We start from the raw sequence: 72,089 nt of genomic DNA, 5'->3' as shown, positions 1-72,089 counted from the left end.
TAGTGGCACTGCACTCGCAATACGTCATCTGCGAGGAGCATAAAAGTCCATGTTTGAGAGCAAGCCCACATATTTCCCTGTGATAGTGACATCAGAAATCTGAGATAGCCAATTCATAGCAATGACCTCCAGGCATCATTTGCCTGCAGAACTGCGATGGAGAGCCATTGGGAGACTAGAGGCAAAACAAATTCGAACAGAAGTGGCCAGATGGCTAAATGTGAGTCCTTCTGTGGTTCATAGACTTTGGAGGCAATTTCAATTTCAGATTCGGCATCTAGAAGGTTCAGCCAAGGACGGCCAGCTGCTACGACGAGCGCCGAAGACCGATATTTGACATTATGTGCACGCAGGAATAGAACCGCTACTCCGACTCTTCTTAGATCCTCCCTTGCTGCAGCCACCGGAAGTTTGGTGTCAACGTCAACTGTGCGTAGAAGGCTTCACGAAGGTGGTCTGTATGCGAGGCGAACAACCATTTGCGTGCGCTAAAGTCACGCCATAGGAGGGACCGTTTGCAGTAGGCACGACAACATGTCCACCGGACGCCTGAGCAATGGAGGGCTATTCTCTTTACGGATGAGTCCAGGTTTAGTCTAGAACACGATAGTAGGCGTTATTTGATATGGAGAGAAACTGGAACCCGTTATCATCCGTCAAACATCCGTGAAAGAGATGCATACGGAAGAGGCAGTGTCTGTGTTTGGGGTGGCACCTCTTTAGGTGGACGCACAGACCTGCGTGTTTTTCCAAGGGGAACCGTGAATGCTCATGTTTATAGAGATGACATCCTTGCTGCTTATGTGAGCCCATATGCCGGGGCAATAGGTGATGCTTTCCTGTTACAGGACGACAATGCATGACCACACAGGGCTTGCATCGTATATGATTATCTTCAACAGGAAACAATTATGCGCATGGAGTGGCCAGCTCGATCCCCGGACTTGAATCCTATCGAGCACGTTTAGGATGCTTTAGGGATTTAGGGAGACGTTTAGCTGCTCTCAGTCCGCCCCCTTAGACCCTTGCCGCGCTTGCAACTGCGTTTCAAGAGCAATGGCTCTCGCTTCCTATGGAACTGATAGACCGCATAATTGAAAGCATTACACATCGCTGAATGTGCTGTATTGCTTCTAGAGGCGATTATATTCCATATTGAAGGTACTTTTACAAAACTGACATCTTCGATTTTTTCATTTTATACATGTGCTAATTTCTATACTACTATAAGTGTCTGGTAATTTCTTTTTATGTTATTTGATACCTTACTATGTGTTGTACATTGTGGGTAAGTTTCATAAAATTCTACATGTAACTTTTTCAGTAATCGTGATTTTTGTGATTTTTCCTTAATTTATGATAACCAGTGTATTTTTTGTCGAGTATGCTTTCAATTACACCACGAAGGCATGCGGAAAGGAGAGAGAAAATACCTTACAAGGCTAGCTATCTATCGTCTCATGTCGTTCAACCTTGCAAAATCTAGTTCAACCATCTTTCTTTCTGACCAGAGGCCAAGGACCAAGGACTTGCTGAAGGTTGCATGACTTTGCTTTCTTAGAATTTTCCTACCTGTTTAGCAATAGATGGAAGTCTTGAATGTTTTTTTTTTTTTATTATTGTTGGATGATCTACAGTATCAATTGCTGTGCTAAACTGGTTCGATCTACGTCAGAAAATGTGCGAGATCAAACATTTTGAAATTTTTTAATGTCGCATTTTGTAGCATTCCCATCGTCATCGTTTAGTTGTGCTTTCTGCAGTAGCTCCAATTTTAGGCTCTCCGAAAACGCAGAGAATGGAGAACTTTTTTTTTTTTTTTTTTTTTTTTTTTTTTTTTTTTTACTGGTTCATTTAGTACAGGTCACTGGAGTACACGTTATACTGGAGTAATACAGCAATATGTGCGCACGTTGTAACCACTTCGTCTTTCCTAATAACTTTCGCCTTATCACTTAGATTAGCAACTGTCACCGGGATGATTGTCCTCACCAGGTCGACGAAAAAAAATTGGTCAACTTGATCTAGTGTGTAACGATGTACAGTAAGACCCTCCTTAACGCGGGGGATACGTTCCATCAAAGTAGAGCGTAATGCGAAACAGCGCTAAACGAGGCTATCTTTACATGTAAATATTGGGGTTAGGGGAAGATGGCTAGGAAATTGGTTAGGTATTAAATTTAAAAAGTATGTTTTTTTAATAAAAATAAAACCAAACATTTATTTCTTAAAGCCCAAATTAATACCACATTATTATTTCTTGCAAAAATAAAAACAAAATATAAATAACAAAACGAATATTCTTAAAAAAAAACAAATAAAATTCTATGTCAGTCCTATTTAGTTAGCCTTCCGCGTTTTCAGTGTTCTGCCTTTTTGTGACAAAAGCATCTAATGTTGTTTGCCTTTTTCTTTTGCGTTGTTCTCTTAAAAGTTCTTCATAAACGGATAGAGAATCTCTAACACCACGCCTTACTTTTGAGCTCCTGTCAAAATTCGGATCATTTTTCAATGAATTGATCCATTATTTCAGTTATGGCAGACAAACTCCTTTTTACAAACGCCATCGAAAGTTCTTTTTGCTCTTCTTCTGAATCACTGCTGTCAACATTTTTGTTTTCTTCTTGTTCAGTTAATTCCTTGAGCTCATCATTAGAAAGACTAGCCGTTGCTTCTTGAATTATTTCTTCGACATCTTCCACATTTACCCCTTCAAAATATGTCTGTACAATACCGCACCAAACAAGAAATACAAGTACATTCTTTCGGATATGTATTTGAAACCTATCGCTGCATAATATTTCGGGGAATCCCCGTATGCTGCGAGCGATTTCGTGGAATTACCGGGTTGAAATAAAAGAGCGCTAAACCGAAACAGCGCTAAACGAAACAGCGTTAAGCGGGGTCTTACTGTAATTCGAACCATGTACTAGCTATATGACCATTGAATGTAAATGCTGTGCGATTAAATGTTCCAATAATGCCGTAGATCTGAACATAGATGAGATATCGATTGTGCCAGATAACGATGGTACCAGATAGCCGATTGCCCGAATTGTCAATTACACGGGCTGACACTTTGCGATGTTAGTTGCGCCAGACAACAATTGTATCTCGGCACCGTGGGCCCCAGTAAGGCGTTATTAATCTGTATAGCTAGTGGAAAAGGGTCCTATGCCTACTTACTGTGGATAAATAATAGGTGGCACTTATACCTCATACCTGATTACCCGCAAGGTACAGAGATTGTTTCTGTTACATTTTTTGATTCTGTGTAATTGGCAAGTTGACATCTTAATAAACAAATTAATTTTAAACTTTCATTTTGAGTTTTGATCAGTGTACTTAGAAGGCAGACAGGACTATAAATCATTTGACTCTCTTTACGAATACAGTAATTCGGCATTTTTAAATTGTGTTGAATCGTATAACTTCGTTTTTAGATAGGGTGTGGTTAATCACAGACCGATTGTTCAAAAGTTGCCTGCGTCTTTCCTATCTGTAGGTATGTGCCTACATACGAAGCACTTTTTTTAAATACATAAAATTTTAATTAAACACACATGTTTTTGAGTAAGATGGGATATAAAACTATGAATTTAAATGGAATTTTATAGAACGTTTCATTAATTTTTCAAATATAGGCAATATTTAGTAAAATTTTAGTGAAAATTTTCATTTACTCCAGATCTCCTAAAATAAATTCTAATGAATATACTTCAATAATCTTTACACAGTATATAAATAACATACTTACCTGTGTTCTGTAGCAAAAGATTTGCAGTACTTATAAAAGTTTTTGAAATATTCAAAACTTGGTACAAAAACTCAAAATTAAAACAAAAAAAAATCCTCTTTTCTTCAAAATACTGTCAATAAAATCAATAAATAAATACAAAGAGGTGAGATTTTTCTACAGAACACAGCTAAAGATGAATAAAACATTTTGGCAAAATTTCATTTCAATATTCTAAATACATTTTGAGAAATTAACGTAATCGCAATCAGAAGTAACGAAAAACACAATTTCTCAGAAAATGCGTTTAAAGATTTTAATGCAGCACAAAAAATTTTGTAGTCACTTTAGACCTTTAAAACTCGCCGTATTTGTATGTGAGGTCCTCTTTTACTTCATTCTTAACTAATTTTGACTTTCTTTTAGCATTTTTCTGGTTAACATTGTTGCTTGTAGAGATTGGCGTTTCTATTTCTGAATTCGCTATTTGTCTATTCCCATGTAGCTTTCAAGCATAATGGGATTAATTTCTATTTCTATATACCTGAAAATAGGTAAAAGACCTAAATATCTTGAATTAAGAAGTAATACAGCAATATGTGCACCTAAAAGCAATTCTTTCAGTTGGACAAAATTTTCTTTAGGTAAAATATACCTCAAAAGGTTATTAAAACACTCATTATTGTTTCGAGTCTTCCCATGTAGGCATTTTATCAGCAAAGTGTCACACAGTGAAAGATCTGTTGCTTTTACAGCTTTTATATTGTTTAATAATTAGAAAATAGTTGTTTAAACTTATTGTTTACATTTTTACGACCATTTAAGTGCTAACTTCCGGCATCCAAAAATTCACTTCCGGTTTACTTTTTATACTATAACTTTGCTTCTATTTATCGTAAAAACAAAAATAAAGCATTTTTGGAAACCTAAATATATGGCCTATCAAATGAATAAATAAAACAAATTTCGAAAATTTTCACCAAAACGACGAATTTAGGGTAAGCACATACCTAAGAAAAATTAGAAAGATAGGATAGTAATTTTCCTCGATGAAAAGGTTCTCTTCTTAGGTTTCACTAGGAGGTCTTAACCTGAACGAATTAATATCTTGATGTACTGCATAATTTGATAAATGTTTTAATTACATTCTCATATAAAATATTATAAATTCTCCGTTTGAAAGAAAAATATATAAATGCAGTTTTATGTAAAAGAAATTTAAATGCAATTACTTCTCTTAATTTTAGCTACTGATAAAAATCTTTTCTTTTTCGAAGAAGCTGGGGTGTTTGCCAGGGGAGCATATAAATAGTCGAAATATACCCAAAACGACATTGTGATGAATGAGTTGACAGAGCTTTCTGGTCTTCGGTATATAACTGAAACGATTCAGCATAAATACGAAGGTGGCAAAAGTTTATCCTCTACACACTTTACACTTCCATAAATAAATTGAAAAATGGTGTATTTATTCGTAAAAACTGTCTTCTGAATCTCTCTCTTCCACTTTTTTAAATATAGAGATATGATGAGAGATTATAAATTAGCGATTAAAGAGGAAATGGATTATAAAAATAAAAAGAAGCAAACATTATCTGTTCGTAAGCATCTATTTACTTACGAATATACTACATTTTAGCAGCAAATTTTTATTTTATGTAATCAAGCAGCTATCATTTCAAGTTAAATATGCTGAGATAGGTATTTTTTCAAATATTTCTTTAAAAAAATTAAAAAACATGAGATAATGGAAAAATTTTATGTAAAAAGTTTTCGACAAAAATTATTAGGAACCTTTCTAAATTATAATTATTAATAATTTAATTAGTTATAATATTGTATAGGAATTTAGTTTTTCTTTCTAAAGTTTATTTAGGTTTTAAATTAATTATTATTATTATTGTAAATTTCTTTCTTGCGATACGAAATATATCAACGGTACTTTTATATAAGTAATTTGCATGTATACATAGTGTGCCAGCAAAATTTTAAAACTAAATTCATACGAAATCCCAAATTGAAGTAGTATTGAAGAAAACAATATTCTTACTTAATCTTCTGTATAGATCCTTGTATGTATATACAACGGCTTGGCACATATAATACAGCTGTTTTTTTTTTCTCGCAGAACACGTCTTTTGCAATACTGTTAGGTCTCTAATAACGGTTTTTCGAATCTCTTGATAGTTATTAGGAGTCTGCTCGTGCCAGATCTGACGAATAAGGACCATGACTGAGAATGGTATATTTTCCATTGCTAAAAACTGACTGACATGAATGAAATGCTATGATGACACAGTTTCGGACAGCAAGAACCAGTTATTCAATTCTATAAAATACACTGATGAAAAATGAAATCCCAACATCAAGAAGAAATCATTCTAAGGGAATGAAATTCAGGCAATGCATTTCATAAGGAACATATTTACTTGATTAATATTTCAATGTCACGTTAAAGTATGCAGGAGAACAACTATTTCAGATGTCAGATAATGGTACATTAAAATAAAATCGGTACTCGCTACGACTTCAAGCATGCAAACGGTGCATGTATTGTGTCCAATAGATGCTGTGTGTCAGTTTGTGGGTCTAGTTCCATGCTTGTTGCACGTGATCAGTCAGTTAAACTGTCCATGTTTGTTGTGGATTATGCTGAACTAGGATATCAAAGGCGATGCGTTCAAAAAGTGCTCCTACATCACACCTTTTCAGCTTCCCTCGGCTGCGTTTCTTCAGTACTTTCCGACCCGCACAAGTATCGCAAAATATGCACCACCTTTCCACGTCATCCTTTGCATCCAGTACAAGCGCTCGCGAATAATATGCAAAGTCTTCATTATTCCGAAGTGGTCTCCTGTTCGACAGCTGTGTAATTCTTTAAGGATGTTCGGGATCCGAGATCTTGGGAGTATCAGCTGCCAACAAAATGCCTTTCCATCGTCCGATTCGAACTTCTGGTACAAGACGCTGTTCTTATAAAATGAATCCCAGAGAGCCCAATATTGCTTTGTCGTAGAATCGAAATGTCTTTCCAGGTAGGTTTTTGTTTGAAGGTTCCATTTAATCAATTATGGTTTTAGTGTCGATATCTTCCAACTGGTCTTTCCTGACTTCTTACTCACTGCATGGGTCTCGGTCATCCGATGTTGAAGTTGTAACTTGTTGTGCGACCGGGTGAGCAACTTGGGTTTCTCTTCGACCCTGGAACAATATCTGCAGCTTTCTGAACAGGGTCTTCTAAACAGAGCTTCGGCGTTTCCATGTGATGATCCTTTCCGATGACGAATAGTTATGTCTTTTGAGGCAGAATTCAGTTCGTTATTTTAAAGTCAAAAGAAAAATTATATTTTCTTTCGAAAGTGCAATCCAGGTATGCAAGGATCTCTAATATATGCCACATATGCCGTGTGATGCTAGGCGGCATTTCCAAACGTGATGTTCACATTTAACTTCCCCTCACTTTTGAGTTTATCACCGAACACAGTGTAGAGGGTAAAGCAGGGTAGCGGGTAGCATCCAGAGTTGTTTACCGTCCAAGTAAATTGAGCTAAATCTTTCTCCATGGTTGTAACGTTGGCTTCTACTGATATGTCCCATGATGAGACGTCCATTACTGCCGCCAGTCAACCGAAGAAATTTGAAGCGCTTTAAAATGGAGTATTTCATTATCTGGCAATCACCATTCTGCAAAATGGTCACTAATTTGTTTCGTACGTCTTTGCTGAGAAGCGGTTTTATTTTCCTTGCTCTTGAGGCGTTCTGCAGTTCCTTTGTACGTGGCCTTCTCCACCACAGTTCCAACATTTTAGGGTCGGTTTGTTGCCGCTCCAATTCCGCCCCAAGGCATTGACTTGCTTGGTTAAATCATCTAGATGAGCATTCAGTTGATCCACTGGCTCCTGAACATGAGCAGATCTGACTGGTTGGCTGTCTCTACGAGTAGCTTGCTGGGCTGCCTCGAATTTTATGGCATACACTAAAGCGCTTTTCAAATCCTTGACATCCGCCATTCTCGGGGCTTTATGTATCTGAAGCTATCGATGAGGAACTGTAGAGATAGGATTTTCCTTGTTTCTGATGGGCAGTGCAAAAATGCTAGATGAGACAGCCTTTCAACATCTGTGGCTAGCTTCTGCAGGGTTTCTGTGGAGTTCTGTAGGCGAGATTTCAGCTGAAGCCTGCTAATGGTCTTTTAAACGCTTCTCGCCGAAGTGCAGCTCCAATTCAGCGCCGAAGTGCAGCTCCAATTACAACACCTATTGTGAAGATACCAACTCAAACGACAGGGAGGCTCCCGACCTAGCTTCAATGGCCATACGGAATTGAGTGCCAACCCCGCGCATCTTATCAATCTACCATGTTGCGACCCCACAGAGCAAGGGCAGACAAAGCAGTACCAGTACGGTCCCTGCCGAGCCTTACTCTGTCCCGAGAGCCCTCAGGCCTTCTGTGAAGTCTGTTAGTATGCTCCCGTGGTTGAGACTGCCTAGATACAGATCCTAACCAGTACTTTCCAGGCGTTCGCCTGAGTCAACCCCCGGGGGGAATTTGCGAAGATACCGTAACCGGACCAAAGTATCACCAAATGGCCACCAAGTTTGGCTTTGTTGGAGATTTCTATCCGAAGTTGGCGACAAAAATTAGTCGCCAAAACCTTTACAATCTTGGCGATGTCTCGCCGATTTAGCAAGATAGCCATTGACTCAAAGTTAAATAGACTTACCCCTGTACTCTTATTTTTCTTGCACAGCATCATATCTCTAGATTTATATGTTACATTATACAAAAAAATATAACAATTTCACATATAATTTAATTTAGTAATAGCCTCCTTAATTCTGTTGGTGAACATCCATACTGGATTAATTGCGTACTTTCGCTTTTACCTTTGTTGCCGCTTGTACGCTATTTCGCTCTGCAAAAAAAACTACGGTACCTCCACTAGAATAATTTTAAGAATTTGTTTTATTATCTATTTCCTATTTTAGAAAACTTTAACGAATTTTTGATTAAGAAACTCGACGATTTCAAAGCGAGCAATGGCAACACTGTACGGGAAAAAAATTATCTCCAGTGCGCGAGACTGTGTATTGAAAATTCTAAAGATATGCTGTTTTTAAATATTTTGTGATATTGCTGTTGAATTGAATTTTATGTGGTTTAAGTGTGAAGAACATGATATTTAATAACTTAAGGTAACATACAAAACGTAATATAAAGTCTGAAAGCTTTCAAGATTTTTTATTTCATTTAAATTTTTTTTTTAATTTTAAGCTTTAATATTAATGAAAGAAAGAAAAATATTTTATGGCAAATGAATATCATAGACAGCTTTCATATCACTGTTTCTTATATTCCTATATCTCATCATATTCTGTATGCAGATACTAGAACTGTATGCACAAAAAGAAAAAAAAAAAAATCTGAAAGGTTTCAGATTTTAAATTACGTCCAAAAGCACGTTTTTTTTAACGTTTTGTGTGTTACCTTTATTTATTAAATATCGTGTTCTTTGCACTTAAACCATAAAGTTCATTTCAATAGCAACAATGTCGCAAAATAATTTTAAAATAAGCATATCTTTAGAATTTCCTATACACAATTCCGCGCTGGAGATAAAAAGTTTTTTCCCCTCCCCCATAGAGTGTTGCCATCGATCGCTTTGAAATCCTTGAGTTTGTTAATCAAAAATTTGTTAAAGTTTTACAAAATAGGAAATAGATAATAAAACAAATTCCAAATTTCAAATTTGGGCTTCCACATGCCCATATTCGTAGGAGGTTTACGTCATTCAAAATTCGATGGCTCTATATACCGTTGTTTTATCACAATGCGAGAAATATGCATAGATTTATGCAGATTTTTCATTACTTAATTTCTTCAAATATAATGCAGGACTCTAACATTTGGTGACAACAGTTTGAAAAGTGGAATGGACATTTATAGTGATTCAACGCAAATTCACAAAACGAAAACAATAACCCTTCAGGCACAAAGCCCCTTTGGACTAATAAGATAAAAAAGCAGAAAGTACAAATTTGGAACAATGATCAATGCTTCAAATACAAAACATATTATTAACAGCAATTACGATAACAAATATTACGTATTAAAATAATATGATAAAAGTTATTTAACGGGTCCAAGTTAACAATTTTCTTTTCTCTCTGTTCTTAAAAAGATCGTCGAAATGCTTACATTTATCATAAGTCGAAGAACTTTATCATCATATCAAAAGAAAACAATTAAATATACAATGTAATATCAACATATCAAAAGAAAACAATTAAACATACAATATAATATCAACATATCAAAAGAAAACAATTAAACATACAATATAAATATAAAAAAAAGATAAGTGAAATGTAATATACAATTAAAATAATGATGCAAATTTAAAATACACAAACGTTATGTTAAGCATTGCATATAATATACGATACATTACTATCGTTTTCCTTATGTACCCAAAGATCTGTTTTCGCTTTAAGAAAAAGTAGATAATTGCACAAACCCAGCATGGCGCATAACATCGGCATAGAGCACTGCCTCGGCATTGCCTATGTACACAGAATATATTTCCCTTAAAAAATATCAGAGGGTTGCATAAATTCGACATCGCGCACAACTAGCTTCCTGGATTCGAGTTATAAAAAAATACCTTTTGCTGAAAATGATATAACGACGGAAATAAAGCTAACCGTCCAGCTAATCCATTTGCAACGATTTCAATGTGCTTTGAACTTGTGTGGAGAGGATCCCAGCATGCTGTTTTTTTTAACCCTAAAAGGTTTTTCCATGTCTAAGAAGTTCAAATTTTCTAAAAGAAGTTATTTCCTATATAAAATATCAATGAATTAAACATTTAATGTTTTGTTAAAAATATTAGATTTACATAAAATTGTTTGATTAATGCAACATAAATATAATATTTATGTTCAAAGCGTAGAATATCTAAATATTATTGATTATTAATTTCGCCCCACATGTGGCTGAGTATTTAAGACCACCGAATGCTGGGAGTTCGACCACAGGTGAGCGGGCTGGCTGCATGATTAGGTTTCATGGTTTTTCCAATGTGTAATGTGAATGCGAATCAGTTTTCCTTAGGAACTTCTCCAGGATGGCATCTCTGGCCTGTCTAGTCAAATACCGTTTTATGCTTTGATATATTCAAATATCCTAACCTAAACTTCTATTAATTCTTTCCATTCAGTGAATATGGCAAAGATAGTTATAATTCTTATGTGTTACAGTGCAATCGTAAATCGTTAGTAATAAAATTTAACTTTACGAATAAGTTTAACCTTTTTGTGTGCGTGTGTGTGTGTAAATTTTGATTTGTCAATATAAGTTGTGTTATTAATTATTAAACCTGAAATGTCAGTGTAATCCCACATATGTAACCTCTCAAGTGCACTTTTTCCAACCACAGTATCTATTTTAACTGCAACATATGTACAAAATTTACTGCACTGAACTTAGAATGCATTAAAATTTCTAATTCGATGCTGCTATTTCACCTCTGCAAGATGATTATTTACAAAGATAAAAAAAAAAATCGTGAATCTTATTACGTCAGAGATATTACTTCTAGGTTTTGTCTTAACTGATGGTATTACATTACTGTTTTTTTTTTTTTTTTTTTTTTTTTTTTTTTTTTCAAGTACTTGATCAAGTTGTACATGCAAAGAAACTCTGTTATTTACATTCACAGAATTTGAAATGTTTTCATTTGTTTGAGTTACCACTAAATTACTACAATCAATTTTTAATTCAAATAATTTACATTCATTTAAACCCAAAAGAACACAATCTAAATTAGTATGTATCTAACACTAACAAGTTAATTAGTTTAATAATATTTCCAATTTTCATTTGTAATCTACACGTTTTATCAATAGAACAATTTCCTTTAGTTTGCCTAATTTTAATACCTTTTACCTTTTGAATTTTTAACTGTAAATTGTTTGCAGATTTTTCTGAGATGATAGACAATGTCGCGCTAGTGTCCACGACACAGTCGACTGATCTGCCATGGGATAAAAATCCCTTAATTTTTAGTTGTTAAATTCCCGAAGAATCAGACCCCGAATTTTTGTTTTCCACATTAGAATTAGTTTACAGTTTCGTTGTTCTCATTTCGGAATGGGCAGATTTGAGCTCAGTGATAACAACTTGGTATTCCTTTTTCGGTACATATTCTACAAGGTGATGGGGCTATACCGTCAAAATTACTATTAGTATGGTGACTTATAACTTTCTTTCCGTTGTTGATATTGCTGTTAGATTTATTTCCAATTTGTTGAAAACTATGAGGTTTGTAATTAGATGCATTGGATCGATTATCAACAAACTGACGATTATTATTTCGGAAATTAGCTTGTCTGAGTTGTTGACTATTCCTATCTCTGTTATAATTTTGTTCATTTTCATCTTTAAATTCATGAATTTGTCGAAGTTTGTGGGCTTGTTCTAGCCAAGTTATCGGATCAGCGGGACTTTGAAGAATCATCAAAGACTTTAAGTTCGTTGGCAAACCATCTGTCAAACCTTCTAAAATAATTGATTTATCCAAATTAACCCGCTTACCCACTTCAATTTTCTTTCGAAAGTAATTTGTGATGTCTTCTCTGGCGTTATATTTTAAATTAGCGAAGTCGCCGAAAGTAGTTAAGGTGGGATCGATAAAGTTTTCTTTTAATATTTGTTCAAATTCTGAGTAAGTTTTTAGCTCATGGCAATTTTTAATATAGAGCCAGAGAGTTTTTTCCCTTAATCTAACGAGAAATATTTTGAAGTTTCCAATTTTCGTCCTTATTTTGGCAGATTTTGTTAAAATAACCTAACCAAGAAATTATGTCCCTGTCTTTAGAATCTTCAAATGGAATAATATTTAAATCTATTGTATCTTGGTTTACGTTCAGTGAATCGTCAAGATTAACGGGTTCCTGATTTCTCCACATTGTAACTGAAACTTTAAAACTTTCTTGAGAATAAAAAATGTGCACTTTTCTCAAAATATTTTTACAATAGTTAAAATATTTTTTTAAACCAAAAACTCTTTAAAGTATTATCAACACTTCATAGAATAATAGACTTAAATAAAAATTTTGTATTCTCAAACTTTATGATTATCACTACACATTTCAGGATAATATCAAATCTTACTTAGAATACTATTAATTAGAATAAGACTTGAAATTTAAATAAACTCGTAATTACTTTAACATAATATATTTAAAACAAACTATTGTCGTAGCAACTTAGTTCACACACTGATAAAAAATAACTTCTTAAAATATGTTCTTACTTGGCTGTTGAGTACACTATTTAATCCTAATAGTTTGTGTGCTGTTAAAAAAAAAAAAAAAAAAAAAAAAAGCATAAATAATTGAAATTCTTCAACTTCTTTCCAGCAGACGATATTCAAACCATGCGGTTCTAACTATGAGACGCGCTCAAATTGCGACAACAAAGCTGTATCACAATTCCTCAATTTGTAAAAAAAAAAAAAAAAAAAAAAAAAAATCAGCATAAATGATTGAAATTCTTCAGCTTTTTTCCAGCAGACGGTATCCAAGTCATGCGGTTCTAACTATGAGACGCGCTCAAAATTCGAAGACAAAGCTGTATCACAATTCACAATTCTTCAGTCAGTAAAAAACAGACACAACTTGCACTTAAAAAAGTTCTTTCTCTTCCATTGGAATTATTTTCCTTTTGGGTACACTAATCCTGCCGACTCCTTGTGTTGTACCAGCTTTTGTCAGGAATAAATAGATTGTTGAAGAATCATAAATGTAGTCGTAGCTTAAATTATCAGACGATAAGTTTAAAAAACAGGATCCATTTATTATTATTCAGGAGAAGTAGCAGTTACAAAATCAGATATCCGGAGTAAATAAAAAGAATTACTAATAACTTTTTGTATGAAGTTTACTGCATCGTGACATTTAAGAAAAAGCCCCGATATTCCTTTTGCGAGTATTTTTATAGCCTCTGGAAAGGCGGAGCTGCAAAGAAATGACGTCAGCCTCGTCAGCCAATCCAGTTCGCTTTAAATATTTCTAGAACATTCTAAAACTGTACGTGTAGAAAAGGCGGGAAAAACAACTTGACTACGGGGCTGTAGATTTAATTCCACGTACTTTCAAATAAGAGAACGTCGCCATTAAAAATGAAAAGAACATACAGTTAGAATTTTAAGTGTATTCTTGACTATGGAATTTTATTATTACATATATATATATATGACATAATAAAAGCAAAGGAAAAGACGGAACACTGTAGATGCGTGATTAGACCCATATTGAAGAAGATTTTGATTGCGTAGAATGCTAGTAATGCTAACTTGGTAATATCTAAAGAACTTGGCTGTCGAGGCAGTTTTAATTCCCTTTTTATTTGCAACTTGATATTTATGGCCACAATCACTTGGCACTCTAGTCGTGCCTTTCCACAGAAGATTTACATTTTTGATATTGTTGAGATAGAAAGCAAGCCAGCGAAATTACATCTTAGCACAGTAGAGAGCAAAAGCTGAAGTGCGTAGTTATGAAAGATGGAAGCACGGCGAAGAGAAAAGTTTTGGTTTACAACGGCAGTTTCAGTTCCCAATTATTACTTCATCAGAGCTGCGCGGGCCATAGAGTGATCAGAAATGACGCAATGCAGAGAAGTTATTACGATTTTAGAATAGAGAGGAAGAATTAATATTTATAGTTATATTATAATTCTGATTCATATAATTTTATCTTACATATATATAAAGTGTTTTAAAAACGATAAAAATGTATTATATATATAAAAAAAATGACAATGAAATATGCCAATCTCTTAAAAACAGTGACATAAGAAATACGATGAAAAATATTTTCCAAAAAGTTTCTTCTAAAAGAATGAAACTATTCAAAATGATGCGATTTCATCAAAAATCTATCAACAACAATAAGAAAGGAAAATTGTTGCCAAAATCACATTTTTAAAGATGTGTGATGTGAGAAGTGTACTCGGAAGCTTCATTTAAAAAATGTTTTAAAAATACAAAATATTATCATTTTTCCAAAATTCTTTTTGTAAAAGCAGTCGCAAGGATGAAAGTTTAACATACCCAAAAATCAAAGAAAAATAAACTGTACATTTTTAAAAATAAACTTTTTTAGAAAAAAATCCCGTTGAAAAGGTGTTAAGCTCCCTTTGTTAAATAAATTCGTAATTAATCGATTTATTGAAACACGAAATTTATTTTAAGTTCGTAAAATAGCTAAGTGCCTACGTTTCATGACGATGGGAAATTGGAGTGTGTAAAGTAAAATCTTGCTTTCCTATAGCCCATTATGTCTCAAAATGACGCGATTTCGTCACAAAACATAAAATTTAAAAAAAAAATTCGAATTCCGAAAAAATCGCTTCGAGGTGCACTGGCTCTTGTCGTCACGAAACATAAAATAAAAAAAAATTCGAATTCGAATTCCGAAAAAATCGCTTCGAGGTGCACTGGCTCTTGTCTAGATGCACCTATGTACCAAATTTCGTAGCCGTGGGTCTATTAGCTTACGCGCAGCGCAAACGAAAGACACACACGCACAGACTGACTCTTTCTTTTTATATGTAGAGATTGAATATCAGTGGTAAACTGGAAGAAAAAATCCAAATGTCGTAATTGGCGAGGACTGTATTTGTGAGGATATTACTGGAATGCAAATTTAAGGGGTTTCTGATCAGTGCAGATGACAAAACTCCTCCCTTCCCAAAGCAAGGTTCCCAGATTTGGCGCGAAATTGCCCATTTGGAGACAAAATTGGCGATATGCCACAGACAGAGCAAGAAAGTTCTAGAACGAATTCTACCAGTTTTACCGAGAATTTTCTCGAAGGCAGGTCAAAAGCTATAAATACCCTGACTGTACGCGGAACAGCAGTTTTAACGTGAGGAGTAGAGTTCAGTAGTAGTGCTTTGAGTTCAGAGATTAGCTTGAGAGCGATCGACCGAGTCATGAACTGTACTTTAGTGCTTTGCCATTAAGCTGTCTTCACTGTTATAGCGTGAAGGGTGTGTTGCTGATTGTTTTTGAGTGTTTATCGTAATTTTCCGGCGACTGTAAACGTATCTTTGGATCTCTCTTGTGTAATACTGACGAATAAATTCTGTTTTGATTCTTCATCAAGTGTATTCATCAATCACTCCAAATCCACGAACCCGTAGAATGCTACAGAGACAGTGAAACATGCTTATCAGATTAATTAGAAAAACATTCTATGACTTCTGATGCAACTACTGGTTATGAATTTGATTGACTAGCAAGTAAACATATTTATAGCTTTTATTAAAACCAAGGAAAACTAATGTATTTAACAAAAAGGCAAAATACCTGGGACAAAAAAGGAGAGCTACTGTTTTGGTTTGGTTTATTTAATTATGATACTCAAGCGCTATCTGCTAAGGGGAGAAATGTCTTCGTGGAGGGTTTTTAAGGGACATTAGCTGGTATACAAGTCACACATGAGGAAAACCACGAAAACGCTCATGCAGCCAGCTTGTTCGGCAGGATTCCAACCCTAGATGGAACTATCAGGGTGAGCTACTGTCTTATTAAAAATTGTGCGTATGGTCAAAAAAAAAAAAAAAAATCCAATTATTGGGTCAATTTTGATTTTTTCGATGCTGCTTTTAATTCAAATCAACCATAAAAATATATTGATACTGTATATTTCTGGAAAACTCCAGATATTCCATACTTTACACTTTTCAACGACCATTTAATACCGTCAGCTATTTTATCTTAAAATATCGAAAAATCCAACTATGTACTAACAACTACGACTTTGGCGTACTGTCTGAGTCTGTCTGTCTGGTTTTGTTGATGTTGATATCGAGTGTGTCTCTAGGTGTCAGCTGTCTGTTCTTGCTGTGTATGCCCCAAGTGTGCTTAACATAGTTTTGTATTTTAAAGGCCTGGTGCTTTAATGGAATCCTTAATTTATAGTATCATATTAAATACTGTATACTTATGATAGTAACAAGGAAGAATTGTACGCATTCAGGTATTATTTGTCATATTTGCTAAATATTTTTTTTCTAATTAACGTTGTCATTTTCCAAAAATGTCTTTATTGAAAATCCGTAATAAACTTATCGTTGTAAATTGTTTGTAAATATAACCAATATGGTAAATTTTGTTCTGTGAATTCATGGATTTTGATGGTCATGAATTGCTTCAGAATATAAAATCATCCGAATTGTTTTCTTAAATAGAATTAAATATCTTTTCTAAATCCTTTAAATATTTTTAATAGTACAAAATATATATTGATTTTTATAAAAGTGTTATATGTATGTGCAGGGTGATATGGATTTTAAAGTTCTGTGTTTCTGGAATTGAATGGTATTAAAATTTCATTATTATTTGGAATATGTAAAAACATATGAATAAAATTAATGCAAAGAAAAATGTCAAATTTATTACTCATATTTTGCCTGAAATGTAAAAATTGGTAAATGCAAGAAATTTCTCTTGGTTACAATATAGAATTCAAATAGACTTCTATATATTAAAACTTTCAGATGCTCAGAGTGGCATTTATTCAACTAATTGTAATTTATTGAACTACTGAGTAAATTACCAAAAGAAATATTAATTTAAAGCAAAAGAAATATACAAAAGCTTTCCAAGAGGGACGAAACTTGAGGATTAATAATGACAACCAATTCTCTTCCTTTTATTTTATTTATTGGATTTTTCTATGATGTGATAACAGAAAAAATAACATTTTTATGTAAATTATTATAAACATCTCTGTTTTTTACTATACCTTTCAGCTACACCAACTCATCACGTTTCAATTTTCATGAAGTTTGTAAACTTGGAGGGAATTACTAGAGTGTCATCACAAATTTTACATACTCATTAGCAATATATTTTTTTTTTAAATTTTTTATTTGTAGAATTATTATTTTTCAAGTATTAAAAAAAAAACTTCTTATGTAAATGTACACAAAACCAAAGCAAGTATTCTTGTTGCAAAATTTGTAACTAAAGATATTTACCTTTTAACAAGTGTTAATAAAGTTAATCAGATTTGTATCTTTATCAACAATGTATTGTTGACAGTGTAAATTAATTAGTTCCATTTCTAGATTTTCCAAAGAGTTACTCACATACATTTTTGGTAAAGAAAATAACGTAAAACTGGAATCCAAACCATTAAAATCTTAAACTTTTTCTTCAAATTCTTATCATAATAATGCTAATTAATTTATGGGAAATGTATTCACAGGCAGCATAAAATAAATTACTTGGGGCCGTCAGTTTGATGTTGTCGCTGCTTTACTAGAAAACAATATGTGTGATTAAAAATTAATTTGAGATGTCCACACTACTATTTTTAAACAGGCGAAGTTAGAGCAGATGCAACATTGTGATGTCAGACTACTTCCTGTTAACACCCCCTACAAGGATTGCATCGTCGAGAAGTCATGCAAAGGAATGACCTATCTCCTCAGTTTAATCCTGTGCCAGATATATATGGATGTCACAAAAAATCCCTTTTGAATCTGCTTTAATGAAAAAAAGCTCTTTATTCTATTCATACATACAGCTGTTATGCCAAAAAAAAAAAAAAAAAAAAGATCCAAATGGATTCGGGAGCTGGCAAAATAAATATTATGATTACACTATCTCCTTTACTTCATATACCAATCTACACATTTTTTGCTGGAATAAATATTAAATGGTAATATTTGAGTTAATTAAATATTTGAAATTAATTAAATATTAATTAATTAAATATTTGAAAGACAGATGGAAGATGTTAGAATAAATGTTAGACAATTCATATTGGTGCGAATAAATTTATTTGTATCGGTATCATCGTTTCATGACATTTTTAGACATAAAGTAAAATATTCAAGGTACAACTCTAATATACACCCTAATTTCACCAAATGTGGCGATATGTGTTCTGTGCTGGTTTTTGGTGCGATTGCGTGTTCTATGGCAACCCTGTTGATGTTGAAAAATCTTTCGCTGGAGCTCGTTGGTTTGCCTCTGTGTCTGAGAAGATGGGAGGGAAAGATAAAATGGTAGTTGTTGAATTGAAGTTCGGCTAAAGGAAATATGATTGTGGCTACCTTGTTGAGGGGTAGTGGGTATTTGGAAGTGTGGAAAGAGGTTCTGGGAGATTATTTTTAATGGCAGTGCATGATAGAAGTAGGGATTTGTGATTTTATTTATTTGTAAACCGTAGTATAAATTTTTTGGATAGTGTGCCTGGCTGTCATGTAAATACGATAGTGATTACGTGGCGGCATGTTAAAGGCAGTATGAAATTTATATTTCTGCTATTCGAAAACGCATTAATTCATGATAAGTGCATTTTATTTTATCCTTGTTCTTATTTTGTAGAATGTTATGTTCATTGGTTCTTTAGTATGAATTTCTGTCGTTATTGCTGTTTTTTTAAATTGTTTGAAATTTATTTTAGTTTATTTTGTTGTTTAGTGTCTAGACTGTACAATTTGTAGATGTTTTTTCGTAGAAGTTGAAACAGAACGCTGTGTACATGGTATTATTTGAAATTTATTGTTGTTATGTTATTTTATTAAAGCGAGGAGTGCGTAGATCGTAGATTCCTTCCTTGCCTAAATTGTGCAATTCGTAGAATTTTTTTAAAGTTTAAACAGGATGCTGTGTACATGGTATTATTTGAAATTTATTGTTGTTATGTTAATTTATTAAAGCGAGGTGTGCATAGTTTGTAGATTCATTCGTTGATGTTTTTTTAAGTTAAAACATGTCGCTGTGTACATGGATTCTTGTCAAATATTTTTGGTTAGAAACTTTACGTTTTTGCTATGTAAATTTTTTGTTTTTGTTTCGGATTTTTAGCTAAATTGTGTGTTCAAAACGTAGTTTTTGCATGTGCGAAAACCACGTTTTTGGAGACATTTTAGGCTAAAAGTTCAAAATGTAGACAAAAAATTTAGATAGTAATATGGCAGCGTGAAGTTTCTCGCCAAAAATATTTGGCGAGATATTTGGCGACTTGAGGGCGCATATCAGAGTAGTTCCATATTCAATCTTGTTTGTACCAACTAAGTTTATGAATGAATAAAGTAATATGAAGTTTTTTTATTTTAACCCTCTGGCTGATCATCCCGTGATTTCCACGGGCAACTGAAATGTAGTAAAATTTGCTCATCCCCCGATTTCAGTGTGCATATGTTTTTCTTTCTTTATTGAGGAGCGCATCCCGTTTTTTCCCCATTTTACCATTGAAATAAATTATATACTGTATTATGCATTTAGTTTACGTTTTGGCCAACAGATATCATTAGTTGTCCACTAAATTGCAGCATTTGAAGGCATCGGGTGTTAGCGCTCAAACTTCACATTTTTCTTACAGAAATGGCTGCTAGAAAATGTTCAGCGATTATCTTAATTATTTAATTAAATTATTGAATTATTAATTAGATTTATTGAATCTGGTGCAAAGACTGTGAAGTTGGACTTTGTCTTGAAACCTGTTTTGAACTCTTTCATACTGAACTGCATTTCTAAGGTATTTTTCCCTCAGCGCTTTTTCTTAAATTTTATACATTTTACTTTTTTATATTATGCAATAAATAGAAATTAACTGTAATTTGACTGAAATTTATTTTTTAAAAAAATTTTTTGGTGGATAACATCTGAAATTGGTTTTTTTGGCAACTTAGTTTCTCATGATAAAAAACTATATGAAAAATATTTTCTAGAAAGGAATGATTTCTAGAAAGCATTTTTCAATTCTCTAATATATAGAGATTTAAAATATGATAAAAAAAATTTGGGGAAACGATTTCAGTCTACAAATTGAGCAGTCGGGGTTAAATATTGAAAGGGTTCTAATGAATTTTATGATCATAAACATACTATTAGAGAAGAATTAAGACATTTCAGTTTTGTAATAATAAATGAAAGGAAAGCTTGTGAAACTGTACTTGATGGAACCCTTGTGCAGTTGTAATGGTGTGTAAAAAATTTAATCAATTGCTAAGCATTTATTGTATCATTAGTTTCCTCAGATTGTAACATGAATACAAGCCATTTGAAAGTTTTCTATGAATGCGTCCCTCCACTTAGGAAGATAGCCGTCAGATATTTTGCAATAATTCAATAAACCAACAAACAGAAGTTGTAAAGCCATTAGGTCAATTTTAGAGCAAGAAACGTGAAAAATCAGTGATGATGTCACCAAATTCAAACTCTGGATGTTCTAATTACTAGCCAGTTGTACTTCCAATTACACCACGAAGGCATGCTGTCAGAAAGGAGGAAATTCTTTGCATTCTCCCCTATATTAAGGTTAAATGGGAGACGAAAACAAATCCAGAATATGATAAATTATCATCCACTGTATTTTAGTTTGAGTAGAAAGTATGAAGTTGTCATATTTTTTTTTTCGGAACACGATGCATGAAATGGTGTTGGTGTATTTAATTATGGCAAAGCACACGAGGGCTATCTGCCTAAAGGGAGGGATGCCTTTCGTGGAGGACTTTCTAAGGGAAACTGGCTCGTATATACGTTACACATGGGGAAAACCACGAAAACGCCCATGCAGCCAGCCCGTTCGCGGGATTCGAACCTCAGACCGAACTACCAGTGTTCAGCGTCTTTACCGCTCGGCCGCTGGTGGGCCGATGCATGAAATATCAGCAATGTTCTCACCAGAATTTGAACTCTGGACCTCTGAATTACTAGCTGGATGTGCTTCTCATTATACAAGCCAGATGTGCACAGAGACACACTGTAAAAGAGGAGAAAATTCCATGCAAAGTCATCTACTGAGTTATAAAGATTTAGCAATTTACATCATAATTTATGTTTGAAATATGTAATTATGTTTTAAAATATATTTAATTTTATGTATGAAGTTTTATACTGATATGCATGACAAGCTCTTGATATTTTTTTTTTTTTTTTACATAATTTTAGATGGTGTAGCTGGTATTTTCCATCCATTGACAATTTTCAGCCATGAAATTCTGATCATGTATGTTGTTGCTTCAATATTTGGAGGATATATTGCTTCTTCACTTATTCTTTTTAAATTTCCTAATCTTATTCATAAGAAGAAGAAGCTGAATTTTTATTGTCGTCACATTAGTCACAGGGGTGGTAAGAATTTTTGAACTTTTTGAAAAAATATTAACACTAGTCTGATTATCCATAGTCCCATTTTCAAAATTTTGCCGTGTTTAGGAATATTTCTTTTTTAGTATGCCATGCATGCATGCACCACACACATGCTTGATTACATGATGCTTAACAATTATTTTGCTAGTCAGTGTTCCTGTCCCAAAATAAGTTTTTGGTGGGGAGGTATCATAACAGATTTTGGGTAAGTAGACTTTAAGGTACCCCTTGTATTATGGCGAAGTTGTTGTTTGATTTATCGCCAAGTTGTTGTTTCATTTATGGTAGCCTGACTAGTTGAATGTTATGGAAACCCTACTGTGATGTAATCGGGTGCATGATTCTGGGAAATTTTGAATCATGGGATGTTTTGTAAGCGTTTTTGTGGTGTGTGTTAAAACCGTTTAGATTGATTTGAATGGGTTTGTAGGAAGAAAGGTTCAGATGGTCACTATGCGAAGTGTTCGATCAGAAAGAGTACCTGGTTTGAAAAAAGTCATTTGACTATGATTGATATTTTGATTTTTACATGGCTCTGGTGTACGAAGCGAACTCGAAAATCATGGTAAGTGAATATTTGCTTTTGGTAGTGCTTAAATGTATGACATGTTTTTCCTTTTTTATGTTATTTTATTGTTTGGTTTAAAATGTATTTTTTATTTGTCTATATTGTAGACTTTGATGCTCCTTTGACTTTTTAAGTGAAAATATATCTATGTGTACATGGACAAAGTAAAGGGAATGCGCAATGCAAGTTTGTGCAATTATGGGATTTTTTTTTTAAGTGAAAATAGGTCGACGTGTACATGGATAAAGTTAAAAGAGTGCACAATGCCATTTTTGTGCAATTCAGAGTTTTTTTTTTAAGTGAAAATAAGTCAGTGTGTACATGAATACCAAGTTTGTGCAATTGTTTGAACTTGTTATTTTGGCTTTGTGTAGCGGCTTTGCAAGCCAAAATAACGAGTCAAAGAATTGCACAAAATCGGTATCCATGTACCGCCAAAAATTGCCAAGGGGTACCCTAAACTATACTTTTACCCAGATTTTAAAAGGACTGTGGAGTTTCTGCAAGCTAGCAAAAATTTAAATTGTCATTATTGCTTTTGCTTTGTAATAAATTTGGTTTTGTCTAAAATGTTCCTTTTTAGTATTATTTACGAGTAAAACAGTACACCTGAGTTGTAAAAATAGCCAAACAAGTATTTTTTATCAATTAAAAAAGTCACTTATTAGTATAACCACTGTGGCACAGTTTGGTTACTTTTTTACAGAAGAAAAAAAAGGTGCTTGTTTTCTGAAATGGTCTTTGCAAGAATATTGATTTAGTGCATCTTTGAATAAATGAGAAACAAATGGTTACCAAATTATGCATATGCATTATGCATACAAATACCAATCCCTGTATTACCTGTACCAATCCCTGTATGTGTATTTTTTCTACCGTCTTTTTTAAAAATATAAGTTTTTGGCCTTCATATTTCTTTGTCTAGTGAAAATGTTCAGTTTTAAAATATATTTTTAATGAATTTAAATATTTAAAATATAGTATATTCCATTTTAAAATAAATTAAAATTTTTCATTGCAAATATTTAATTATACTATTTTTAATCTACCATCAACTAAAATAGACGCTATAGTTTTTCAAAAAAAAAAAAAAAAATATTATAGAATTTGTGAAAATGGGCGTAATATGCAAATATATACAGTCAAAAGTCGTTAATTCGGACACACATAATTCGGAATGATCTATAATCTGGACCTCAAAGCTAAAAACTTTCTGCGCATGCGCCGCGTTGACACATGCGCATAGGCGTTTATGCGTGCACGTAAGACCTTTATGACTGTGCATATGCGTGTACGCAAGCGCAGAATACGTTTTCGCATGCGTGTTTAACCTTTTGAGGCCGGGGCTTTGGTAGCAGTAAAAGCTACCAAAGGACGGGGAATCTTGAACCGAATGCTTTCCCCCTTTAAGAAATTACCTCCTATTTGCAACAAAGATTCTTGTGGGTAGTCTAATGGATTCTCAGAGGGGTGCATCTATGTCGCAAAAGGAAGATCTTTGAAAGAGATAAGTGGTTAAAACCTTAGGGACGTCAGATTTGACATTTCACTCCACTTTTCAGCCTGGAAAATGAGGGAAAAAGACATGGCCACTAAAGTGGACAACCCCGTCTTTTCAAAGAGAGGACTCTATGGCCACTATAATGGCCATCCCGTCTTCAAAAGGTTAATGTATAACGGACGGTATAAGCTAAAATTACCTAATTATCTATTTCAGTTAATGTTGATGATTGCGTTGTTCCTTAATCTTCGAATTGGATGCGGCTTATTATTTTTTGCAGACTGTAAGAACAATTTTATAAAAGTAAACTTGAACTTTCGATTATGTCAAATAGAATTTCCGATTCTGGGAGCTCCCAAAGGATCCTACAAAACGAAAGTATGTTTCGATGTCCATCAAACAAAAAGTGGAATTGCTGCAAAAAATGTATAAAGACATGAAGAAGGTGACAGAGAGGTTAGTGAAAACGAAAAAAATTCGATTGACAAGTTAGTCGGTATTCTCGGCACAGCTATTTTTAGCTTTGAGGACTTGAACACTTTACGAGATTTAAACTGATGATCTATAATCCGGAAAAATCGATAATCCGGAATCGCCGAAGTCCCGACAAGTCCGGATTAACGACTTTTGACTGTATTAGAAAAGAAACCCCTTGGGGATACGATGTTCAGGTACCGAGCCATTTGTGATAATGATGTGTTTCAAGCATTATTAACCTCTTCGAGCCGGGTAGCGAAAACGCGCGCTTATTGCGGAGGCCGGCAGTGTCTTACACGAGCGTCTCTCCAGGGCCGGGAGCTTTTTTGCTACTAAGCCTAAATCCATGAAATTTCCGAAGTATTAACGCATTGTTTAATAATGCTCTACAGAGTATTTAAACGGCTTATGCTTTATAAATATTTATATATATATACTTTAATTACCTTATTTCTTGTTTAAATGCATATTTTACACATTTTATTTTAATTACTCACCATTTTATGACTTTTAACATTATACATCTGAAAACTAAATATAGTACTTAAAATTCTCTTTTCATATGAAAAATTTGAAAACAGGGATCTACACACAGTCCTACGTTACATTCCTTGCACTCGTAATAACTCATTTGCCGTTTTGGAGGACTTTTCCGGGAATGTGTACAAACGAAGCATCGTCGTTTCATTTTCTTCTCAGTCTCTTCTGAACAAAGTTTTGGAAAATGTCTTTCAGTTAATCTTTCAGAATCAATATCTGAAATATTTTGCATCATTTCTGCTATTTCATGCTCTGTTAAACATTTTCGACACTTCGACATTGCAACGGTAAAAACAGAAAGAATTCATGTCTAACAAGATCTAATTATTTTCTAAAAACTGAACTGCAAACCAAAATACTCAATGCTTTAGCGCATTTAAAACTTCTACTTACAATAAACAACTACCACGTGCGAATAAAGTGCGATTTAAAGAGACGTGATAAATCACGCCATTCGGAAACATTTAGTTCCCGGTTTGTTTATATAATCAAACACACGTGTATGTGAGTCATGCTTCTCTCATTTCGAGTAGAAGGTCTAATGTACATGTACCTGAAACCATACATGTTCCAGGTCTAATGTACATGTTCCAGGACACTGGCACAAATACGTGACAGTCGGTAGTAAACAGGAAAATGCTCTGACACGCCTGCGTGTCGGCCGGGAGGTGAGTGTGTTCGTTGCTGGCACGTAGACGTGACAGTCGGCGCGAAGGGGTAACAGCTATTGCTGAATTGTGGCCACAAGATGGTTTTTAAAAAATGAATTTTGTGGTATGTTTATGTATATTACTTTTTAAAATAAATTGCTAACAAATTTGTATAGAATTTTCAATTTATTTAATTAAATACTATATAAATTATTAAATACTAAAATAAATACAAATTTATATTAAATTCCTTATACAGTCAAAAGTCGTTAATTCGGACACCCATAATCCGGAACGATCTATAATCCGGACCTCAAAGCTAAAAACTTTCTGCCCATGCGCTGCGTTGAAACATGCGCATAGGCGTTTACGCATGTGCGTAAGACCTTTTACCACTGCGCATATGCGTGTGCACAAGCGCAGAATACGTTTTCGCGTGCGTGTTTTATGTATAACAGACGGTATAATCTAAAATTATCTAATTACCTATTTCAGTTAATGTTGATGATTGCATTGTTCCTAAATCTTCGAATTGGATCCAGCTTATTATTTTTTGCAGACTGTAAGAGCAATTTTATAAAAGTAAACTTGAACTTTTGATTATGTCAAATAGAATTTCCGATTCTGGGAGCTCCCAAAGGATCCTACAAAACGAAAGTATGTTTCGATGTCCATCAAACAAAAAGTGGAATTGCTGCAAAAAATGGATGAAGACATGAAGAATATGACAGAGAGGTTAGTGAAAACGAAAAAATTTCGATTGACAAGTTAGTCGGTATTCTCGGCACAACAATTAACGGGACTTGAACAGCGGAACTTTGTAACTGAACAAGAAATTGTGTCTGTTTATAGAATTAAAGAGAAAGTATTATCACATAAAACGAAGCAACTTAAAACAACTTTGAAGCAAATGTTTAATAAAGTAAACAAATAAATATTAAGTTTTTTTTTTTTTTTTTTGTAAATTTTGATACACTTTAGATTATAATTGTTCTTTATTTCATAAATTAAGGTTTCATATTATTAATTTTAGAATTTCTGCATGCCATCTTACGTGATTTAAACTGATGATCTATAATCCGGAAAAATCGATAATCCGGAATCGCCGAAGTCCTGACGAGTCCGGATTAACGACTTTTGACTGTATATACATTAAATATGTTGGGTATATATTGAAGAAATTATTGTTTATCATAGTCAATTTCTTTTTCGTTCATGCTTATAATATATGGCAACAAATAGCACTTTTTTTAGCCCAAATTGCCCCAAGCCATTTTCTTTCACCAAGACATCTACAGAAGACAAGTATCAGGGGGAAAAATTATGATTTATAATTGGTGGAAAGCAATTATTGCATACATACATCTTCATTAAGATACAATAACACACCAAAGAAGTATTAATTTAGAAGTCAAACAGTCAACAACAGCTGTCCTTTGATAGCTGAGGGTGATGGTTTGGTAAAACCATCGAAACTAGTCGTGTAAAAATTTGAAAATATAACGCTGATTTTTGTTGTTCGACTTAAATTTTTGTTGTTCGATTTTTGTTGTTCGACCATAAATTAATGCATACATCTTGTATATTAATTAGGAATTTGTCCTAAAAATGATTTAATAAATCTACTTACGAGTGGGTTTTTTTTTCTTTTGTTTTGATAAAATTTTTATAGCAATCACTTTAGATTCATAGGTATTCTAGCCCTTTAATCATTTTCCAGCAAAATAATAAAGCCCTAGAAAAATTTTACTGCATTTTTCCACTGCAGATAAATCCTACAACTTATATTTTAAAATTGAGTCATCAAAAAAATTTTCAGAATTTGTAGGTAAAAATTTTTTTAATTTGGAAAAGAATCCATACAAAAATGACACCATTGCTTTTTTTAAACTAAAAGATTGTTATATATGAATGGTTGCCAAAGCTGAGTGCATTCAGAAAATTTTACAACTTCTTACTTCTACTAAGGTGGTTGCACTGATATATAAATACCAAACTTTTTTACTTTTTTAATCTGTCTTATGTAAAATCTGAAAATGTTTTAAATATTGTAATTATCTGTGATTACATCAAGATTTGTAAATTGATAAAGGAATAAGAGATTTTTTTTTCCATGTTAGTATTTGTTTATAAAATTTCCTCTAAAAAGATTTTTACTTAAATATCATCATTGTTGTAATGTTTTAAAGAGGCATATTATGTAAAATAATGTACATGTTATTAACATGAAATTTAAGAATTTATTTTCATTTATTGCTGCTGTGTCCTATTTTGCAAAAGTCTTTTTGTTTACTTTTATTTTAATATTGTACAGTTGATAAGAGGAAATTATATTATCAAGTAACCTAAATTAGTATATGCATCTTATTTTCATTCTTATGTGTGATGTATAAATAAATTATCACTCATGTAAAATTTTGTTTGCGATAGCAACCTATACAAATAATCTTATTGTATTGTAAAAATAATGGTTTAAGAGACAGGAATATAAATTTAAGGTTTAATTATATGCTTGTGTAAATTACAGATCAGTTGTACTTAACACAGACTTAATCATTTTGTTTTAGAGTACACTGTTTTTTAAATTGTTTGAGCTCTGAATTTTTTTTCTTTTTCACAGAGAAACAATTGAATTATTGATTACCACTTTCTTACAGCAAAAGACTGTGTTGTCAGTAATATCAGTATGCATCTTTAAATGCTCATAACTAATTTTGAAATTGCTGATTTCTTTTTTTTAAATTTTATTCCTTATTTTGAAATAATTTCAGAAATGAATGTCTGAATTGTGTTCTTCTGGTACTCCAAATGATGAGAAGTTAACATGTTATTTTTGTAAACATCAAGATATTTAAATTCACCTGTCTTCGCATCCAAAGAAAAGCTTGTGCAATGGCTAATACTATACTATTACTATTTAAATTTAGGCCTAAGAACTACCTTAGTTTGGTATAGATTTTAAAAAAAAACTCTGTTGATTTTGAAGGTTATTAGACACAGTTCTTCGGGTACTCCAAATTTTTTTTTAATATTATTTTTATTTATTTATTTATTCCAGAAGCTAATAAATAAATTATGAAGATTGGATGATTAACAATCATTTTATTTGGAAAGCAATTGGTGGAGCACAGTAAAAACAAATGTAGTGTTATTTGTCAAGGAAAATAACAATAAAATATGAAACAGCCATTGCATTTTCCCTAATTTTAAATGTTATATTGATGTATTTTTCTTCAGTTTGAAGAATGTACTTGTCTTAAGATTTAACACCAGTCTTGCTGACTCTTAAGACTGGCACCAATCCTATGCCACTATGATCTTTTTCCCTGTTTATGCTATCTGAGAATCTCATTATCCTTTTTCTGATCAGCAGCTTTTCAAAAGCAGAGCTGTCATCATATCTCTTGGTTTTACTGGAAGACTACTGATTTCTTGTCTTTTGGAGAACTTACAAACCTTTTGATTTTAATTTATTTGAAATTAGATGGTCTCTTTCAAATGCAGTTTTAGAAAAATTATGTTATGCTTTGATTATCCACTCAAACCTCCAGCAAAGTTGGCAGTTGTTAGCAACTAACTTTTTGCCAACCTAACATGTGAAAAATACTAGCCGTTTTAAAAAAGGCAACAAATTAACAAAGCTAAAAAGGTAAAAAACATCCATGATGAAACACTGGAAATTATATAAAACAAACTTCCATAACAAAATATTGAAGCTAACATAAAATGGCAACAAATTAGCAAAATTAAAAATGCAATGAACATCCACAGTAAAATGCTTAACTTTATTCCTGGTTTTCTGCCCATATGCATAGCACTTAAAGAAAAATCAGAGACTTGCAGAATTCTTGCCATCGCAGAGTAACATGGCACTAGGGGGGAATTAAAAAATTCCACAAATTAACTTCATGGAATGTGCATTTGTACACTATCTTCTATTATTACACTAGCATTTCAATTCTTTACACACACGCACACAAAAAATAAATAAATAAATAAAACCTCCACATATTAATCAGAACAAACAAAAACTATAAACATGACCCTCAAATTTAAAAAATTCATGTGCATTATGTGCTGTGTACTGCATGTGCAACCATTAGTGGGTTTCCAGATAAATATATTTTATCAAATTCTGGGTTGCCTACTTTGATGACATATTGCTTTGCCTGATGATTTTGGTTGTACAGATAATCAGAGAGTGCCCAAATTATTATTCACTGAGTTTCAAAGAATAAGAAAATGCTATAAAGAAACAATTGATGACAAGTTCGTAGAAAAGTTAAAGCTTTTGTCATATTATTGTTTGTTAATGAAGCTCAAAACTTGTCCAGTCCTTCACTATTACCGCTTTGTGAGTCAGCTGGTGGTATAAGATCATCCATTTCTTCATTTGTCATTTCATGATCATCATTCTTGCATAATTATTTAATTTCTTCCTTATCTGAAAATTTGCCCGTTGCTTTTGTAATTTGTACGAGTTCCTTGACTTCATTTTCAGTTGATTGAAATCCTTTAAAATTGTTGGTACCAGCAAGCATTCATTGTTGATGAATCCACTTGTCCCCATGCAAGTTTAATCATGTCTATGCAATGTCTTATGTTGAATCACTTCCAAACTTCTGTTAGTGTATCATGCTTTCTTCAATCTAATGCTATACAGTCAAAAGTCGTTAATTCGGACACCCATAATCCGGAATGATTTATAATCCGGACCTCAAAGCTACAAACTTTCTGCGCATGCGTCGCGTTCACGCATGCGCACAGGCGTTTACGAGTGCACGTAAGATTTTTACGGCTGCGAATATGCTTGTGCGCATGCACGTTTATGTGTAACGGACGGTATAAGTTAAGCTAAAATTATCTAATTCAGTTAATGTTGCAGATTGCATTGTTCCTTAATATTCGAATTGGATCCGGCTTATTATTTTTTTGCAGACTGTTAGAGCAATTTTATAAAAGTAAAAGTAAGCTTGAACTTCCGATTATGTCAAATAGAATTTCCGATATGTATTTACTAATATGTAAAGGATCTACAAAGCGAAAGTATGTTTCGAAATCCAAAATCTGTTTATCAGTTTCACGCCGCGGCGCGCAATGAATTGGAAGTTGATCTGTCAGCACTATCCTTATCTTCAGGGCAGATGTTTTTATTTTATTTGGCTTATAATTCCTTACTAAGTGTAGTATTTCATCTCGATGTACTCCATCTTTCATATGATTTAAATCAAGTTCCTCGTCATTATTCGCTTCCGATAGTGAAGAAAGTGACCCAGAGGTTATTGAAAACGAAAACATTTCGATTGACAAATTAGTCTGTATTCTCAACACAGCAATTATAGGACTTGAACAGCGGAACTTTGTAACTAAACAAGAAATTATGTCTGTTTAATAGAATTAAAGAGAAAGTATTATCACATGAAACGAAGCAACTTAAACAACTTACATTGAAAGAAATGTTTAATAAAGTAAACAAATAAATATTAAGCTTTTTCTTTTTGTAAATTTTGATACCGTTTAGATCATAATTGTTCTTTATTTCATAAATTACGGTTTCATATATTTAATTTTGTAATTTCTGCATGCCATCTAACCAGATTTAAACTGATGATCTATAATCCGGAAAAATCGATAATCCGGAATCGCCGAAGTCCCGACGAGTCCGGATTAAGGACTTTTGACTGTATTTGCAGAAATGTATACATACCTGACGTTATAGGATTTGAATGTTTTTATGATTATTGCAGTGTGTTATGCTGAATTGCTTCCAGTTCTATTAGTATATCATGCTTTCCTTCATCTAATGCTACATTTTCAGAATTGTAAACATACCTGACATTATTTGAATGTTACTTTGTGTTAAGGAAGTGGTGTTCAGTGGAAAAAATAAAAGCTCTACATTTGTATACAAAATTGTGAGAACTTTAGTACTGTGTCCTGGAGCATTATCAAGAATTAGGAGAACTTTAAAGCTCAAGTTTTGCTGTTTAAAGTAATATTCGACTTCTTTAATGAATGAATTTTATACTTGGTCATTAGAAAGGACTGTCATAACGTGGCTGACGCTCTGCAGCATACTACATATGATACAAATTCTCACTTTGGACAAATTAAATGTAGACAATTAAGAAACTGCACATATGCGAAGTTGCATTCCCGAAGTCCATGTTTGGTTAGGGTTAACTGTGTGTTCATCTCTAATGTCAGTTATACATTTTTATTGGTCATGTTATGATTCTCTGGCCAGTAGATCTTTAAAAATCTTATACAAAAATCTGAGGTACAGAGGTCTGGATTTCACATTTTGTACTGTGTAAGGTTTTTACCGTGATCTATAACATCTATTCATTATGTATGAACAACCTTAAGTTATAAGGTATCTTTTTCTACCTCATAAATTATCTCCTTTTTGGTAGTAGTGTGTTTAGAATTCTCACTTGGCTTTCAATTTTTAAATTCATATCTCATGTACCAAAGGATGTACCTGACTTGATCAGCCCATAATCAGAATCTGCTTTCCTTCCATGTCAGATATATAGTCAACTGTATCATAGACAAATAAATGTCATATAAAGCAATCTTTCAAATAATGCAGTATATATGTAATATTAAATTTATATAAATGTTTTTGTTTTGTTCTATCTGATGTAAATTTTTATGATTTCTAAATACAGTAATAATATTAATATTATTTTTGATAATGCAGTATTTCTAATATTAAGAGTTGTGTACAGAAAATATATTTTTTTTTTTTTTTTTTTTTTTTTTATAAAACTGATGTGTTATTTTCTTGAGGTGCTGGAGAATCCTTAGAAAACACCATTGGTGCATTTGACAAGTAAGTATAACTTTGACCATCTATCGCATTTGTGTACATCAATTGTACAAGTTGTATAAAACAGAGTGTTTTTCCTTTTTTCTTTTCTTCCCCCCTCCCCCCCCTATGATTTTATACTTAAACAATCTCAAATAGTTTTAGTTGATAGAATTGTAAAAATGGAAATTTTAATCTAATCAGGGTCAAAATCTGCCTAATACTTTTCTGGAATCCTGGGGCCCAAATTAACTTTAATTTAATTTTATACATTATATTGTTTTGGAAATAATAAAATTATTGGATTAAGAATCTCATCAGCAGGGAGTGTTAAAATTTGAAGTTTTCTCTCATCGTAAGGATTGCGACATCTCTTTCTTTGAACAGTTGTGGCAATATTATTCACAAGACAGAAGTGTTTTTCGAAACATAAATATGTAATTTAAAAATTTTTGTTTCTGTATTAGAGTTTGTATTGTGGACTGATAATTTCCATGCCATGTGCATAGAATGGGACTTAACATTGAAACTTAAACGCAATAACCAATACACAAGAAATACACAAATGTTTTGTACAGGTCTTATAAGTATATTGCCTTGTGGCAAGCATATGTTCGCAACTCATACTCTCCCTTTATTTCCACTGAATATTTTCTCTACTCTTCCTGTTAACCACACATAGTGCCTGTAACTTTTCTTCATTTATTAATACTAAGGTCCAAACTTTTATTTTGTTCTTACTGAATTGCCATTTATTGTGTTTTTTCAGATTATTTAAGTAATCTCTTTTGTAAAGTTTCCAGATCCTTGAAGAGAATTTGGAAACTTTTTCCCACTTGCTAAACCTATTTTTATCGATATCTGTAAGAGGAGTTCTGTGATAGAAGTGTTGGGTTTCCCGTTAAGAAAATCCTTCAGTTTTTGCTAAAATTGTAATGAATTCTTCCAAAGTAAAATGATAATTTTATGCTATTATTTTAAAATTATATTTGAAGGATTTTATGCTAATTTCTTATAATCCCCCAAAATTATGAGATCTCAGAGGGTAAAAATGCCAATCAGTTTTTTTCTCAGTGAAATATTGAACCAATGGTTTGAACCATTTTAGCTCAGCATCTGTGCTAACGAAATTTCATTCATTGCCAGTAAAAATCTTAGAGACCTTGTCTTTCCTGGAGAATTTTTTTTTCAAAGTAGCAATGAATCCTGCTGATGTAAGTCACTTACAAAGTGTATTGCTTTAGTAAAAATACACACATAAATTGCTACATGTATCTTATTCAATAGCTCTTTCCTCTGTCTTTTGAATTTCATGCGATAAGTCCGAAAACATCTATTCCGGTAATTGTAAAAGGAGAAGAAGGTTCTATGCATGTCTTGAGCAATAAGCCTATCAGCTGCTGCTCTCAAATTGGCTTGTCCTTTGTGTGTGTGATACTATTGCGAATCGTTAATCTGCACAAATGTTTGGCATTTAATGACCAATACCTTTGACACGTTATGTACAAATAGGCCTGTAACCCTACATGCAAATATTTTAGGTGAAAATACTGTACAGTCATGTAAGTTAAGAGATGTTTAAGTAAGGGGACAATAGGATGTTTAGTGTTACTGTTAACTCTAGAATTTTATTATTCATCCTCCAACAATTTTTATCAAGAAAACAATTGAGAGAAAATACTTTACTTTTACCCTTCACATTCGGACCTTTTACTAAGGCTGAATTTGCTTCTAAATACTCACTTTGGATAAATTTTAAAAGAAAAGATTCAGAATTGTTCAATTCTTGACATTTCAGATACCACTTTTCTTGTCTCTTAGATTTCTACACCTATAGATAAATCTGAAAACATAGCAAACTGTACGAATAAGTTTAGAGAAATTTTTAGTAATTTTAAGCAAGCCATTATGAAACAAAACATTTTGATTAGTTACAGCAAAACACACATCCCCTTCTACAGAGGATCCCTTTTTCAGTTTTGAAATATCCTATTCTTCAGGAATAGAATTATTACATTCAAACTGCGAGACCTCATTTTTTCTAAGAATTCAGGACCTGATCACCAAGCCTCATTTTTAACTGTATCCGGCATGGTGTGTCCAAAACATTCTTTCTGTACACACAGAAAAATAGAATGGAAAAGACTTTATAGGTTACTATAGTTTACTTTTAACCTTCTTAATTTATATTAGATGGCAGCACAATGCAAACCAGTCCATACATTTTAGTCATATTTACTTTTTAAAGACTGTCATTTTTCAAAGAAACCTTCCAAATTTTTTTATGATATAAAAGGAATTGTTTGAAAAGAACTTTTTATGTTATACTCTTGGCTGTATGTTGATCACTTTCTTCTATATTAGTTTCAAATTTTTACCTTGAAATCTTGCCTAAAATCAAACAACAAACATCTGGTGTGCCCAGAGTGGAATCACTGGGACCAGATCAATAATTGTATCTTTGTTTCACTGCAGTATTTTCTTCCGTGAGCTCATTCACAGTAGAAAAGGTAGGTACACATTTATGTGTCATTTCCTGTTTTCCTTTTTCTTTTTTTTTCCCTTTACCCTTTTTTTTTTTTTTTCCTCTCTCCCTCTTTATTTATTTATTTATTGGAGGGGAGGTTTGGTTATCAACTAACAATTTGTCAGGGTGTTTTTCTGAATGTCAGAGGTAATTTTATCAATTAGTTTTTTGATTTTTCACTGCAAGAGTTCTTTTTTTTTTTTTTTTTCCCTTTCCCTTTCTCTTTCATTGAAAAAAGTTTTGTTAGCTTTATATTTTGATAGTTTTGTGTTGTAGATGTTTATTTAATTTTATTTTATGACTAATATTTTCTTAACTGTAGATGCAATATGAGTTTTTTTTTTTTTTTTTTTTAGCCCAAAGGGACAATTTGCCCAGAAGGGCTATTAATTTTGTTTTGGCATTTTGTGTCGGTTTACTTTTCAAATTGTTGCATACAAGTGTTAGAGCCCTGCATTATATTTACAGGAATTAAATAATAAAGTATCTGCATAAATGCATGTATGTTTCTTGCTCTGTGAAAAAACAACTGTACCTAGAGACATCAAATTTTGAATAACGTAGTCCTCCATTCAAATATGAGCATCTGGAAGCCCAAATTTGAAATATGTTTTATTATCTAGTTCATATTTTGTTAAGCATTAAAGAATTTTTAATTAACAAACTTGATTATTTGAAATCGAGCAATGACAACACTGTATGTGAAAGAAAAAACATTTTTATCTCCAGCGTGTAAGACAGTGTATCAGAAATTCTAAAAATATGCTCTTTTAAATATTTGTGATATTGCAATGGAGTTGGATTTATGGTTTAAGTGTGAAGAACATGATATTTGATAAGGTAACACATGTTAAAAAAACGTCCCTTTGGGTATAACATAAAATCTGAAAGCTTTCAGATTTTTATTTTTATTTTTTTAATTACTTTGCAAATAGATTGGAGAGGGCTGACCATGTCTGAAGTGCTAAAAATGCTAAACAAATTGCCTTCAGATAGTGAATCCGATACTGATCCCCATACATACACAAAACATGCAATGTTTGGGTGGTGTCACTTGCTTTGAAAAGTACTACTGTGTAGAGGAAAAATACACAAAATTGTAAATATGAAATGTAAATATCATGGTGCCAAGTTACCTTCTTTCATTTAAACGCATGTGGTCATCATATAACCAAGAAGAGCTTTTTGGGGGGGGGCGGGTATAGATTAGCAGGCCTCCCCGTGGTACACTCTAGGTAATGCTAAATCTGCTATGGTAATCAGAATCTAGAGTTTTTTAATTGTAGGCAAAATCTTTTATTTTATTACATACTTCCTAGCAGTGCTTGCATCAGCGCTCTTTTTGGAGCTCTATTCATTTAGTGAGCCTGCTTCGGGCACACCCACAGAATTAAAACGGTAAGTGCTATCTTTATAAAATTTCACCTGGGTACTCCTCTAGGCCTGATCTGACTGCTTACATTTTTTTGGGGTTGAAATTCCAACTTTAAAAGTTAGTGTGCTAGAAAGGGTTAAAAGACTTTCTGCACTAATCCAGCTGGTTACAAGGTCTGCTGTATTCAATTTGCCAGGTGTGTGTGACTATGATTGTTAAGAACCTGAGTCTCAGCTCCTTTAATCCAGAATAACATGATCTGGAAGTCTGGTGCAAAAATGAACTGTAGGTGTCCCTTTTCGTTTTATAATTTGTTCTACTTCTTTTACAAATCTGGCTGCGAGCAATGCATCCTTGAGTTTGAGTTTCAGTAGAGTCAGTTTCTTTAATAGGACATGCAACTTTTTGAAGCAATTAAGTTTGCTTAAATTTTATTAGCATAATTAACTCATAAGAAGTGTGGTTCCAAATGCTTTTTTTGCTGACATCGGATAAAGTATGGATTTTAAGTTGGTTTGGCGTCACTTAGGCTACACTTGAGGATCATCTTAGGAACTTGCAAGTTAATAATATCTAACACCTCAAACCTTCACTTAGTATATGTTTGGAAAAGATCTGTTGGAAGTTCTGAATCTTAAAAGCATTTCCTAAGTCACAATTCTTAGAACAGACATTTGAGTCTGATTGTGAATTGTATTAGAAGACTGAGTATATTGTAACACTTTCTTGGTTATTAAATTCAAACAAGTCTTTCATATCTGTAGAGATGTCATCTTTATGCACATACCATGAAAGACCGAGAACCTTATGTAGTTTATCAGTAAGATTGGCCTTTGAATGTAAGGGATGGGTTTTGAACCATTTATCTTCTCATGTTTTTGCCTGTTCCTTGTTGTCGTAACTCCACTTACATCCTTACATTTCTTACATCACCCATAATTATTCTGACTTTATGTGACATCTGAAAAGTGGATGAGATGTTGTTGAGAGTTCTTACAAAGTTGTTAACCTATACACATTTATCGAGGATGCAACTCTTGAAACCTTTCAATGTGTTCCTTTAATGGCAGAGAGCAAGAAGAGACTGGAATGGACACCAAAGAGAACAACTCAACAAAATCTAATGTTCACTTGTACTGGAATTTTACTTGGAAATAGAAATCGGACTACATTCTGGTCTTTCTCATGGAACAATATTTTTAAAAATGAGTTTTTGATATCTGCTAAGATGACCAGAGCAATTCAAACAGAAGAAGATAAGCATGTTGAATATCAGGGGGTTAAGGCTAAGCTCAGTGTATAGACAGTCATTTAAGTCCATACTCTTCATGTGCAAAACAATTTGTTTCTTGGTACTGACCAATTCTCTGTAAACTGTTGAAAATGGCAGATAAAACAGAGACTTATCACCTTGTCATTTGGAACTCGTTCAATGATATGTTGTTTTTCATAATCTGTCAGCAACTCTTGATAATTGGTATACAGTTCGGAACACTTCACAAATTTTTTATTCAAATGATCCAGTTGTCTCCTGGCAGTTGTTAAGTTATCATTTAATTCCTTAAAATCATATTTTCATGGTAATCAAACTCTGTGTCTCCCTTCCTTGCAACATATGGAATTCCTACAGAGGGTCATGGCCCTAGTTTATCTGAGTGTACACCTTGGAGGACTTTGAATCTAACTCCCAAAAATTGTTGCAAACTCTCATCAATACGATCTCCTGTGAAATAATATTGGGAATTGTTTGGAGACATGGTGGGAATCAAACCTGTCACTGTATATCTGAAAACTGTTTCAATTAAAATGATAGAATTACAATTCACCAGATTTGGTTTCTCTTTAATAGTTAATAAAATATGTATGTTCATATTGTATACCCAAATTGTACTTTTGATTTTGTATCCCAAATTACTTTTGATTACTTTTGACCTCCCAGTAGAAGCAATATTTTTTTGTGGTAAATACATTTTAGGATCAGCATTCTTTATAATTTTTCAGCAAATTAAAATTTTTGATATTTCTTCAGCTGGCACATTCCCAACAGTTTTGGGCAAATTTAAAAGTTTAAGCTCCTTATTAAACTAATCTTCATTATTAGGCTATGCACATACAAATTTTTTCAGTAACTAGAGCTACTGTATTTTTTAGTTCAGTTAAATCTGACCTATATCTCAGTTTTTGAGATCCCGCTAAATTAGCTCTCTTCAGTTTTTAAATTTTGCATTGAATCTGAATCATACAAAGGATTAAACTGCTACCACTTCCCATTCAGTTGCATTAAATTAACAGCGAAGAACATTTTTATTTGTATTGGATAAAAACAAAAGGCATTTTGACTTTCATTAATAGAGCCATCTGGCACTTGGGATTGCATGGCATCTCATTCCAAATTTACAGTTTTCTTGCCATTTTGCACCATATTCAGTAATAAATCGTGTTTCTTTTTATTTTGTTTTTGTCTTTTGAGCACGAAGTTTGCTCCATGTAACATCGTACTGAGATTTTTATTACATATTTTACATTTTAAATGAATTTTCTTACATATAGACATTGTATGAAATCTAAAACAGTTATAACGCAGATTAAATTTTCTGACATATTTTAATCCCTCATCTGCATTTAAATCAACTACTAGCGGGCAAGCCCACTACCTCAGGGGATGGATGCGTTTGTGAGATTCGAAAGTTGGACCGAACTACCGGGCTGCTTACCGCTTTTGTTCGCCGGGATTCGAAAGTTGGACCAAAGTACTGGTGTTCAACGATTTTGCCCGGGATGCACCCGCTGTATTCACGTATGCATCCACAAGATACAACATGCACATTACACATGCAGAAAATCATGAAAACACCCATGCAGCCAAGAGGGCTGAAGCCCACTGCCTAAGAGGACAGATGCCTTCATGGAGGACTTTTTAAGGACATCTGCCTCGTATACACGTTAGACATGTGGAAAAGCACGAAAACACCCATACATCTGAAAATGGAATGTGATTCAATGCATCCTAACATTCAGTTATTTTTGTCATATTTCACTGTTTAGTGTTTTGAATTAATTCCCATTTAAATTTGTTTCCTTCCATACCTTTGTTTACGCTTTACAAAGCTCGGTGTCTATTGTTTATAAATGCTGTAATTTTTTCCCAACTCAGTAATTCAAAACCCAATTCCATTTTGTATAATTGCTGAGTGCCAGTATATGTTTGTTAAAGAGTTACATAAATAAATATCTTCCTAAAGAGGGTTTTGTGTGTTAATTCTGCTTGTTTTAACTATCCCAAATTACTTTTGATTTTGTCAAGTGTTTGCCTTAAATTAGATATGTATTCATATTTAAAGTAATTAAATATTTCATTAATATGAATGCATAATAAAGCAACTGTGTGTTATCAAAATATTTTTCAATGCTTTGAATAAACTATTAGTATATGTATCATTTACCGCAATTAGTCATTTTGCATTACCCTTATGTGCTGACTGAAGACAATATAATTTTTGTTATTCTGACCACAGATAATTATCATCAGTTAATGACATAAATTGTGCTTTGAATGACAACCATTCAGCATATAAACCTGAGGACTTGGGAAGATTAATTGACAGTAATTTTACTTTGCCAGAGAATGGACTACTTTTTAATATTTGGAATCAACCGTTTGAAGCTTTTGAATAATGTTTATATTACCCACAGACATTTGATCTCATGAAAATGTCTTTATTCTCATTAATTGTGATATACCCCATTTTCAATTTGAAGATAATGTGAAGTCTCTATTTAATCAGACTGGATCGAATTTAAGATAATAAACAGAAAGCATTATTCTATGCAGCAATGTTTTTTTATTGGAAAGGCAAACATCTGCATTCCCCATACATTTGCAACAGATGCATCAGTTTTACTAAACGTCAAGATGTAGCTTTATATTTTTTTACAAAATCTAAAGTCATATAGCACAGATTAAATTGCACTAAAGTTTCATTTACACCACTATGACAGTTATTACACCACTACTTTACATGGTATTACACCACTACTTTTAATGACAGTTAAAAATAATTATTTGGCTATATTATAAATTGAATTTCATCAACATCTGACAACAATTTTACTAATCTACTTTCAACTCTTAAAGAACCCCTTTCATAAGTTACTGGATTCAACCCAAACAATTTGGAATTTTGACACAATTTTTTTTACATTTAAAATTGTTCAATTTTGCAAAAATAACCACTTTATAACTTAATAACACATAGCATTACAAATTACATTTTTAGTCACAGGGCCTGTAACTTTACTCCGTGACTTTAAATTGTTCATGAATCTAAATATTTATGACATAACTTTTAAAATTTTGTCCAAGTTATCAAAGTTCTCTATCTTTAACACGGATTGTAGAGGTTGAACACACTGCTGGTAACATGAGTCACAACTCTTTCTTCAACAGTATCTGTTATGTTATAATGTCCATTCATTTTATAGTCTTCAACTAGTTTATTTCATCTTGATGTAGCCATGGAGATTCATGCCACCACACTCAATCTACTATTCCAAGCTTACTCACTCTAACACCACACGTGATTTTGTCAGCAGGATTGTGACAGTGATACGATTGTGATACAGCAGGATTGTGACATCCAGGACAGTGATACAACATACTTGGTGATGTTTTATCTTGAATTTCTGACACATGATTTTGTGCAAATGTTTTCCATTGCCATGGGGAGTTCTTTATTCAGTGAAGCACAATGTGAGAATTGGTCCACAAATATTTGCTTGAGCAAAATGCACACAAACTGTAGTTATAAGGCATGCATCTAACACTGCTGCCATGAGTTTGAGTCTAGATATTTTGAGGGGAGCCACTCTTCTCTTGGCTGTCATTAAACTTTCTCTGTCACATTTAAAGCTAAGAAATTTCACATACGTTGCTGCTCCATAAGAACTTTAAGATAAATCACAAAAACAATATTATTCCAACACTTCGAGCATTTCATCAATGTCATGAAAATACTAATGAGGTATTTGGATATTTGGTAGATCACATAGTTGCCTATACCATTTGTTCCATTTGCATTGTAATTCTGGTGGAAAAACTTCATCCCAACCAATGCTTTTAAGTCATAAATCCTGAAAATGAATTTCTGCTTGAATCATATATGAAGCAAGAAACCCAACAAGATGAACGATCTTTGTAGCAGCTTGCAAAACATAATTTGTTGTTTGATCATATCACAGGATGAAATGCGTAATATCTTGACCATTAGAACAGACAATATACATATTTGAATAACCTAACTTAATCTCTAACTGATTCTTTTATGTGAGTAGGGACTTAATTTTTAAGTTCTTGTATAAATCCTCTCTTAATGTCATTTATAACTTAATATCTTTGTTTCTAATGATTTTAATTTTTCCTCTCTTTACAATTCATTCTTTTTGTTTTGAATACTTAATTTACATAATCAAATAAACTTATTCTCCAGATTAAACTGCCTGAACAATCAGATAAATTGCTAATAACATTTTTCTTTCAATCACGATATATGTTATTCTTCTTCCTTGTATATTTTAACTGCTCTCGGGTTAGATATGATTGACTTAATTATGGGCATCTTCTCAAATATTATCCTGGTTATTTGGAAGGTGACTGTATGAAAAAGATTATGTAATTTCAATAAATATACCTCCTCCAAAAAATATATCTGTTGAAAAATGTATGAATATGTTTATGATATGTGAAAATTTTTCAAATAAGACATTAAATATTTATAGCCTTTCCAAAAAACTTTTGTGTGGGAATATAACAGATGACAGAATTATTTTATGTTACAAAATATGGTTTAAATATTTTCTCAGGTGATAAATATTAAAAGGATTTAAAAAGTAAATGTATTTTACCTACTAAAATTTTGGTTGCTTTACTTTAATTTTATTTTCTAGTGCTTTAAAACAAGGCACAGACATGCTGGAAATTGATTTGCATTTAACTAAGGATGGACAGGTTGTCGTATCTCATGATAATAATCTGCTTCGTGTAACTGGAGTAGATATGAATATATCAGACTCAAATTATCAGGTATGATATTATTAAAATTTGGGTTAGACTATTATGTCCATGCTTCTACACAAATTAGTTTTTACTTCACATCATTATGCTTAGAAGATATGTATTTTTGATAACTATTTATTTTTCTTAATATTTTGAATATACTTAAACTATTAGTATTTTTGATAGGACTTACCACCTTTGAAAAGACATCTGTCTAAAGAATTTTCTAAAGGTAATTAATTATATGCATATAATTTCCTTATTAGTTTAGAAACTTATAATCCACTGTTGGGGAAAAAAAAATGAATGCATCAAAAAAAAGTAAATCTGCACTAAAATTTGAGAATTTTTTTATAGTTAATTATTTAATGGTGGATTTTTACCGGAATCTTTTGTTTTATTCTCTTCCTTTTGATAGCACTCATAAGAGTACAGAAGTTTACATTTTTAAAAGTTCTTTTTTAATTGAAAAGAAAATTGTTGACTACTAGGATTGTTGACCACATTCAATCTACTATTCCAAGCTTATTAAGCTTATTAAGCAAAATTGTTGACCACACTCAATCTACTATTCCAAGCTTATTAAGCCAAATTGTTGACCATACTCACTCTAACACCACACGTGATTTTGTCAGCAGGATTGTGACAGTGATACGATTGTGAATTTTTATCCTACTAGTGTAACCACAGCAATGCATTATTGGGTTAATTTGTTGCGTCTTTTGAGTTTAGCTTTTTATTAATCTTGCAGCATTCTGAAAGGAAACCGTTTGATGTTTCTGTTGAAGAGAGACATATGCCAGATTGATTTTTGAAATGTATAAAATCTTTTGGGTATTTATATATGAATGTAACCACCTAAGTGAAAATTGCAATGAATGCGATGAACTCCAGCAGTCATGTATGTAATAATGCAACTATGTGCATAACAATTCTTCAAATTTAAATAAGCAATGTCCTCACTTTCATATGTGCTCCAAGTTCCAGTGATTTTTGCAGATAAATGGTGATATTTTCTTTCTTAAAATATATAGAATTTCGTATTTTGCTGTAAAATAAATTGTATGAGAACTCTTTTAAAGACTAGTGGCAAAGTATTGCTATGTTGATGCAAGTACCACAGAGACAGAGAAAGGCTGTATAGGACCCTTTTATGAATTCAGATAAAGGTTTAACAGACAGCACTAACTTGCGCTTACAGAAGCCAACAGTTATGGCTTAACTCAGAGATAATGCATTACTAAAACTAATGGAAGCAAGTTAGCCTAACGGCTGCACACTTAGAAAAATGCTAGTTGGCTCTGACCTAAGGTTGGCATAACAAGCCTTATGGTGATAATAACTCAACGTCGCATAATTATATTTGCAAGAAAATGAAATTAGCAATGTGGCCTTCAAGCAGGTAGAACACTCTCTGGTTCTACCCTCTAAACCTTTAAATAGTCTCTTCTTTCTTCCTCATTTAAACAGTGAACAGTGAACCTACAGCGAACAAGATTGTGGTAACATTTCTGTGGGAGTTGTCAAGAAATCATTAAAGGGAAAATTGTTGTCAGTTCTTAAAACACTTGTCATGAAATTTCCAATAAAACAATGAAACAAAAATCCACATGCAAGTAGGTTTATGATTGCTTATCAAGCTAAATAGTAGCATAAAATGTAAAAATGTGTGTAATGATTTTTTAAATGTAAGTTTCGGCAGGTGAGGATTTTTTTTTTTTTTTTTTTTTTTCTTCTTGTGAGTGTGTGTAAAAAATTGTCATGCAGAGCCAAGAAAAAAGTTTAAAACTCAAAAATTCAAAAAGTTTAAAACTGCTTAGTGATACCACACATTTTTTTGTTTCTTTTCCTGCACCTTTGGCTCAATATTAAATAAAAAGTAATGACCAGGAACAAAAAAGAACATTCTCTAATTTCAGGACAAAATCTTCCACAACCCCACTGTGGGAGAAGAACATGTCCTACATTATTTTTCTTACATTCTGATTATCCATGCCCCCTTTGGTAGAGAAATTGCTTTTTTTTTTTTTTTTCTTTTTTTTTTCTGCATATTTTGGAATATATATGCATGTACATGTGCTTCACACACGTTTGTGTGCCCATGAATTTATATGTTTCATCTTTAACTGTCATTTTGCTGAACATCCACTTACTATTAAAAGGTAATTGTCTGTCATAAAGATCTTTGCTTCTCCCCCCCTCATAATATTTCTTGTTTCTTAAAAAAAGGGATGCTTTCTTTTATCTTTTTTATCTTTCCTTTTATTTTTTTTTATGGATAGTATAGTACTTATGCACTGTAAAAATAGCCAAATAAATATTTTTCACCAATTCATCAAATTCGCAATGAGTTTTTTCCTTTTTGTGGTGGTGTAAGACTTTGAATTGCATTTTGATTTAATGAGATCAGTACTAGAAAACAGTATTTCATTGTGAAGAGCATCTGCTTTTGTGAAGAAACAGGATAGCTAGTTCTTCATTGCTTGGCAAACTCCAAGTCATGAAATCCTTTGTCTTCCTTTCCTCCGAAAAAGTGATTAGATGAAAAACAGAATCATGCAATTAAACTAACCAGAAAAAAAAAAAAAAAAAAAAAAACTTCAGTATTATAATATTATTGTTGAGCAAATACCCAAATTTTAAAAAAGGGCCAAGCCATGTGATCCTTATTTATCATATCCGTGACCTCAAACTTAAATGTTGAGATGATCTTTTTCTAAGTTATAAAACATTTTATTTGCTAAACTGTTATCAATTTAAACTAAACTAACTCTAATCTAAATATTGCTATTAGATTGGCTGTCAGGTATTATTTTTTATAGGGAATCATTCACATCGTATCCCTGTAAGATAATTACAATTTTTTAAACTAATAAGATTTAATGATGCATGGTGTGTTGCTTTTACTTTTTCTCATCAGTTAGCTCGGGAAGTTTCAGTGTATTAAATTTCCTGAAAATGATTTGTGTTTGCATTTAATTTAAATGTGTTTCAATAAATTAGTTTATCATACTTGGGTCTGGTTGTTTTTGATATTGTAATTTCACATTTAAAAAAATTATCAGCTTTTTTTTATTTTAATTTATTTCTGTTTCTTCACATTTCAGTTTTTCGAAATTGTATTTCTTAAAAATTCTTTAGCAAAAATTGTATCATTTATAATATTTTTTACATCTATTATGTGTGAGTCAACAGAATATTAGGCATGTATTTTTACATTTGTTATCAGTTATTTTAAATTTAGCCAGAACAATATGTCTCAAAAATTCAAAATTTTAAACTGCTTTTTTTACTTTTTTGATACTAAACAATTCATTTTATTGTTTCATTTCAAAAAGTACAACAATTCAAAAAACAGAAGGCGTGTCTTACCTTAATATTTTATGTTCTAGCCTTTATAAAGAATGAGGCAGACATACGTGCCATTCAGTAACATGTGTAATTGCTTCAGAAATAACAATAAATAAAACTAACTATACATATCTGAAAAAAAAAAAATTATGGATACAAAGATAAAATTTCAAGCATCTTGTTCAATGGCATGTTTTCAAAAAAATACTGATAATATGTTACAAGTTATATTCAAACTTTATTGTTTATTCTTCCAATGCTATTCCAATGGACCTTTCTGTTTTATGTCTCTGTAAGAATTTCTAAGAAAGTAATCACCATTTCTTGTAATGCAGAAGTAAAAGTGGTAAGGGTTATACTTCAAATTAAAAGGAGATGTTAAAGAACTACTAATGTTGCAACATTATGCTTTCTTGACAAATTTAGACGATGGAACTCAATATATTATTGCGAACAAATATAAATTAATTTCAATGCATTAGTTCCAGCAATAAATGTATTATATGTGTATATGTGTATTGTAAATATTTTTGCCATTATAATTCATCATTCTGTTTCTTTTGTAAAAAAAATCGCCAGATTGTGGCAAGGTTGTTGTGCTAATGTGGAAGTACCTTATTTTTTTCATTTTGAATACTGATGTTTATTATGCTGAAGAAAAACTATATAAACTCTGTATACTAAGATAGAAATCTTATGATTTGAAATTTGTAAAAGCATATAAAAATTTGTATATTTTAAATTTTACTTAACTTATTTTTTAATGTAGTTCATGATATTTTACAGTAAAAGATTTTGTCTGAGTTTGCCAATTGAATCCAAATAGTTTTTTTCCAATTTATTTCTTTCCTAAAGATAATATTAAGATAGTTCATTCATTTTTCAAGCTCATGTGTATCAATAAACCATTCAAGTAATACTGCAGTGGAAAATCTCATACCACCACACATAGAAATGTGTATTAAGATGAAATGCAATTTTTTATTCTAAAATATTGACTTAAAATCTAGATTTTTATTTAAAGTACCACCATTAAAATATTTATTCCTTATTGAAATCACTAAAAATGTGTTTATATGCATGCATTTCTCATAATTTTATTTTTTATTCTCTAATATGAATTATTGATATAACTGTATTAATCAAAAAGTATTTATTTTCCTTTTGTAGGTGAGCCATTTACTGGTGAGAAAGAAGCAAGAATACCTTTGCTGAAAGAAGTTTTTGAAAGATTTCCTAAAGTGGCAATTAACATTGATATTAAAGTAGATAACGATGTCCTCATATCAGAAGTAAATTTCTTATTAATAGCTTAAAGTATATGTATAAACATGGTTATGCATAAAAATTTCTCCGAATGATGTGTTAAATAATTTTTGTTTTAAATCTGTTGCATTTATTAATCTCAAAATCTGAATCTCCCAAACTCTTAAAAAGCCAATATTTACAAATTTCTGTTTGAAACAAAAATTTTGTTCAACTACACATGGAATCATTTGACAGAAAGTTGACAATCGTTGACTAAACTGGTTTCTTTCCTATGAGATCTTTTGATATTTACTACCAGTGTTTAGTTTTATTTCTTGCACAGATTTCAATGACAGATTCCAATAGCAGTAAAAAAAAGAAATACTCATACTAAGCAAAAGAAGGAAAGAGTTCCTGTCAAATAAGGCAGATACTCAAACAGCAATAACAATAAAAAAAAAAAAAAAAAAAAAAAAAGAATTGAAAACTCAACATGTCTGGAAAATCAGTAAAATGTGTATTAATATGATAGGAGAAAGTATTAGGTGTGAGCAGTTTAGTTTCTACCTGATTTAAGGGTGTTTAGGTGTCTTTTGCTGTGAAAGAGTTAAATATTAATTTTTAATTTTATTTATACCATTGTATAAAATAATAATTAATTTTTCGTGAAATTGAGTATTGAAGTCATAAATTGGCAAACATAACTTTGTTTGTGATATCATTTGATTGTTTGTGATATCATTTGATCAGTTTCTTCCTGATTTAAGGGTGTTTAGGCTAATACAGTCAAAAGTCGTTAATCCGGACTCGTCGGGACTTCGGCGATTCCGGATTATAGATCATCACTTTAAATCTGGTAAAATGGCATGTAGAAATTATAAATTTAAAAGTGTGAAACCGTAATTTATGAAATAAAGAACAATTATGATCTAAAGGGTATCAAAATTTACAAAAAAAAGCTTAATATTTATTTGGTTACTTTATTAAACATTTCTTTCAATGTAAGTTGTTTAAGTTGCTTCATTTTTTATGTGATAATACGTTATCTTTAATTCTATAAACAGACATAATTTTCTGTTCAGTTACAAAGTTCTGCTGTTCAAGTCCTATAATTGTTGTGTCGAGAATACCGACTAATTTGTCAATCGAAATTTTTTCGTTTTCAATAACGTCTGAGTCACATTCTTCGTTATTGGAAGTGAATTATAATGACAAGGAATTTGATTTAAATCATATCAAAGACGCAGTACATCGAGATGAAATACTACATTTAGTAAGGAATTATAAGCCAAATAAAATAAAAACATCTGCCCTGAAGATAAGGATAGTGCTGACAGATCAACTTCCAGTTCATTGCGTGCCACGACATTCCCCCCCCCACACACACACACGCAGAGCTGCGTGAAATTGATAAACAGATTTCGGAATGGTTAGATAAACAAAGGATTTGCCTTTATCCATTTTTTGCAGCAATTCCACTTCTTGTTTAATGGACTTCGAAACATACTTTCGCTTTGTAGATCCTTTACATATTAGTAAATATATATCAGAAATTCTATTTGACATAATCGAAAGTTCAAGCTTACTTTTATAAAATTGCTCTAACAGTCTGCAAAGCCAAATCCAATTTGAAGATTAAGGAACAACACAATCTGCAACATTAACTGAATTAGATAATTTTAGCTTAGCTTATACCGTCTGTTATACATTAAACGCGCATTCGTATACGTATTTTGCACATGCGCACATGCATATTTGCAGCCGTAAAGGTCTTACGCGGACGCATGCGCAGAAAGTTTGTAGCTTTGAGGTCCGGATTATGGGTGTCCAAATTAACGACTTTTGACTGTATATTATTATATATAAGCATTTGATCAGAAAAAACACTACCATTGTCCTCTTCTACTGACAATGAATTTCCATACTGCAATTAAATTGAGAGCTGGCTTATTGAAACAGCAGTGTTATAGGGAATACTGGTTTAATATGCTACCCTTTTAAGTTTTTTAAATTAATTTGTTTAGTAAACTTAGTATCTGATATGACATTTGAATGATGTTCAGTTAAGACATGATTTTTAGTTAAGTACTATATAGCATTCTCTATTCTGCACTGTTAATCTAGAGATGTTACCACTATACTATATTCTAGACCAGTCTCAACATGTTTTGCTCACTGCATCCCTAATAGCTGCATATCTTGCAAATGCTACTAACATTTGTGTATCTGCCAGATACACAAATGTTATAACAACTCAACAATAAAATAGCATAAATTTTCTGATATGTTCAGAAACATGTTGCATGCATTTTGTTATAAGCACGCTGTTGTCAAGAAAAATTATATTGTTGTAAGGAGCATATTTGTTGAGGTCAGCAGTCGTGCTTCAGTCTTGTTCTCTGAGAAATCCTGCTGTTCATCCACAACAGTGATTCTGGACACCAGCTAGTGTGGAAAGAGAGAGGGGAATTACTGGAATGTTAAGGAAACTGATCTGCATAGGCAGACATCATGCACAATGGCAGAACTTTTCACATATTTGGTGAAGGTACATTAACGTCATAGCAGTACTGTACTGAAATTCTGAGCTATGTCTTTCTTCACCATGGTTGGTACAGGCTTTCTATTTTATGGATGGCTGGGGCAGAATCCCTTAGGCTCTCATAGGCTGTACAAATTAAGGGAACTTTACAACAGTATATGTGACAGATGCCAAATGTACATGCATCTGAGGAGGTCACACCTCATACTATCCATCAAGCTGTTCTTTTGAAAACAGCAGTAAAGATCACCTCCTCTACCCTTTTTGGGGGGGCTGCTTATCCAGTTTTGCCATGCAGCAATATCTGTATGGTTTTGAATAATAGCAATACATCAGGAATTTCATTAAATATGTTCATGGTCTCATTAACTGATGTCTGGTATTAGTTCTAATGAAAAATAGCCTCTGTAGTGTAAATTTCATATAGAGTCAAAAGTCGTTAATCCAGACTCGTCGGGTCTTCGGCGATTCCAGATTATTGATTTTTCCGGATTATAGATCATCAGTTTAAATCTGGTAAGATGGCATACAGAAATTATAAAATTAAAAATATGAAACCGTAATTTATGAAATAAAGAACAATTATGATCTAAAGGGTATCAAAATTTACAAAAACAAAAAGCTTAATATTTATTTTTTTACTTTATTAAACATTTCTTTCAATGTAAGTTGTTTAAGTTGCTTCATTTTATGTGATAATACTTTCTCTTTAATTCTATAAACAGACATAATTTCTTCTTCAGTTACAAAGTTCCGCTGTTGAAGTCCTATAATTGCTGTGTCGAGAATACCGGCTAATTTGTCAATGGAAATTTTTTCGTTTTCAATAACCTCTGTGTCACTTTCTTCACTATTGGAAGCGAATTATAATGACGAGGAATTTGATTTAAATCGTATCAAAGACAGAGTACATCGAGATGAAATACTACATTTAGTAAGGAATCATAAGCCAAATAAAATAAAAACGTCTGTCCTGAAGATAAGGATAGTGCTGACAGCTGCCCCCGCCGCTGACCAGCGTGAAATTCATAAACAGATTTCAGAATGGTTAGAGAAACGAAGGAAATGATGCCTTTATCCATTTTTTTGCAGCAATTCCACTTATTGTTTAATGGACTTCGAAACATACTTTCGCTTTGTAGATCCTTTACTTATTAGTAAATATATATCGGAAATTCTATTTGACATAATTGAAAGTTCAAGCTTACTTTTATAAAATTGCTCTAACAGTCTGCAAAAAATAATAAGCCAGATCCAATTCGAAGATTAAGGAACAACGCAATCTGCAACATAACTGAATTAGATAATTTTAGCGTAGCTTATACCGTCCGTTATACATTAAACGCAGATGTGCACACGCATATTCACAGCCGTAAAGGTCTTACGCGCATGCATCAACACGAGGCATGCGCAGAAAGTTTGTAGCTTTGAGGTCCAGATTATGGGTGTCCGAATTAACGACTTTTGACTGTATTTTAGTATTTGTTTTACAAAATAATTAGTATACATTTTCAAAAGTTCACTTTTTTCTTCTTTGTAATATTTGAGAAAATTGTTTTAAATTTTTAGGTAAATAAACTTATTAAGGAATATCATCGAGAAAACATTACAGTGTGGGGAAACTTCAGTAACAATGTTACAAAGAAGTGTTATAAAATGGTAAGTTGTCAAAGGCATGTAATTTTTTGTCAGAAATTTAATGCATCATACAAAAGTATTTTATATCTGTTTAATGTAAGTCTAAAACAATTTCCATCGTTTTAACAACTTCAGCTTTTTTTTTTTTTTTTTTTTTTTTATTATTATTATTATTTTCAGAATCCTAACATTCCCATTTATTTCTCTGCAAAAAGAGTTGCTATTCTCTTGATCCTCACCTACAATGGTTTGTTACCTTTCATTCCTCTAAAAGAATCATGCTTAGAACTTCTTATGCCATCTGTTGTATTTAAGTATGTATCAATTAGTATGAAATTCTGTAATTCATTTATCACATGTTTAAATTTTTGACTGTTAGTATTTTCAGTATTTAATGTATATTAATTAAAATTGGGTTACTAAACAATTTGTGCTGATATATACCAAGGCTGCACTGTAAATTCTTATGCTGCCTCTATTCTTGCTGTTCTATCATGGTTAGAATATTTTGTCTTGTTTTTGTTTCTATAACGATTGCAGCATCACAGAATAATATCAGTGGTGAGAATCCAATACCAACTAGTATGCAATTAAACATGCACTTGACTCGCTTAAGTCACTTTTCGTCTGCCCGTTGGTCAGCGAGTATAATTAGATTGTAATCCTTACTCACTCTTTTTCCCATGTAAGTGGCATTGTTATGGATTAAAGAGAAAAAATATTGTTAAGTTTTTCAACTTGAATCATATACACTCTACAGAAGCCATCAACACTTGCAAATATTCATTGTAGATATTACTTCCAATTACAAAAATGTTTTAAATAACACAAAATACTTTTGTGTTAGCCTTTTTAAATTTAAAAAAATTAGCTTTGAAAAAACTTCAAAATCTAACTTTTTATGGAGACCTTGGCCCTTACAGTTATGTTAGAAAAATTTTATTTACTATCCATTGGAAAAGGGGTACCGTTACCTCCAAATAGGTAAGGTTTCTGCTTTTTCATCCTCAGGAGGTACTTTATTTCTCTTCTGCCACCCAAAGGAAAATTCATGGAGGCATTTCCTATTCTGGCACTTGGGGATGCTCTCTTTAAGGACTACAGACTCCCCCGAGAGTTCTGATTCGTTGGCTAAAGAAGCCAGAGACCTTGAACAATCCAATTTCTTCATCGCACTCACTGATACAAATGCAGTAACCAAATATAGACTTTTGAGTCATACTTTAGAAGCCGCTTGTTGTTGACTTTGACTGCCATGAGAACATAACATCCATAATAGCTAATCCTTCTCATACGTCTTACCTGTAGAATATATCTACTGCATATGTCTAATGTCAATATGTATGCCAACTAATGTGTTAATGTGTTTTCTTATCTTTTACTAGAAATCCAAGCATGATGATTTCACGTGGTAGATTATGGAGTCCATGGGTAGTGTGGGTTATAGAGAAGTAAGTACTTTCGGAACTTGGAAAGTATGGTTTAGATTCAGAGAGTAAAGTGATTGTTGTTAAGAGTCTCTGATGTGTAATATTTTTACATTATTTCGTATAAGCCTAATGTATAACTGACAACTGAATATTCAATTTTATGTGCTAGATTAGTTTTTATGGCTAGTTAATAATATAAATGTTATGTAAAGAAGAGAGTCAAATGTTAAAAAGTTTCAGCACTGCTAGTAAAAGTTACCTTTAGGTTTGATAAAAATGTTGTATTTATCATAAATTTCATGAGAAACTATGTGGTCATAGTGTTCCGATTTTGAGAGTATTTAAGTTGAGTACTTTAAGCAACAGCATAGAATTTCTGCAGTTAGTGTATAGTAATATTTCACTAAAATATCTCAACATTTGTACATTACATAAACTTTTTTCAAATTGAAATGTGCTTCCTTTAAAGTCTTAGAAATATTATTTGGCATTTTATTATTGTTATGAGTTCTATTAGCTTTTAGACCCGAATAAAGTATTTCTTTTTAACTTCGTCATGTATAGTAAAATGTAAGTGTACTGAACAGGAATTATTTCCTCAAATAAAATTATATATAAAAATGGTATTTGAAAGAATACATTTCAATTTTATTTAGGTTACTAATGCGTAAAGCTTTGTTTGATCATCTTTCAAAAAGAGGCATACAGGTAAGTCATGAAAAAATAATAATTATAACATTATTTTTTGCTGTTAAGAATGATTAAATGCTGAAAATAATTAAATATTTTTATAGGATTGAAATGTTTTAAAAGTGTCAAATGGCCAATTTCGTATAACTGCTAATGAAGAAAGTTCATAATACTGAGATAAAATGCATGATTTTTTTTAACATTTAGTTGAGTGTATGAGCTTCTTATTGTCTGCTTGTGAAATTTGTATCCATTTTGTAAACTTTATATTGATCTTTAAATTTTTTCCCATGTATTGATCTAGAAATCATATACAGTCAAAAGTCGTTAATTCGGACACCCATAATCCGGAATGATCTATAATCCGGACGTCAAAGCTAAAAACTTTCTGCGCATGCGCCGCATTGACACATGCGCATAGGCATTTACAAGTGCGCGTAAGACTCTTACGACTGCACATTTGCATGTGCGCAAGTGCAGAATATGTTTTCGCGTGCGAGTTTTATGTATAACGAACGGTATAATCTAAAATTATCTATTTCAGTTAATGTTGATGATTGCGTTGTTCCTTAATCTTCGAATTGGATCCGGCTTATTATTTTTTGCAGACTGTAAGAGCAATTTTATAAAAGTAAACTTGAACTTTCGATTATGTCAAATAGAATTTCCGAATCTGGAGCTCCCAAAGGATCGTACAAAACGAAAGTATGTTTCGATGTCCATCAAACAAAAAGTGGAATTGCTGCAAAAAATGGATAAAGACATGGAGAATGTGACAGAGAGGTTAGTGAAAACGAAAAAATTTTGATTGACAAGTTAGTCGGTATTCTCGGCACAGCAATTAACGGGACTTGAACAGCGGAACTTTGTAACTGAACAAAAAATTATGTCTGTTTATAGAATTAAAGAGAAAGTATTATCACATAAAACAAAGCAACTTAAACAACTTACATTGAAAGAAATGTTTAATAAAGTAAACAAATAAATATTAAGCTTTTTTTTGTAAATTTTGATACCCTTTAGATCATAATTGTTCTTTATTTCATAAATTACGGTTTCATATTTTTAATTTTAGAATTTCTGCATGCCATCTTACGTGATTTAAACTGATGATCTATAATCCGGAAAAATCGATAAACCGGAATTGCCAAAGTCCCGACGAGTCCGGATTAACGACTTTTGACTGTATATGGTTTTTGAGCTATTGAAAATTAGCAAAATAATTTAGTGCACAGATTAAATTAATAAATGTTGCGTAAGTACAGTGTAATCATGATTCTGAGTTTTTCAAAAAAAAAAAAAAAACTTTCTTTTAATCCATTTAATTTAACACCTAAAAGTCACATCGGTCAGTCTGACTGATGGGCATTTTTATGTTCTGATTTTGGTAACATTGTTTGAGCAAAGAAACTGAGGGAGTTCGTAAACTTTACGTTACACCAATCAGAGCTTAAATTCCACCAGAGCCCACTGGAGCTCGGCTCCTGTACTTCTCATTTTATGAGATAAATTATAACTTTAACTGTAGCACACCGAAGCCCTAAATAAAAGGGCTCCAACACTTCTTTTATGTAAGTCAACTACAATTTTAATAGATATTTTGTTTTAATAGTAAACATGCTTTAAAATTGAATTCTAACTTCTGAATGCAGGCCTGTCTTTCCCTTGCACAGAAATTGAGACTTATAAGGAAAGAAATGCCCACCAATCGTATGTCGGATGCTTATTCTGCAGTATCTGCAATGAATTTATGTGAGCAAATTTTGTGTTCCTCAAAGTACTAAAACTGACACGCTGGTCGTGCATGTTCCATGCTAGTAACCTCCTATTGCAGAGCTCCTGTAGATTTTCTGAATGATGTAACCAAACAGGGGAAACCACTGCTGTCACTTGTACAGAGAAGTCTTATGTTTATTCTCATGTTGTTACCGAATCGTATTCAGGGCAAATTTCTGCTTGACAGCTAAAATTATATCGGCAGAGCATCACGATCAGAAAGTTCTGAACTCTTCCCTCTTTATTTCCAAAGCTACACTTTTCTGTTACAATTTTCTTCCTTATCTTCATACTGTTTCTAGAATTCTCACTATTCTCCTTAGTAAAGCTTTAATCGTTGTACCTTTTTTCCTTGGTGTGGTGGGGGAAAAAAGTGGTACCTGTCATCCCTTGGAACATGCACATATAATCGGGGCTTAAACTCAGATGGAGATCAGCTGAGCTGCTTTTTAGCTTAAGCCTTTTCTAGCGTGCCTTTGGGGTGTAATGGTCGGTAACATGTAATTTTTATCATGGTAACATGTAATTTTTATCATTTTATCTTTAAATGATGTGTTCTTGCAACAAAATGTTGAATTAATTTTTATGTTAGTGTTAAAATACTAAATATTCATTATTTAAATGTTTTGTTACAGACTTACTTTTGGGTTTTAAATGAAGAGGAAGATTACAAAAAAGCCTTTGACATTGGAGCAACAGGTGTCATGACTGATTATCCAACAAAACTGCAGACGTTTTTGGACCAAAATTATGTACAGAATAAATCAAAGTGAACAAAACCATATTTTTATCTCACTAATTCTATAACATTAAGCATTATTTGACAGCTATCGATAGTTTTTCATTTGATATACTATGAAACATCTCATAGCGGCTACCTCTAAAGTAACCATATTTCTGATAACTTAATTATAAAGGGTTTCTTATAAAAAATGGGCTGAAGGCTGGTTGGAAAATTTAACATTTCATGCAGTGTTACTGAAGTATCTAAGGAGTAGTTACAGCTCAGAAGAAAAAATTCCTCATTTGAATGGGATATCAGAAGGAAATGTAGTACATCTATGTAAACAGGTTTCAAACCAATTTTCTGCATTGTGCATATAATCATTACTCTTGAGAACTGAATCATTACACTGAGATAAAACAAGAAAACATCAAAGAACAGTGAACTGCAGTGCATTTTTGATTGCACTGAAATTTATCTTTGGATTGCAAGCATGTATGAAGAATATTGCATGTCACTTGCAGTCTATATGATGCATTTTAATGAAGGCGTTCATCTTTGCAAATGATGATGGAACACCAACTCCCATTACAAATGGCATTGTTGCAGAAAGGAATGAGTTCATTAAAATCAAGATTGAATCGTAATAATAGAGAAAATCACTGGCAATGTTTGTTGGAACTGTTCACACAATGTTTACAACTAATTAAAGTTGTGTAAAATTTTCATTTAGTGGGTACCTCACAATTTGATTAAAGTAACAGTTCGTATGACTACATCTTGCAGTGTTTGCAACAATATTCAATTGAAATGGATGACTTATTATAGAAAGTCTCTGATGGGCTAAAGATAACTTTGAAAAGACAAGATTCAATTTAGAGAAAAACGTGAAAGAAAAAAATTTGGAAATGATTCCTAGAATAACTTAATGGACTTTTGTATAAGAGATTAGATACACCACATATATCCTGCTGGAATAAATTTTTAAGAAATAATAGTAAATAATTTTGAGAAATATTAAAGCATTTCTGTTATACATCTTTCAGTTTTTATTGAATGCTCATTTACGTTACCAATAATTATATTTTCTGAGACAACTCCTGTGCAGAAGACCAAAATTGTCTGAAACCATATGTAGTCATCTTAAGAGAGGTTTCATCGTTATATTTAGGATTATTGTGTTAATCTGAACAATTTTTTTAATAAGCAAAATGAGGGTTTATGTCAAATCTATTAAATATATCATTTTTCAACAACCAGATTAAGCAAGAAATTTAATAACTGGTTTTAAATGTTTAAAAAATAATGCTGAATAATTATTATTAATAATTCAATAATAAGTTGTTAAATACCTGGTATGATTTTTATTAATAGTTTATTTAATAAAGTTTTAAATATGATAAAATATATTTATTTAAGCAAAAAATATGAACTAGTAGTATTAAAAGATTTTGCAGCTTAAAAGTTAAGTTTTTCATTGATTTCCGAAGATGATTTGATCTCCCTTCCATATCTATTTACCCTTCTGTTGTATCCAGTGAATAATTTGTTTTGTAATCTTAATTTTTTAATTATGCTGTTAAAAACTTTAAAAAATATTTTCTAAATGTTTAAGGGACCTTGCGTTATTACAGTTAGTGTTATAAATACTGAATACCACACTCCATATTTATGCATAGAGTATTCAGCTGTCTTAGGTTTTATTCTCGTTAGGATTTGAACTAAAGCTGATTGAATTGCTTTTAGATACTTGTATTGTTTTGACCTTATTATATAAAAAATATATTTTGGTCATATCTGGTTTTTTTAATATCTGAAGGTGAAAGCTTATCACTATCAAGATTCCTCGATCTACCAGCAGTGCTGCATTTACTGAGATATCTTATTAGTCTTCCCTTCTTTATTTTTAATTTTAACCGTAATATTTTCAAATTTTCAGAACATGTTATTCACTATTTCCATGAAACATTTTTGATTATTATATGTTTGTGTGTGTTTCACATTTAAATATATATTTATATAGTATCTTACATGCATTTTTATATGGTAAATATTTTTAAAAATTATATATAGTCAGTATTTTTGACTTCTTCTCTGTAGTGCACTGTTAAATCTGTTAATTGTTTAGTCCACTGATAACTATCTTGGCAAATTTTATTACTTCTGAACTTAGAACTAAAATTTGAAAGTATCTTAAGTGGATGTTCTTTAATAAAGGATGACAATAAAATTATTAAAGCAATAAAATTATTTAAAAAAATTATGTTATCGTATTGTTTGCTATCTAAGAGACTATGAAAGTCTCATTAAAATTAAAGCAATGATTTGTTCACTGCAATTAATGAAGAAAAAATATTTCATTTGTTAATTTTTGTTTAATAATTAAATATGCAGCAAATTATTTTTAAAAAGATTACCTGACAAAATGCACATCAGTAAAATTTTACATGTACACAGCACACAAAAAAAGGGGGGACAGTTCTATATCTCCCATTCTACTGGGCCAATGGACGAAATTCAAATTGCGTTTTTCGTGTCTCGAAAGTATGACTAAGGATGTATATTAGATTTATATACAGCGTTGTTCTAATATAGGTATTTTAACACAAAATCGGACATTTTCTGAAATGGCATGATTTTTTTTTTTACCATATCTCGATTCTGTGATTCAAATTATGTCTGAATGTTAAATTTTGTAATTTTTTCTGAGAAATCAATGGAAAAATTTAAAAATTTATCTTGGTGCATTTTTTTCAGTTTGTGCCAAGAATAATTCACTTGGCAAATTTCTTAATTTATACCAACCTATTTTCCTTTCCTTTTTTTTCATTGAACTCGAGGGGGAAAAAATTCATCGTTCAAAGTTTTAAATAGTTTTAAGTGCATAGACAACATTTAGCATTATTATCACTTAGAACAAAAATGCCAAATTTCAAAATGCGTCAATATGTAAATTCACTTATATTTTAGAAAATTTTGAATTAATTTTTGCAGGTATGCTTAGAAATACACCTACTTTGAGATGAAGGTAAAATCTTTATAGGTTATAACTTAAATTTTTTTTTATAAAAATTGTTTGAAAATACAAATTTTAAAAATAAATCATAAAAAATGGGCAAATTTTATTTGGAATGAACCTAAATTTCGAAATGTGAAAAAAAGAATCAAATAAGCTTAATAAAAAAAGGAAGTATTCATAAATATATATCAAATTCAATTAACACTGATGTGCTAAAATTTTGAGAGCTAATTTTTTGAAAACTACTCATGCTATTTTTACAAAACTTGGCAACTTAACGTAATTTGAGTTTTAGGATTGAAGTATAGAAAAAAACTGTCATGTCATTTCAGAAAGGTCAGATTTTGTGTCAAAATACTTATGTTAGAGAATAATGCTACATATAAATCTAATACATATTGTAAGTTGTGCTTTCAAGACATGAAAAATGCAAGTTTAATTTCTTCAATCTGCACAGTAGAACAGGAGATAGAACTCCCCCCCCCTTTTTTTCGCAGTGTATATTTAATATTCTTGGTTTTATAAATACCATACTGTCAATGTGGAAAAGATTTTCTATGCATTATCATATTTTTCCTCTTTTAATTTATTATATTTCTATTATTTATTCTATTTAATATATTTCTATTATTCCCCCCCCCCAATTAAAATTTTGCTAAAATCAGGTAAACCACAGAATCTGAAAAATAGCTGGTTAATGAATTATTTTGAAGTAATTATGATATACTGTTATTGTTAGTAAACTGTAGCTGATTATTATAATATTTGATAAATATATTTTAATGTTATATTTATTTCTTTTATTATCTTAGAACCAGTGTTATTCTATTTTCTTAATATTGAAATCAAAGTATGCCTTTTAGAGTCAGAGAAATACAATGTATGTGCAGATAAAAAAAATATTCCATAAATGAAATTTCAGAACTGCATAATTGATTTATATAATGGGTTTCCTATTTTTGTATCTAAATGTCAAATTGCTATGACTAAGTGGGGAAACCATAAGTTTTTCAAGTAAACAGTATCAGAAATTTATCTGGCCCGTTCCCCCCCCCCCCAAAAAAAATTTATCATTTCTTACCTAATTTTGTACAAATATATCATTGAAACATTAATGTAATACTTTTTAGAATGTGAGATTTTTATGACAGAAGTTGGATTTCATGTTATATGTATAATTAAGAAGCAGCTTATGTGAAAATATATAATTTCCTTGTTATTGTAAATTCATGATTATCCACACCGTTAATAATGTTTAGAATAAATAAACCATATTTGCTGCCATTCAGGGTTTTGAATTTAGTAAATTTTTTATTTGATTAAGTAGATAATTTTCAAATCGGTGTTGAAATTTCTTTAAAAAAATATAACATAATAGTTTATTTTTGTGTACTTATTTATCAACTAAAAATAGCATTATTCCTAAACAATGTATTTCTCTGTGTGAATGCATAAAAAATTTGCTTTGGTTTCTGTCTGTTCATTACTTGCTGTTATTTTTTTTTTTTTTTTTTTTTTTTTTTTAATATTACATTTTTCATCATTTCCAGTTTCATGTGTGATCATACTTTTTGAAATCCAATCAAAGATACCTCAAAAGTATTTCAACTGTGTAGTTTATTACCATGCATTTTTACTTAACTTTTCTTAAAACATGTAAATGTTTCCACCTATTAATGTTTTATAAATTCTTCATTGACATATATTACTCTTCCTGGTATTTACTATGGCTGCTTGCTGTTAATAAAAAAGATTCAGAAATTGTATAGATATGATAATTAATTTTAACTATCGATAGTTTGTCATGCACCTTTAAAAATTCACATTTTAAAAGCACAATGCTAACTTATTATGAAAACGTATTTCTCTAGCGTATGAGCAAACTTGATATTAGACTTAGATGTTAACCTCTTCTCCAAACTTAAACCATTTACATTTCTTAACTTCACAGCCTTCATAACCTGTCTTTCTCTTATCTGTGTTTATTTTGGAGAATACGTCTATGTAGTAAATGTATTTTGATGATAAATGTATATATTTCTTTACTCAAATTCTTTATTTAATGCATTGAAAAAGATTCATGTATAAGAATTATAGCTCTTGTTCGAATTAATTCTGTAAGATTACAAAATTATAATTTACGTAAATAAATTACGAAAGACTCGATTTAATGTTGAGCATCCAATTTTATTTAAATTGTATTCATCTTTTTAATCAAGATCAATTTAATTATTTTGTGTTTTATTATTTACCTTCAAATCTAGTCAATTAAAGGGATTCTGTGTTTTAATGTCATCTTGCATAATTTTAAATCAAATTTGTACTTGATTTAGCTTTCCATAATAGTTTAATTATGGTTAAATTATTCTTGTATTTAATATTTATAATTGACTAACATATCATACTGTATTTTAATTGCTATTTTATTTACATTGTATTTTTAAATAACATGTGAAAACTGTGTTTTTTGCTATTTGTGTTTTATTAAAAATATATCTGGGCTGCATAAAATTATATGTAGTAACATAAAATTAAATGTAATTAACTATTTTATATAAAATTAATTGTTGTGCTCCAAGATAGTACTTCTTGAGCTGTATCATTCAGAAATTTAAAAAATATAAATTTTAAGATATTTAATTTTTTATTGTGGTTTTTAATATGATAATAAATTACTTTATTTTTAAAATAAGTTAAAATTCATTTTGAATTAATTGTATTAATTCATAAGCAAGTTGTGATAGTTTTATTGAGATTGTTAATCAGAGAATGTAAGAAATACTTGCCAGTGCCTATTTCAGATTTATGTGAAATTAATTTTATGTTAAAATGTGTGTTATGATAAACACGCTATTAAAACTTGAATTAATTACTTAATTGTAAGTAAACTCATTTTTAGAATGAGTTTAAAAATTCTGTTATGTCTAGAATATTGAAACCAAATTTTATGAAAGAAATGATATTTAAAACTAAATTTAAAGTTGAAACATATAAATATTAATATGCATTTGCATAATATTAAAGTGAATGATTTTGAATTCATGGTTGTGTTAATTTTAAAATTTAAATTTTTTGATTGCGGGCAAATTTTGTTCTAACTGCAGATCAGTAAGTCTTACTTCCTTATACTATTTATACAAATTTTTATGTTTTATTAAAGTTTGCAAATAGCTTGAAAAATTCACATATTTTTTTACTTTTTCATATATTTAATAGTTTTAGAGTTTTTATATATTTTTTCATGTAAATGAATATGATTACATGCTTTCTAGAGAGAACTAAAAATTTACCTTGCTTCAAGCAGAAGAGAAGGTTATAGTTATGTTGCACATTACTGTTGAAATCGTGCATAAAAATTATTGTTTATAAATTATGAATAACAGAAACATACCTAAATTGAAATATATGACCATTACAGATGAATCATATATATGCTGCCTTCTTTTTTTTTTTTTTTTTTTTTTGTGTGTGTGTGCATCATGGAGTTCATTCATTAGTAATGCCTAAAAGTAAGCATTCTGAATTTCATTATGTAGATTTTATTTCAATTTATCAAATGAAATTACATTCCATACAATAAAATATTTACTGTTTTGCTTCTGCTTGATCACATGCCATGCACGTGCAATGTATAAATTTGCATTAAGTTTGCTGTGAAATATTTCAAGATTGTCTTTTCTTCTCTGGCAAGGATAAAGAATCTAAAATATTTATTCTTCCATCAAGTGCCAAAGAAGAATATTATCATTCTAGAAAATGCTGCAGCCAGTATTGCATTTGTTATAGTGTAAACTTAATAATTTATATTTATTCCCCCGCCGGGGGTGTAATGTATTTCTAGCCATTTACTCTTATAATTTCTTCTACTTGAAAATCTAAAAGATTCCTTTCATTATTTTCAGAGATAGATCATTGTCTTGTGTTTCTTTGTATCTGTGAAAGCTTTATAATTAAAATGATATAGTCATGATTTTAGTAACCTGGATGATCTTGATGTATTCTAAAAAATCGTTTTTATTTGTCTACTACAATTAATGTATTTAGGTTTGCCAGTACTCTTTGAATTGAACACATTCTCTTTGTTGCTTATTGTATAAAAAAATTTTACAAGTTGTTGCACACCAGTTTTCAGAATAACATAATTCCACAAGATATGTATTTCTCTTCTTTTCTTTAAATGTAGCATAGAAATATATCTGAGAATTGTGGCAACTGTATAAAAAAATGGACATTTTACTAAATGTAATTTTTAATTTAGATGCAAGTTTGAAAAATTTGGAACTACTTGTTAAAAAGGTAGTTTTGCTATTATAATTGTGCATGATTGCTGTAATGCGGAGATTCTAAAAATTTTTAAATCTTATTCTTTTCATTATAATGAAATTGTATTCTTATTGTATAGATGTTCAGTATTTTTTTTTTTTTTTACCGGTTTTGATTAGAATTTATCGAATACTTTTGTCTTCAAAATGAATTTAGCAGAATTAAGGATTTAGTTTCAACTGTTTATCATTTTTAGAAATGCATTATTCTAATACAGTTTCATAGCTATTATTTATTGTTTAAAAATAATTTTGTGATGTTTTATTCTTTATTGTGAACTAAAAATGTATAATCAGCGATTTGTAGTTGAAAGATATCTAGAACAAATTGGTAAAAAAATAGTAAAAATAATTCACAGGCAATTTGTTTTATTTTGGACACTGCATAGTTGATTAATATAGTTGTAAGAGATTTAACTGTTGAGATCAATTTTAAGTAAAGTGGGGAAAAAATTCAGTTTATTGCCTAGAGCTCTTGCTATCTATTCTCCATTTCTGATGTATTGTTGAGGAGGTGAAACTAAATTCAGTGAACCCTTTAATATTTTATTTTATGAAATATTAGCCATATATATATATTTGCAGTACTTAGGCCTTTATTACTAGAATAATGCTTTACCTGTTTAAATTTTCTATTTATTATTGTTTGCATTTGATCGCATTCAATTTTATTTTACAGATTCTTATAAATCATATTAATTTCATCATTTGGCCTCATAGTTCGTGAATTTGTTTTTCATGAAGGATAATTTATACTTCTTAAATTAAAATTATTTTTGATCATTAACAAATGTGTGATAAAATGATAGTTTGAAGTATTTAGACATAAAACTAAATAGAAAATAGCAGAAAAAGAAATAACTTAAAAGCATAATTTAAGAATGTAAAGGGGTCGTTTTAGATAGGATCATAGAAGAGACCGGTGTAGTGTAACAAATATTTATTAACAGGTTTAAGTTACACACGAACATTACATTTAATTTTAAGAAAAATTACAGAGCAACAGTCTGGTACATACAACCTATCAAGTGGGAGCCTTGGATTTTACTGAAGTACTTCTCTGGCTACTTACCAGAGGGCAGCCTTGTTGTCACAGTTAGTCCAACAGTTTATGTTAAAGGATTGGTTAGAAGAAATTAATAAGTCTGTTTATTTGCTGCAAAATAAGTCTGTTTGTTTGCTCCTTATCTTAATTTTCTCATTCTCAGTATGATGCTTTTTGCTTTTTGAGGATGCTCAAAATGATTTTTTTTTTCCAAGAATAGAACACTGAGTTATAAATTTCTAATTTTATATTAATCTCTGATATTTTTAATTAAAATTTTAACGTCTTATTTTGCACTTATTGTTTCCACTAGAATAGATTGTTAAATAGTTATTTCATGGTTTTTCATTAAATCTTAATTTTCCAGTTATTGTTTGGGTGAAATTCAAACAGAATATTTTGAATTTTTTGTTCATTTGGTGCAAAACGGCTTCACAATGTTTTCTTAGCTTAATTTTTTCATTCTCAATATGATGATTTTTTTCTTTTATTGAAGAATCTCAGAATTTGCTTTTTTGTGTGTGCCGGAATAAAGCACTGAGCTATAAAATTTCTAATTTTAGTCGCTAATATTTTCACTGAATATTTGAATGGCATATTTTACACATTTTGTTTCACCTAGAATAGAATGCTGAATGGTTTTTCCTAAAATCCAAAGTTTCCAGTTTTTGTTGGTTGAAATTCAGACAGAATATTTATGACATTGAGTATCTGTATGTACTTAAAATTTGAATAGATATGTGAGTCTGTTAAACTGATTTATGGCACATTGTGATTATGTAGAATTGTACATATTTTGCTGGAGGATTAATTCCTTTTATGTACAGTTCTTTTAACCCCTGAAACTGTAGTTAAAGTTTTAAAACATTTCTTACAAATAGTATATAAATTTTGGTGGAATCAAAAATAAAATAGCAGATTAAATGCATTTTAATGTTATGTGTTTTCAGATGGTCATCTAAATGTGTATTTGATGCGTTCAGGATCATATACATTATATAACCAGTGTTGAGTCCAAAGTTTTAGGAATAGTTTTAAAAAATTAAGAAACTGATTTAATAACTTCCAGCACATATCAATCAGTTACTCTCAGCACAAGCTATAAACTAATTCATGGTTGAAGGGGAAAGTGATTGTGGTCTAGTCTTTCAGATACATCACAATTTTTTAAGTTGGATTGAAAAAAGTATTATTCCTGGATGAGGATATATTCTTTTAGATTTTTATGATAATGGTACCTTAAGTTGTTGTAACCTCTGTGTTTAAAATACCCTGTAATATTTTTATCACCCTTCCCATAAAATAGATTAGTACTTTTGAAATATATATAGTGAGAGTTGAATAAAATAAATGCTTGAGTGCACATTAGTCTCGTCTGTATGGTTGGGAGATTTTTTTGGGATGTGACATATAATCCCAGATATATTTTATTTCATTTTAGGTTTCAATCAGTTTTTTGTTGTTTATAATTTTATTTTAATTCTTTTCATTTATCATCACTTGACTTGCATATCAGGTTTAATACTCCTCAAAATCCTGCATAATGTATTTGAATACTCCTTAAAATTCTGCATTTGACATTTCTTCATAAAGGCTATTCACACAAAGGTGTAAGATTATTATGTAGGCTGTTTGAAAAAGTCTAGTCTTTATTTATTTAATTTTGAATATTAATCCTGGAACACATATTTCCAATTACAGATTTTCTTCTCAAACTAAGTGAAGAATTTTATAAAAGCATTGTCAACCCTGGTGGAGGGGAGGATAAGCCATTTTTCTTATCTCTCTTAGTGTTGATGCTGTTTTTATAAAGATAGATAGATCTCAAGAGATAAGACTTTTTAAAGCTATGATTAATTTTTTTATATTGTTTCCTTGGAGGAAAGATTTAATTAGTCAAGTCTTCAGTATGTTTTAAAAACTATACGAAAGGTTTCATACGTTTACATGTAAAATTATGAAAATATTTAGGTAACAATTTTACTAACACTACTACTTTCACTCCACATCACTGAATAGATCTGAAAATTTCTTTCAAATTCATGGAGAAGCTAAGAAACAAAAATTGCTTGGTTATTATGGATTTACACTAATAAAAGAGAACTTGTGATTAGCTTTAGGGTTAAAAGAACTGTACATAAAAGGAATTAATCCTCCAGCAAAATATGTACAATTCTACATAATCACAATGTGCCATAAATCAGTTTAACAGACTCACATATCTATTCAAATTTTAAGAATTTTAGCTGGTCTTATCAAATGATTAATTTCAAAAGTCACCATAAAATTATGGGATCTTTTATGCTTAACTTAGGCCTAATAAAAAATTTTTCATAGTGGCTGGTTCATTCTAATAGATCATATTAAAAAAATAAAAAAAACTAAATTTTATATTTGTAAAATCCTTCTAAGTTGTTTAAAATACTCTACTGTATTTTGACAAACTCTGTAGGTGGAAGTATATATTTAGTATCAATGTTTTAGGAAGTAATAAGAATGATGGTAGTTAGTATTTTATAAAGATGGTTAATTGGTAATATCAATAATTAATAAAGATAATAAATATTTTAGGAAATAATAATTTCTGTAACCAAATTTTTTAAAGATCTTATATTATCCTTGTTCATGCTGAAAATTTCAGCAAATAATTTTTGTATTTTAACATTTTTTTTTTTTAATTATTTACTTGAAGTTCTATTGCCACTGGTGGCTAAGCATTTTAAAAAGTTTTGCATTCTCGTGAATATTACCCCCTTTTTTTAATCTATTTTATTGCAATTGACAGTACGTCATCATAATGCCGACAAAATCATCCGTGACATGGAAATGCTTGTGTTTTATGATTGTCTGTAACTTTCCTTAGCTCTGTAATAACCAGAATATTTTATGTGACTTCACTTTGTTAAATAATTCCTCAAACAGGATATCAGTCATATGTCACTGTGTACTTTGATTATCAGAAATAGATGATGTGTGAGAGTATGGCATTTATTGCTGAGAGATTGAATTAAAAAAATTTCTTTCTAGAAAAAATACTGGAAATATATATTCTCCAGATAATTTTGAAAGGGTCCAGTGCCTTTTTTCCTCACTTCCTCGTATCACTTGGGTAAGCTATTTACAATTGGAAACGTCCACATGTCTATGTAATGTCTTATACCTTAATGGAAAATTAGTTTAGAAATATATTTTCAGAATATATTAAGCTTTGACTTGAATGTCCTTTAATTTATTTATGTTTTTATATTGTGTTCTGTTTCTTCGTTTGTTATTTTATGTAAAGTTGAAATATTTAGTTTAAAAAGAGCTTACTTTTACTTCCTATTTAAAAAATTTTTCATATTTGTCTTTTTGTTAATGCTTATTCTCGGGAATACAAAGATACATGTGATACTCTGTCTGCAAGACAATAAAATTTTATTTAAAATATACTTGTTTTTTTTTTTCTGAATATGTTTACATTTTGTTCATTTTGTAAATGCCCTAAATCAGCAAGTATAGTAGTGTAGAATCGCATACATCGTGAGTGCAACCACGTCAGCTGGTCATATAAACACAAGTACTACCATATCCCTGTTTAATTTGCTCTGCGAGGCCTTTATTCAGGTCTTTGAAAGGGAAACTAACTGATATTGACATTATACAATGGAGAAGCCATAAATGTGCTTGTGCAGGCAACTCTTTCCACAGGATTCGAATCCGAGTCGAATTATGAATTTAAATTATTCAAATTGGCGTAGATTTTGAAAGCAGCTCTATCTTGCTGGTATAGTTTGACATATATATGAAATTAAAAGAGAATTAAAATTTCGCATTAAAAAAACGAATCCTGTGTTCGAAATTCACGCTCGTCTCTCCAAGATCAGGGCTGACTACATCCTGAAGAACGTTAAATTTCCGCGTCAGGAAATACAAATATATGTTCGAAAAGGAGAATAAGCAAATCTTCGATCGCTAAATCGTAGTTTGATCTGCTTGTAGTCTTTCTAATTCACAAAAATGTATGTTCTTTACTTAATGATATGAATGCCAGTCCATTTGTTCCCAACACTTTCTTTCTAAATTCTAATATCTTACTTATTCCTCGTTTCATTACTGTTTTCTTTGGTAGATGGTGCCACGTTCGTTTTCGCCTTGTTGCAGCCATTGATTTCCGTATAAAATAGTCGCCACTTGTCTCGCCTTTGCGATGGAAACTTCGACTCGCCTATCTAAAAAATCACATGATATAACGTACTGGGCTGGTACTGGGTATACCTGGGCTTATAAGTAATACTTATAATAATTTTGCTGGCACAATACGTTCTAGTGCGGCAATGAGTGATACTCATGCCGGTTTAACCCATACAAATAGTTCTATGTACTTTGAAAATAATACGCAGGCTCGTGGAAATTTTACATATCTTGCCGCTAGAACTAATATTCCGCTGGTAAGCGTCATCGACTGACATTACAAAGTGCACGCAATTCGCGGATATTCTTGAAAAGGAGGGTCTTCAGAATTTCACCGCAAAGAAAAAAGCGAAAGGAGACTATGGAATCAGCGCCAGAGTCTAACACATTTTAGTAAATGACTGCTCTTTTTGACAAGCTAAAATTGCCTTTCCACTTTCTTAAGGAAATCTTAAGGCGCTCATTCAAAACCTCCCGATTAATATGGAATCTACTGTTATACAGAATAAAGCTGTGCAAAAGAACTTCAAGGACGCCGAGGCATGAAGACAATGCCACTTAATCTTGTGACGTTACCCAAAACTCCCCAGGCCTCTGAAATCTACAATTTGATGTGTGTGTATTTGCACATCAAAGCTGAACGCTATCGTAGTCGGCTTGCCGACACAATGTTATAGATGTCATCATGGAAAGCTGCAAATTGCTTATACCGTCAAAACTCGGCAAAATATTGATTAGGCCATCAAAAATATTTCGGAGATTGCCCGTAACACCTTCATTTAAGTGACATCTGAAGTCAATAAGTTTTGTTTCCAACGACCATGAAAGCCACGATATACTCGTCAAAAACATTCAGAAAATCCTAGAGGATGCTAATAAGGTTATGCAAAACCTAGCGGTTTAATTGCTCTTCTACACCAAACGACAAACATGGCGAAATAGCCGAAATTAGTAGTGTCCGAAAACAACGAACATCATGAACTTTAGAAACCAGAGCAGGACCCTTGTAATGATCTTCTCACAGAACGCTCAAAATCTTACCATCAAATTGCTGGACTTTTTATACAATCAAAATGTAAAGATTGCATTAATCAATGAAATACATGTAACTCCACATTCTGTTAAAATTTCCATCTATTACGGCTGTAGAACTGGGCACTCTTATCTGCATAAAAGTCAATTCTTTTTTTTTTTTTTTTTTTTTCCCTTTTTTCTTCTGTTAACAATAGTACGGACTTCGAGAAGGTCAGACTGATTGTATTTCGCCTTACAATCAGCTCACCAGATTTAAATTTATAAGATTCCCACCTGCTAAATCTCTTAAGCAATCCTTATCCCACCAGCAATAAATACAGACCAAAAGGCGAGATTCTTTCTTTTTCATAATCCATTTTACATACAACCGCCTGAAGAATGTACTTAAGGCCAGGGCTAGTGCTAGACACTATGCCGCCCGGTGCAATCTATGTAGATCCTAAATTCTAAAAAATTTTGTCGCCTCTGAATTCTGCTGCCCAGTACCTTCCCTAAATTTTACTCTTTGATGCTTGATCACTTTTGCCATACTTTGGTATTTACAAAACTGAGAAAGAAATATTCATAATATCACAAACTGGGCCTATTCTCGTGACATTTTCAAGAATCACACTTCCCTTGCTTATACCGTCAAAACTCGGCAAAATATTGATTAGGCCATCAAAAATATTTCGGAGATTGCCCGTAACACCTTCATTTAAGTGACATCTGAAGTCAATAAGTTTGCTCTTAAAACGTTCCTAGGAAATCAAAAAATTAGGGGACGAATAGGATCATGACTTCTAAATCGCATGTATTCAAGACCGAGTAAATGAAATAAAGAACTAGTATAGGAGCTAAAGGGTATAGCACTTAGTGCGTCTAAATCTCAATTCCTACTCATTGGCCGTCATAGGAGAAATGTTGATGAAGTTTTCGCGCCCTTTAATGAGAAGGTCAGTGGGGCAAATCTGTTGGAATGTTCGCTTCACTTCCTGGCTCACATTGAATGCTTGCTGCTCATTCGCTATCGGAAAAGCGATTAGTAGTATTAACAGAAAACTCGGTCTTCACTTATGACACTCTTCCCTGCCTGGAGCGCTGTTACCTCCGATTTTAACAAATTTCTTGCTTAAAATTAAGGAGACTCCCTGGTTTTTACTCAATGAACAAGTGCACTGGTATCTTAAAATGGAAAATTTTAAGCATTCATCAACAAACTTATTAATTTCTTTACTAAAGCCGCTATTAACGAAAATATCAATTATGCAGACACTTTCAGAATTGGATGTAAACCTTAGGCTATACGCAACAATTCTCCTCTGGAATCTTTAACATTTAATCAAGCCTCTCTCTTTTAATAACTTTTATCAAGCTTTAAATTCAGCCCAAGTTCTTTTTTTTTCCCTCTTTTCCTGCATCAGTACGCAGTACGCAAGGAATTTTTCTGCATCAGTACGCAAGGAACGTTGATTTTTCACGAGGGCTAACTACCTTAGTGAAGGAATGCCTCGGTGGAGGACTCTGTAAGGGAAACGCTCGTAACCACGTTATCGCCTGTATAGCCAGCCCGTTCACCAGGATCGAACTACCAGTGTTCAGCGGCCCCTGGCTGGTACGCAAGGAAGGACCAGTGCGGAGGCGAAATCGCAAATCGACGATCATCGATGTAAGTACTTGGATGGGTGACCATTTCCGTGACTAACGCCATCCAACTAACATCGATCTGGCCTGTCGGCTGAACTTTAAATCACCGTTACTGAGTTCAGTAAACTTTATCTTTGCCATTTCACTCATTTTCTGCTCTCATTTGAACTTAATCTCCTATACCCTGACATTTTACAACAATTTTCTTAACCCGGCAAAAGACGCGCACCCAACATTGACGCTGGAGATCGGAAAATGTGTTATATATTTTATAAAAACCATTTGATTATAAACAATAATTGCAATATTTCATTTAGAAACTATACTTCTTTACTTAAGAAAACTTATTTCAATAGTTAAGAAAAAAATTCCATTCAAAATAAGTATATACCTAATCAGGGGTCAGAAGCTAACATATAAGTCTAGCAAACATAGGAAGAATGAATTTTATATGAAAAATTATCACATATTTTGCAAGAAATTTTAGTTTTATTGTCTTGGACACATAGCACATCGGCCTTTGTCGAGTTTTGGTTTCTTTGATGGGCATTCTTCTGATACACTAGAGTCGCATTATTGATGCTTTCACGAAGCACTTTAGGAAGCATTGACATATTTTTTCTTATCTCTATGTGAGGCGCTGTATAAGAGATATAGCCAAATTTTTTAGGGATTTTCTACTATTTCGATATTGTAAGGGAGGGGTCTTAGTTGAGAATAAGGCAACTCGGGTATTTATTGCAAGGACGTTCAACACAGTAAAAGACGACCATCGGCCATCTGTTGGTTTTTCGAGCTGTTGAATATAATGATAGCATTTTATCAACTTCGTCTACACCACCTTTTGTTGCATTATAAAAGTAAATTATTTCTGGTTTCTTCGTATCATCACTTTCATCAATGGCGTCATCGCGATGCATTGTCGATAACAAAACTACACATTTTGAGTTTTAGGCATATACGATACTAGTGTCACGTTCTTTTAGAACCCAAATATAGAAGAATAAACGTTCTTAGTTTTTGTCTAGACGAACTTGGTTGGAATTTCA

The 72,089-nt window shown here is 31.7% G+C and overlaps 1 protein-coding gene across 1 annotated transcript; it reads left to right on the top strand.

The window, feature by feature from the left end:
- The first annotated feature begins 16,601 nt into the window (after window positions 1-16,601).
- LOC118200416 (lysophospholipase D GDPD1-like) lies at window positions 16,602-59,894 on the top strand. Its single transcript, XM_035372391.2, has 11 exons — window positions 16,602-16,785; window positions 21,717-21,899; window positions 32,449-32,491; window positions 42,313-42,448; window positions 42,608-42,653; window positions 46,943-47,064; window positions 51,132-51,221; window positions 51,381-51,514; window positions 52,586-52,651; window positions 53,287-53,338; window positions 55,732-59,894. Exons 1-11 carry the CDS (start codon window positions 16,752-16,754, stop codon window positions 55,867-55,869), a joined length of 1,044 nt encoding a protein of 347 aa, XP_035228282.1. The 5' UTR covers window positions 16,602-16,751; the 3' UTR covers window positions 55,870-59,894.
- Window positions 59,895-72,089: the final 12,195 nt, after the last annotated feature.

The sequence above is a fragment of the Stegodyphus dumicola genome, chromosome 5, assembly GCF_044657685.1.
Source record: "Stegodyphus dumicola isolate Sdum_Otavi_A_Nest chromosome 5, ASM4465768v1".
Classification (NCBI taxonomy): domain Eukaryota; kingdom Metazoa; phylum Arthropoda; class Arachnida; order Araneae; family Eresidae; genus Stegodyphus; species Stegodyphus dumicola.
This window is presented reverse-complemented; position numbering and strand designations above follow the sequence as displayed.

Excerpts from the sequence above, each read along its gene's own strand:
- LOC118200416 (XM_035372391.2), top strand. The coding sequence starts at position 16,752 with ATGATAGTAACAAGGAAGAATTGTACGCATTCAG. Across the intron at positions 21,900-32,448 it reads TCACATTAGTCACAGGGGTG|GTGCTGGAGAATCCTTAGAA; the intron begins GTAAGAATTTTT and ends TATTTTCTTGAG. Across the intron at positions 42,449-42,607 it reads TATCAGACTCAAATTATCAG|GACTTACCACCTTTGAAAAG; the intron begins GTATGATATTAT and ends TATTTTTGATAG.